Raw genomic sequence first — 72,089 nt, forward strand, 5'->3', positions numbered from 1 at the left:
GGAGACAGGTAAGACAAGACTGGGGTGGAGTTGTGGGATCCTACTCATTGCAGTTTCCCTGAAAGGAGGCAAGAAGATGTGTTTGTGTGTGTGTAAGGTGACAGGTGACAGATGTGTGTGTGTGTGTTGTGGCGATAAAATGCAGAAAGGTGAGCAGAAAGCCTAAAAATAGTAATAATGTTTGGGGAATTAGATATGTGGAAGAATTTCTTTGAAAATTTGGTTTCCTTGCTACCTTCCTCAACACACAAATTCCGTCTTTTAAAAGAATTAAGAGAGACCACAACTTCTAACTTCTGGTCCCAAGTTAATTTCCAAACTTCTTCACTATTTTATTTTTATTGAATATCTGCATTAGGTAGGATCTTTGTTATTAGAATATTCTATATCTTCAACAATGTGCATTTTCTAATTATGTTTCTTTCTTGGGGAATTTTTGTTCAACTCCCCTCTGTGTACATTTATCCAACTTATTTTTTAAGCAACAGTTTGAATATTGTTTGTTCTGTGAGGTCTTCCTGTTCTACTACAATTTCTTCCAAAAGAAAATAGCAAAATCATTATGTTACTATGGAGTTGATCACTTAGAATTATATAGTCATAGAATTAATAAAATGAGTCTTTATTAATTAGATGAAGACCAATGGGAAAAAAGAGAGACCACAACTGGTTATTAGTTATTAATAAGCATATTATAAACAATATGTACACACCTAAAACATCTTCCATTGGCTTTCCCGGGCAGGCAACCCCAACCAAAGGCAGTAATTAGTGTATTGTTTAGCTACTCTCTTTCCAAAAGTGATTGAAAAGTTCAAGAGTTATAAGAACAGTAGTTACAGCAGTATAGATCCTGCTAAAAAGTAAGTGCTTAACATTGCCATAATGATATATCTTAATTCCTATAAAATTAATGTACAAAAAAGTTTGCATTTAAATCAATCAAAAAGCTGTTTCTTACACAGAAAGAATAATCCTATAATTGCTTAAGATTATAAATTCTCACTAACTTTGATCTAAAGAGGACTCAGGAATAACTAGATCAAACCTCTTTTTGTGTTATTTTTTAATTTATCATCATAAAATGAAGTGCTTCTTCAAAAAAAAATTTTATGTGTGCTGAGCTGGGAATGCTTAAAGGATGTTCTACAATTTTATTAATGTCTATAGCCTAAAACAGGGTTTTGTGTTAGGGACATATATAGAACATATAAAAATATTTGAAAAGAAATTGAATATGTTTGATCTTCACTGTAGCAGGAGTTTGCCATTAATACCTTCAAACCTCTTTTCTCTCCAAGGAGAGAGAGGCATTGTATCCATAGCTGTTGCTGAGCATCCTGTTTACGGCTGATACCCTTACAAACCTGGAAGTACTGTACTTCCCACATCACAGCAGCAGACACGTGCGCACGCACAAACATCCTGTGGGGAAAGCATTTGATTTTCTAACATCACAACACTGTGTTCTTTGACTAGGTGGGATAATTCTTTCACACGAGTTCAAACAATTGGCCATCACACCTTATTGAAGGTCGTAATTTTTTTTTTGTTTTTCAAAGACGTTCCCACTAAAGGAACAATAGAGGCTAGAAGTTTTACACAATCATTTGACTGTTAGGTGTAGGCAAACACAATAGCAGTTTTGTCATAAATTAACATTTATGGCATTTCAAAGTCTTTGATGGAAATTTATAGAGAAGGCAAAAAAAGGAGGAGCAATGATCTAATTTTATTACTATCATTTTCTTCAACCCAAGTGGTAGAAACCCCACATTCATTTAGGCGGAGAGCAAGAGAAAGGGAGATGAATATAAATGTCTCTGAAAATGTTATTTTTATTTATACAATTCAAGCTTCATTTTTAGAAGCTAATAAAATCAAATGACATTACTTTTATTGAACAAGTTGAAATGCAACAGACATGACGTGTAAGATTATCCCCATTATAAATGAGCAAAACTGTGAGAAATTTGATGAGAGAATTTATGGTAAATATTTTTCTCACACATATTTTAGAAGTATGCCCAAACACTACATTATTAGATGCACAAAATTCCTCATTTTACCTGTACTGACTTAAATGTAAGGATCACTTATTCCTAGAGCATATTTTTGTTAACTCCTTCAGTAAACTACAATCTAATTAGAAAAAGAGTTTGGACTAAATAAGCCAGGAGTTGTGACTGCAACTAGAAGTGTTACAGAACATCTTTCTGTTCAAAGCTCAGTTGCAATGCTTTCCCACTAAATGAAATGAGAGGAAATAAGTCATCATTACTTCAGCTAAAATTAAAGTACCTATTCCTGCTTTACACTTTATCAGATGTTTAGTCCGGATGCTGATTGTTTTAAAAGTCTGTCTAAACATAGAATATTTCCTAAAAGTATTAGAAACAAACACTTGTTTCTAATGACAACATCTTAAATTTTACTAACGTGCTAAGATATACAAGTAAACAGACACAGTGTTAGTCAGTAGGCATATTTCCCAGGAAAGTTAAACTCACAACAAAAAATGATTTATACTTCTTACTGTACTTTATTCATTAGCAGCTCAAAGATTTACCTAGTGCTAAATTCTTGGAAGTGGGAAACATTAAACTTCCAATTGTGAACATAAAGTCATTAACTTCCTTTTCCTAGTTTCTGATAAAATTATTCATGTAACAGTAAATGACAACCAATGACCTTGATCAAACACTCCTTAAACATACTTGTGGTTTCATTTTCTTAGTGAAGAACAATTTTTAGTGATGGAAGCTTGTGTAAGCCATGATATTTATTTTCTTAAGGTTGTTTTTATACCGTAGATTGAAAAGGAATCCACTTTTCAAGATTGAAGTATTTGCCTTTGGGGATTACAACAGCTTTATTCTAAGTTTTCCTTTCCCCTTTATTCTTAAGTTCCTCATACTTCCTGAATGAAGAATGATTATTTGGATGAATTTTATTTTCAGCACATGACTAAAACATCTTTTGAAGAAGTCCAAAATAACATAGAAAATACTGAAGAGTTAATGGTTCTGACTTCTACAGTCATTTACCCTTATGGAAGAAAATTTAAAACATCAATGTGTGTGGTAGGTCTCTTCAGAAATCTCTAATGAAATAGAAATTAGTCAATCCAGCAGGTAAATACGCCACGCTGAAGTGAATTTTGGAGAAATATTTTAATAACATGAGCCAACAGAGTACCACTTAGTAGTACTTTGGCCTTGTCTTAAGGAACTGAATTTTTCAAAGCATCAGTTGTGCAATGCTGCTGTGTCACTTAGGAAATTATAAGCCTGAATCCTGTAAGCTACCATTGGGGCCCAGTAAATATTATGTTTCCTTCTTCCATTTCTTTCAACACATCTGCATAGTCTTCTTGGTTTGAAGGTCGTCCAGCTGCCATACAGTGTGGGGCTAAAGAAGGTTTACAAGAGAGTATGTAAAATAGTTTATTTTCATTATTATGTATTGATTATTGTATTATCTTTCCTTATGAAAAACTGGAGACTTACTTTTGCCCTACTATGTATGAGTAGCCATTGCTAATCTTTTCTATGATCAATTTTACTTTTTTTCTTTAATTAATAATCCATGTGGAATTCTGGTCTTTTGTTCACTCTGGTTTCCTGTATGATCTAATAAGGCATTAATCACACAACGCACAATTTGGGAGTGTTGCCTTTCATTCAGTTAGCCTAGCTGCTAAAATATGCTACAAGGAGTTGCTACAGTGAGAAGAAAACCTTTTCCTAGAAAGGTACCACTGGTTTATAGATGACTTTTGAAGTGTCGTTGAAGAGTTGGCAAGATCCATATATAAATGGTGTTATATACAGGAACTAAGTGTTTTTTTAATGTTCAAAAATTATTAAAACTAATGTTCTAGTGTGAAAAAAGCCCAAAATGTTTGGCAAAAAGAGGGTAAAATATCTATAGAAATATTAACATATAATCCTTAAACCACTTGGAAAATGCTTGTGACTAGTTTATGTCTGAAGTGTGGTTTTTTTTAATTAACTAGATTTTAGGTTAAAATTTAAAAAACAAGTCAAAAGGTCTATTTTTAATATTCCTTATTTTTTTCTGATTCATTAATAACAATATGGGTATTTGATACTAAGCTCTAAGTCCTTCAATTAAACATTGGAGATGCTGCTAAGGCAAAAGGTTGATTATTATGCAAGTCAACTTGGCAAACAATTATTAAATGCCAGTTGTGTGCAGGGTACTAATGCCTCGGAAGTTGGGTTCAAAGGAAGTAAATGACACTGTTCTGTCTTAGAGAAATTTCTGAACTCTTTAGCATAAAAGTACAAATGACTTCCATTGCTCTTTCTGCTTTCACCATTTCTTAAATACTGCTCACATTTTCTTCTCTTTTGCTCAGCATCTTCCAGAGTTTAAATCTATGACCCAGGCCTCCAACATACCACACAACAAGTAATGTGTGAAAATTTTCTATTTTTGTTCCTAATCCTTGCTCAAGCTTCAGGGTCATGTTTTCCTTCACCTTCTGAATGGATCCTTGCATCCCACAAACTCTTCAAAAACTGCAAGCTGATATATATTCTCTATCCCTTCCAAACTCTTTCTTCTACCCTCCCTGAGTCTGTTAGTGGCTCACAAAATCAGGATACTTAAAATCATTCTTACTCACACTACATCATTAACATCTGTCTAGTCTCCCTCCAAATATCTCTCTAATGCAAGTCCCAGGGATCTAGAACAGATTTCATCAACTTTCATTTAATTCAACACAGTAGCCTACCTGTTCTTCCTGCCTCTATGAGCTCTCTTCTCCTACTTACCTAAACACATTCTGAGTTATTTTTCTACAATTTAGATATAATCATTCATGTAGCTTCCGTGGTCAAAAGCCTTGTGTGACTCCCATATGCTTACAGAATAAGTTTTAAAATCTTTATCTTGCTATAAAGTCTTGTTCTTGTCTAGCAATAGCCTGTATTTCTCCTGTTTTTGCTTTTTCTATGAGCTATACCTATTACTGGGCTACAGAATCTCAACTTTTGGAGTACATTAAAATTATCTGTGGAGCTTTATAAGAATACAAATGTCAGGACTCTTGAACCAAAATCTTGCTAGTAGAGCCAGAGAATCACTCATTCTCACTATTAATCTGTCCTGGAATGTTCTCTCAGGGGCCCCCAAATTCCTTGTCCTTTGAGCAAATTTTCATTTATCTTTTAAGATCTTTCTCCAAAATCTTCAAGGTCTTTTCTACACACCCACAGAGGGGAAACCATTTTTAGTCATTGTACCTATGACACTTAAAATATTATTTAAATATTTTTCAATGTTAGAAAACCTAAAAATGAATATCAAGTGAGTAGATTTATAAATTACCTGGGTTAAAACTACCTGTCTCATCTCCCATCTTGTTTTGATTCCCCATAGCATTCGTCATCATCTGACATGTTATGTATTTTGCTTATTTATTCCTTTATGTCTCTCTCTCCCCTGCCCCACTAGAATGTATGCTCCAGTGAGCAGTTTGAATGTGTTTCTACTGTTGAAGAAAGCTATTATCTTAAGAAAATTTTTTTCCTGACATCTTGACATTTCTCCTCTAACTATGTCAATATGTATATATTTTAACAGTAAAGTCTTTATATAACCATAATTATTATATCTAGAAAATTAATAATTTCCTTACATCAGCTAATAACAATCCATTTTTAAATTCTCTAATTGTCAATAGTTAGTATTTTTTGTGTTTTCTTTACTCCTGTATCTCCAGCAGCCCGAACAGGGCTGGTACATAGTGGACCCTCAATAAATTCTTTTTAAATGGATGAATCTGTATCTCTGATTAAACTGTGTTTCCTGAAAGCAGAGCTTTGTGTTACTTAATGTTTTATCCTAAGTTCCTAACATGGTTTTTGGAGCATAATTGCCGCATCATTAAAATGTTTGTACACTACATAAATTATAGTTTTGACAGTTGAAGTGACAGAATTAAGGCACAATCACAGAAGAAATATTTAATTTAGGAAAGGCAAGGAAAGCTAATGTGTTTGAAGATGGGTATCTTAGAGGAAATGGTGACAGCAGGGCACAGATAAAACGTCTTCTTCACTGACACAGATAACCTATTCTGAACTTAGACAATTATCTCACACATCTCAGTTCTGTTGCAGAGGAAAACCTGTGAGAGATAAAGAAGGCTTAATTTCTGTCCCCACTGTTGAATTGGAAAAATATCTGACATCTTCATGGGTGAGAGATGGCAACATTTTCAGAATATTGTTTATCAGACCAAGACATAATCTGAAATTAATATACACTATCAACTTGGGCTTTGTTACTTTAATTGATTTTCAGTTATATCCAGTTATGTCAGCTTGCTCCCTTCTGGTGCCCGCGACTTTGCCCTGAAGTGGGAGGTGGAAAATCCCAGATCCAGCCCTGGTCCTGTCTGCTGGGTCATGTTGGACCAGCTCTGGTCCAGAAACCTGGGTAACATTCCATCACCACCATTCTGGGGCTGGTTTTCTCCTTCTTTATAATAAAGATGCTAAATTAGAACAAGCAGTTTATAAATTGTGTTAATAGTACAATGCTTTTTATACTTTTATTTTCATGGTTAATATTGTCAAAATCTAAAACATAATGACAAAAGTGAAACATTTTACCACATCCTGATTTTTATCCTTCATTTCTCACCCTTACAGCACTAAAGGTTCCCAGTTTCTTGTTAATCTTTTCCGGAGCATTCTAAGCATAAATATGAAATGTATTTATAAAGTGTACATATTATAAAATAAATGTAGAAATATGTGCATATTTTAATAAAATCGGGTATATCTTATTCACACTGTCCCAAGCCCTGCATTTTACACTGAGTTATATACCTCAGAAATCCTATCGGTAAGTAGACTACCAATCTTCTTTCTCAGCTGCCGATGGTGCATCGTGTGGGTGTGCGGGCACCCATTCAGCCAGTTCCCACGAAACGGTGACTTAGTTTGTTACAATCTTTTATAATTACAGAACATACTGCAATGAATAAATTTATATCTAAATCATTTAGCCCGTGTAGTTTTAGAATGAAGCCCCAGCAGTGAAATTTTCACTCAAAGAATATGCACATTGTGATTTGTATAGATCTTACCTGGTAGAAGGCCCGCCAATTTATAATCGTAGTAACAATGTATAGAAAAGCACAAGAGCTAATGTTTCCTCATCCTCACCCTTAGCCTCATAGAATAGACAATGAAACATTTTGTATTTGAAGTTTGCTAAGTAAAACATGAGATCTCAGTGTTGTTTTAGTTTTCATTTCACTCAGAGTAAATGAGTTGAATCTGTACACACACATAGGTAGTTTTCATGTACGTTTGTTTTCTTTAAACCATGTATTCCTATCCTCTGAACAAGTTTCTATCAGCACGTTGTTTATTTTTAAATTATATTAAATACTTTGCATGCTTTTATATATTAAAATAATTAAAACAGTTCTTTTGAGTAATATTAAATATATAGACTATACCTTAGTATTTGATAGTGTGCGTTTTGTTTTCTAAATATGCAAAAATTTTTTTATTTGTTAATGTCTTTGTTTTGGTCCCTCAATATTGATATAAAGTTTTCTTCATATTGTTCTTGGACCTTTCATGTAAAATTTACTCCTAGGTATTTAGTCTTTTATACAATATTGAAATAGTCTTTCTCAAATATGTTTTTTTTAAACTGGTTGTTGCCTGAATAACAACTATTGATCCTGTTGCAGAAAGCTTATTGGATTCCTTATTGTTTATAAAATTTGGCAAATTTTATACAGCCTGGCTGGTGTGGCTCAGTGGATTGAGCATCGACCTGGGAACCAAAGTGTTGCCTGTTCAGTTCCCAGCTGGGGTTGTGGGCCGGGTCCCCAGTTAGGGGCATGTAAGAGGCAACGTCAATGTTTCTCTCCCCTTCTCCTTCCCTTCCCATCTCTCTAAAAAATAAATAAAAATAAAATCTGTAAAACAAATTTTAAAGTTAGGTGACTTTTTTTATTAGTAATTCTCTTGAGTTCTCCAGATAAGTAATCAAATTATCTACACATATAGGTAACTATATACGTTCCTTCTAATATTTATAAGCTTAATTTTTCCTCTTGTCTAATATAGTCAAACTAGAAAAACTAGTTCACTACTAAATAATAGCAATTAGAGTGGACATTTCTGACTTTGATACAACTTTTTATAGTGTTTCACCCTTAAACCTAGTCTTGGCATTGCCATTACAAAAGATATATTTCATTATGTCATAAAAGCATTCATATATCCTAACTTAAATTTTTATCACACTATTTCTCAACAAATGAAGTATTTATAAAATGTATAATCAGGTACTTTATATAAATGCTTTGAAGATTAAAATTTTTGGACACTGATCATGGACTCTGATTTTCTGGGTCTTATGACCTCTCTCCTGAACTTCAGGCTTGTAATATCAAATTGCCTAGTGAAGCCCCCATTTGGATTGTTAATGAAAATCTCAACCTTAACATGTCCAAAACTCCTAGTTTCTCCCACTTCAATCTTCTACTTGCAGCTGTCCTCCTATGGCATATACGTAGACTTTGAATCCACAAGACAGGTTGCTATGTCCAAAGGAGGGAAGCTACATGGAGAATAAGAAAAAGAAGTAAATTCTGTGGCACTTTAACACTGGGAGTTAGGAAAGACAAGGAGAAACCTCTAAGAAGAAACAAAGAAGGAGCAACCAGAGACATAGGAGAAAACTAGGAGATGTTGGAGTTTTCAAAATGAAGAGAAAAAAGTATATCTAGAAGGAAGGAGGCCGTAACTCTGCTAAATGCAACTGGCATTTAGCCAGTTGCCAGTTGAGAACATGAGTCCTGAGAATTGGCCACACAGGCATTTAGTGGCCTAAGTGGTATTGGTGACCAGAGCAAGAGTGGATGGCTTGATAAGGACAAAATCTTGATGAGAGAGAGTTTAAGAGGTAAAAACAGTGAGCGTGGGCAACTATTTCAAAGAAGTAGATACAATTATTGTCTGTTTTACAAAGGCCCGAAGAGGGCTTATTCTTGCCCAAGTTCACATAACAGTAACCCATAGAGCTGGGCCCTAAACCCAGGTTTGTTTAAAGTCAGAATCTGCTTTCTTCCCTCCTATCCTGATCACAGATGTAATAACTCAGCAAAGAATGTGAACTAGAAGTGACTGTTTATCTTTCATCTGTGTTTTCCTATCAAGACGTCAGACCAATGTTCCTAAAACCTTTCACAGCATGAATTTCCTGCTCTCTTCCTAGTGCCATCCTCTATGTGACCATTCTATTACTCTCCTGTGTTACCACTTATCCTCACTCATCTGACTACCTCCTCTATCAAAAAAATCTGTTTACCTTTATGTCCAATTACCATATCCAGTGATTTGGAGATCTCTGAATCCATATTTTATTTCCCCTGACCTGGAAATGAATGTCCTTCAGTGTATTCCTTAGTAGTCTCTGTCTGTAAGATCTATAATAAAAGCCACTGCTAATGCTGGCTGAGAAGTTAACACACACCTTAGTGTCAGGAAATAGAGTGAAGTATCTTTGTAAACCTGGAGATGGAGGAGGGGGAAGTCGTGGGGGAAAGCAACAAACAAAGCTGGAGATAAAACTTCAGAGTAACTTAGATTTCTGGTAAATCCTTAGCAGTGCTCATAGAAAATAGATCCAAGGGTGGAAAAAAATAATGTGGTCCACAGCACATGACGAGAGAAGAGTTGGAAAATAGAGTTGTGTGCCAAAAGGTTGGCAGGATACACAGTGGGGACAGAGAGTGAGTCTGATAACCATAGACTTGGGCCAATCACAGGCAGAGGAGATAGAAGGAGTGGATGCCACAGATGATTTGACACGGGGTGTCCTGCTTTCGCTTTTCTTCTCATGACATCAAGCAGCTATGGCTTATTGGTTCCATTAAGTACGAAAGAAACTCCTTCTCATACTGGAATTTCATAGTCATAGTGACTATCTCAATAATAAACAGAGCCTCTATTTTACAATATACTCTATTCTGAGTCACTTGAAACAATAATTTCTTCACAGCTGCTACTAATCTTTATTTCTATGACAGTTCTGGTCATAATACGCGTATTTGCAACACACTGATCTGCCCATGACGAATTTGTGCATTTTTTACCCTGTGTTTGCATACACTGAGCTCTTCCGTGTGTACTGCCAGCCCTATCTCAATGAAAGTCCATGACTCATGCTCTGCGGCTCTGAGTCATGCTCTGAAGTTATGTGAATTAGTCTTAATTTGGTGTTTTCCAGTTATCAGCATAAGCCTTGCCTGCTGAGAGCTTTGTTTTGTTTTCCTTCCTAGCACTTGGAACAACCGTAATTGGTAGTTGATAACTTCCACAGTGCGCATTTTCCATGGAGGAGTGAAAGTTGGCTCAACAGCAAGCTAAAAGAACAAAACAAACTGGCACTGAGCTGAAATTGTATTGTAAAAGACATTAATACTGAGGAAAGCAGAGATTTTGTAGATAAACTGTTTCTTGATTGCTTCTTTGCAAAGTGAAGAAACTTTACCTTTTTATTATAGATCACAAATAAAGATGACCATCCAACCCTGGGGAACTTGATGTATATGAGAGGGGAGATGGCAGGGAGAAGTCTTGCCCATTCAGGTGTGCACGTGTATCTCTGAGATTAAAGTATTGTGCCAGAAAAGGAGAATTGAAGTAAATAAGAGGATAGCACACAAGCACCAAGTGCCTCCACCATAGCTTAGTGCCCCAGGAGGAAAGAAAGTAATCAAAGGTTATAATTAATTTTATCTCCTGATAGAGCATGAGCACATGAAGAGTGTGCCTGGAAATGTAGTATCTGGTTTAGGAAACTTGTAGACAATAGTTTGAGTAATTCACTTATGTATTAGAAAACATAGAGAAAAATTAATTAATTGTTCATATGTTTAAAAGAAGAATCTTGAAATTGTGCCTATCGTTTCCTTTTTTCTTTATTGCTCTACTTATTTTAATCTTCACTGGTTTTCTGTGGTAATTTTTTTAGTAAAAAATTAATTTTTGCTAAATGTGTCACTTAAATTTTCAGTCTTTTAAGTAAGAATTCTTTGCATCCTTGGAATTCTATAGTCTCTTCTTCATAAGAGTTTTTACACAGTTAACACTTTATTATTCATTCACAGTAGATAATACAGAATTCATTTTTATTTGATGCTGTAACTTATGTTTCTTTTCCAGGAAATTCATCTACTTTTGGTCTATATCACAATATTCATAAAATGAGAAGGTCAAATGCTATTAAACATCCAGGATGAAACCAGTCTGTGGTTCCATGCTTTTTATATATTACAGATGTGACTAATTCAGAGGTAGATTACTTGAGTAAATATACATTACATTTTTACTTTAACAAAAACAGATCTAGTTTTCTTTCCTTTGTTCCTTCATCCCTTATTTTATGTTTGAACGCATGTTCATCACGTCTCACCTAGTGTCAAAGCATTAGGAAAGATGTCATACGTAAAAGCTGCACCGAGAAAACCAGACACATCCCTTGCTCTCATGGACCTTAATATCTAAAAAGATGGGTACTTATCGAAAGAATTATTACTGAATTCCAAGTGTCAGGTCATGTGGAAAAGTACTAGAAAATACATATTAATCTGTGAGTCAAGTTTTCCTGAGAAATGACATGTCTGAAGTATAAGAAAAATGTAAGGGGAGAGACTGAGGGTGGATACATTCCACGATGGGGTTTGGTATAGTGTCAGGATCAGTGCTGAGCAAGCACGGATACTCATCCCTTCCCCTGAACCCCAAGCTGGAGAGGCCACGAAGTTAAAAAGGAATTCGATGGACTCCAGAACCTAACGCAAACACTGTGAAAAAGCAATGGAGAACCAGAAGGTAGGCCAGTTTGCACAGACCCAGGAAAAATGCTTTCTAGTTGTGTACTTTTTTCTTTATACTTTACACTGAATGCGAGGAGTAGACAGAAAACATAAGCTCCAGTCCAGCGCCTGCCACAAGTGGCAGTTCATCTGGACATCGCTGGTCTCTGGGTGGATAGGAAAAACAGAGTAACTGCCTAACACAAAAGGACTATTTAGCTTCCCATCACCAAGCCCCTACTGGGTAATGGCAAGAGGGAGGGGGAGCCTTCAGAAAGAAAATTCAATGCTTGGTCCGGATGGATGGGGGGCAGGTTACAAAATGCAACACCAGAGGCTCTTCTCTCTTTGCGGCCATCCCCCAATACACAGGTCATTTCACCAAGAAGAGTGGCAGCTGGCTCTGCGTCGTCATCTCTCCCTTCAGTTACACATCACCAGCAAGAAAGATGGCGATTCCACAAATGTGAACACAGAGGAAGGAATAAACAGACATCTGAGGAGTACAAGTGCGAGCTCTATGAAAGAAAGACACAACCATTCCATGAGAAAGAAAAATTAATGTGTCAATATTAAAAGTCACAAAATATCCTTATCATGAATGAAGATATATTCCATGGCCATAACATACTGAACACACCCAACCTCATCTGATCTTGGAAGAATAAAAAGTTGATATTTTAAATATCAAGCAGTAAAGCAGATCTCATAGAGACATGAAGCATAAAAAATACAATACTGAAATAAATGACTTGATTTCTTAGAAAGGTTGGGAAAAATATCAAAAAGAATATTTCAGAAAAGTTCACAAATGAATATTCTGATTAATATTGAGATTCCTCTATAAAGGCAAACATATTTTCCCATTAAATCATTGACTGTATATTAGTTTCTTAAAATATTTTTATGACTCATTCTTTAGGTAATTCTATGCAAATAAAATCATTTTTCTTAAGTAACACATTAAGTATATAAGTATAGACTTACTGTACAAAATTCAACACAGAATAGGAAAAAGTAAAGTCTCTCTTCAACATTACTCTCAATAGTTTGCTTTTCTTTATCTTTAACATAAATAGGAAACATCATGTTATTCTATAAGTTGCTTTATTTATATAAAATATGTATTTGAGTATATATGTATTTTTGTAGTATTTATAATTCATCTTTTAAAAATTACTTGTCCTTTTTACTATATTTTAGAGTATATATATGTATGTTTATTATAAAAAATCAAACAGCACACAAGTAAATAGATGGCCAAATGTGTATACATATATGTGTGAGTATATGCACATATATGCATATGTGTGCATATATGTACACACTCACATATAATTGCATATGTGTGGTTACATAATCACACATATAATTATATATACATATATAATTATATATATATATATATAATTTCAGTGTTGTAAATTCAAAGACTGGAAAGAAAAGATACACAGATTGGCTTCCACTCACCAGTAATGATGACTGCATTGGTTTCTGTTCCACACTGAAACATAAATTAAACTCTTGTGTTTTAATTTCATTATAAATGGAATCCAACTATACATATGATCTCACAATTTAGTTTTTTTCACTAAATAACATTTGGCAGCCATCTCAGGTTAACATATGGAAATAGCTTATAGCATTGATGAATGATAATTCTCAGTTTTACCAATTCAGCCCAGATAGCCTCTAGAACTTTTACCAGAACTATTTGTAATTCTATTAGGTTAAATTTATTATAAAGTTAAAGCCACATTAATGCTATAAAGATTTTTTTGAGTAAACAGTGATAATGCACCAGAGTACGTCTGGAAAAAATACAGTAGCAAACTGTATATGGTATTTGAGTTTTTCTTTCATTGGTGTTTACAGAGTGTAATAATATTGCAGATGCATTTCATCCTCCAAGCAGCTCTTGGTCGTTTCAAACATTATACTTCAAAAACTGGAATAGCCTGGCTGGTGTGGCTCAATGGCTTGAGCACCAGCCTGCCACCTGAGAGGCTGCATGTTCAATTCCCAGTCAAGGCACATGCCTGGGTTGCAGGCAAGGTTCCCAGCTGGGGTTGTGCAAGAGGCAACCAATTGATGTTTCTCTCACACATTCATGTTTTTCTCCCTCTCTTCCTCCTTTACCATTTCTCTAAAAATAAATTTTAAAATTTTTGAAAAAATAAAACTTGTGATAAATTATGGCAAAATATCAAGTAATTATTAGTATAAATAATTTTCTACCAAAATTGTAAGGGCATATGTTGGGATTTTTTACAAACACAAAAGGGACATATAGTTAGAATTCATTATAATAATCACTGTAATTCAGAGGTAGTCTTCTTTTTTCCCATTGTTTCATTTCAATAGCCTGCTTTTCTTTTGTGGGTTATGTTGTTGGTTTAGTTTAACTATGTTTTTAAATTAAATTTATTGGGCTGACAATAAATATATAATTATATACATAAGTATATAAAATTATATACATTTTCAGTGTATAATTCTATGCTACATCGTCTGTGTATTACCTTGAGTGTCCACCACCCAAAGTCAAATCTTCTTCCATGACCCTGTATTTGACCCCCTTTACTCTTTATTACCCCTCCACCCCGCTTCCCTCCGGTAACCACCGTGCTGTGGTCTATGGGTATAAGCTTAAGTTTGTTTGTTCTTCTTGGTTGTTCATTTGTTGCTTTCAGTTTTGTATCCTTCACATTGTTTTATACTTTTTCTTTCTGATTTATTTCACTTAGCTATATTAACAATTAATTACAATTTGTAGTAAAAAAGAGACACTATTTCTTTAGAATTGTTATTATTATACTCAGGAAACTTTACAGAAACCCTGGAAAAATCTTGAGATCTAAAGTTATTTTAATTTGGTTTCTTGAACAGAGATCTTCTCTTTATTTTTTAATTTTTGTTTTTTTAATTACAGTTTACAGTTTTTTTTACAGTTTTTAAATATTATTTATATTGTCATATTATTACAGTTGTTAATATTATTTTATATTGGTTTCAGGTGTACAACATAATGTTAGACAGTCGAGGATATAAAGTGAAGCATAGGAAATATAGTCAATAATATTGCAATAACTATGTACAGTGCCAGTTGGGTACAGGAAATATCAGGAGGAACTCTTTGTACTGTATGCTTCTTTTTCTTACTGGGTATCAAATACACTAACAATCTTCTTAGATATGTTAAATCTCATATTGTTAAAAAATTAGAACTCTTATAGAGAGTATTTTTCTATTATAATTTTTTCCAATTACTTTATATTTATAAATATGAGAAGAAAGAGAAAATTTAAAGACAGAGTAACCGGAAGTTTTACACGCAGTTCAATGTGAATGGTACCCAGGAAAATGCAAGAAATACTGCTACCAACTTACAAGTGATTGAAGAAACAGTAAATTAACCAGCTGGTTATTTTTGTGTTATCCCTGCCACCGATTCAGGATTCTCATGAGGAGAACGTGTATCTTCCTTGCCTTCGTCTCTCTACAGTGGGACACATAGGCAACTCGTTCGAGCTCAACACACATTACTTGCACTAAAGAAGCAGGAAATTCGCAGTTTTTCCTGAGCTTTGTTCTCAGGCTAAGGCAAGAAAACAAATATAATTTTATTTTGCAACATTTCTCCCCAGAGAAGTAAAAGAATTTGTGGTTCCTCTAACTTTTTGCATATCGTGTTCCAGTTGACATAACACGTTCTCATCCTGCCCTGGGGGGCGCTGATGTCTCTGTCTTAGAATCCCAGGAAAACAGAACGTGGACCTTCTAACTCTAACTTGACTCCTTTCTGTCAAGCTTGCCTTTGGAATGCTGTGTATTTCTGGTAATAACCTATGAAAACATCCATTTACACTTTTATAAAGCATTTTTACATATTTCATTAATCTTCATAACAGTGTAGTATTATTGCTATTTAGAAAAATATCTGGAAAACTGGACAGTGACATAAAAGGATGATTATATGTCACACAGGAGGATTGTTTGATAGGCTCACACAAGAATTACTGAAATTACTGATCAGAGTACAAACTCTATAATGTTCCAGGTCACCGTGTAGAGTTTATCTGTAGAAATGCAAATAATTTTTGTCTGGTTGAAATCATGACCAAAGATATGGTTTGATAAAATGTTATCCAGGTTTGTATCTAGCCTGAATTCCAAAATTTTTTGTTCAGTTCCTCAAAAGCTCTTTGAGTCAGTTTATCATCTTGCTTCCCTAACTAGTGAGTTAAATACATATTTGAGATATATACTTACTCACTATTTTTATAATATATATGTTTTTTTTAAGTTCTTAAATTATTCTTTAATATTACTATGCTCATTCTTAATCAGCTTCTTTGAGTTGATCATCAAGAAAGAAACATGCACAAAATGTCTATTATATATAAAAATGAAATAGGGACTCACAATGTTGACTTAAACCAGTGAGTCTTAATTTTTAGCTCTTGGAGGGCAACTACTCACAGGTCACACAGTCTGTAAAAATTAAAAATGAAACACTCCAGCATTTATTTGTCTATAGGAAAATGTATCAATAGTATTAAACTCTACTAACAAAAATATCATGGAGGTGAAGAGTGGTGGAGGAAAAAAGTATAATGCTAACCAAATGAAGTCATTATTTAATCTTTCCTTTATATGTTTAAAATAAAATACATGTGGTATATGGATACTTAAAGATAAAAACAAATAAATGGCTACCCATTTATGAAGTAGAGACACCAACAATTATTTTTAAATAGCCATCAAAAGTGAAACCCAATTCTGGTGACGACAAAGTCAACTTGAGTAGTACCCTGATTCTGTTTTTAGCTGCTGTATTTCACTCTAACTAGAGAATATTTTGAAGATCTCATAAGTTTATTTTTCTCACCAAGGTAAACCAATCCCAGAAACCCCTCAGTAGAGTCTTCTTATATCACTTTAGGTCCAAAACTGTATTATATGTCTATTTCTAAACCAATACCTGCAAGGGATTAGCTTCTATCAATTGCAATTCACCACCTAAGGCTGGAGTTTGAAGCCATCATTTAGCAAGGATGGGCTTGTTCAAAGGAAAGTAGATATCTGAACAAAATTAAAGTTTGACTTGAAAGGAGAAAGGAGAGAGAATGGCTGTTTAGTAAAATCCAATGGCATTTACAAGACAGCCCCTATTCTTGATTTGGTTCTCTTGCCATAGCTGAGTCCCTCAGGGCTGGACTCACAATCCAAGATTAGATAATACAAGCTCTTCTCTAGGTTTACTGAACTTAGAACTAGAGGATGAAATTGTTTGCTGTTGAGCATAGCATCCATGAGAAATTCAAGTGGAAAAGTGAAGAGAAGAAATCTTGGCAAACCTTATCACTAATGATAGTTGTCCCTCAGATCCTCACACATCTCTACCTTTTTCATGGGTCAATAATATGATCTAACGAACACTTCTTTGTCAAAACTAATTGGCATGAAGCTATGCCATTTGGACTCCAATAGGTTTTCAGTAATGAAGCTATGTCTTTGGTGATTTTCTCTGCCCTTTGTAGTAGAGCATTACCCATTCACCCCTATTCTCATAAAACAGTACCCTGTGATGAGGGTTGATTTCCTCACTTTACTCTCAGGTCTGGATGGGCCCTGATTGTTATTAGCTGATCAGTGTATCCCATCACCTTGCCCATAGTGAATGGTTCAGAGATGAGCATGTAACCCTGCGTCCATGTAGGTCAGACTCATACTTCTGCTAAACTCTGGGAGTGGAAAGATAGATCTCCAGTGATAGGACCTGGCCCATCTGATCCAGCCAAACTGAAGCCAGCTCCACTGCCTAGGTTTGAATTCCAGCCTCGCTACTCAACTTCCCTATACCTCAGCTTCTGCCTCTCTAGTATAGAATAAATTATGCTATCATCTTCGGGGAGTCTTTGTGAGTATTAACCCACTTCAAGCAATTAGACCTGTGCCTGAATATATTAGTGTCAATAAATGCTGCCTCTTACTCTTACTAATCTCCAGATGGTTAGTTATTGAGTGAATAAATACTCTTTTTTACTTGAGCCAGTTTGTGTTGGAATTTCTGTCTCATGTGACAAAAAATCCTAAGTTATATAGATCAGAATACAACCACACGTAATAAGTCTATCACGTTCTTCCTTGTGGCGTTCTATTTCCTCCCCTTGTAACTGTGCCAGAGCTGTGCACAGCCTATTGGACAATGGTCCTCAGAATTGCCTGGAGGCTCCACACTCTGGAGTTTTGATTCAGCAAGTCTGGGTGATGCCCAAGAATTTGTATTTCTAACAAGTTTTCAGGAGATTGTTGATGCTGCTGGTCCCAGATCACACTTTAGGAACCACTTCTAAAGTCTGAAATGCTACCTAGAGAGTATGATGGGAGCATAAAGATGTTTGTCTTCTCTGACGTTCTGGCTAAACCACCAAATAACTTGCAAAATATGAAAGGACTGGCTCAATTAGTAGCCCTTCTAGATCATCATGTATCAGATATGCTTTATTGGTGCTTGGTTATATCCTCTTTACTGGTTCTTCCTAGTAATTTATGTTTCTCTAAAGCAAATATAAGATTAGCAAGGCAAGAACATCTGAGTAGAGGTCATGAAAGCTATTAAGATAGAGCAGAAAAATTTTTGGTTAGAACAAATTATATAATTGAATGTAAATGCTCCATAACAAAGCCAAAATCAATCTATGTGTATATAGTAAAAGTCGAAGAAAGCTCTTAACTATGTTGAATTAAGATGTATTTTGTGGCTTTTGTGAATGATAGTCATTTCCTTGCCAATTACTACATGAGCATTGTATTTTCAGGGATATTGGAAGGGAGTACTAGTGAAAGAAGTTCCTGAAAACTTTTATTAAAATAAATAGCAGGTCATAAATCATACACAAATATACATTTTTTCAAATGTATAGAATATTTCAAATACATTAATTTAGGTGCTTTAATTATTTAAATATCTTCATATTTTCTAACATTCCTTTAAAAACACTATTTGTAATCTCTTGACATTGAAAAATTTTTGAAATAGTTGAATGTCAGTTTTTTCAGATCACACTGAAATTTTAAGTGATCATTCTAATTATCTTCTCTCAAAATGTTCAAGTAGGAATTGTTTTCCGTTTCTTTTTTTCATTTTTTTAAAATTTCTAGAATACTAAGAACTACTGAAACCAAACCAATGTCTTTATCATCTTCTTTATTTATTTTTGGTCACCTTAAGATTTAGGGATGTCAAGACAATTTCTTTTTAACTTAGCTTTACAAAAATCAAAAGAAAAGAAAAAACATTTTCATGCTAAAACCTCACTAGCCATGTTTTATCCCCACAGAAAATGTTAATGGCTTAGTAAAACTTCCCTAAATTTAAGGGTTCCTTTAAATATGGAATAAGAATATAAAAATAAAAAAGCATCACTATGACAAATAAAAGAACATTTATTTTGATATTATGCCCAATACACATTTACTCATGTTAAGAGCTATATAAAAACAAATGGAGCTAGAGCGAGATTTGAATAAATAGGCTAGTGGGAAACAAAATGTTGGCATTTTCCCCAAAATTCTCAGCGTCATGCGTTGATTTTTCCTGTTCCTCTGTAAAAATGAGAATTTAACATTCTGTGGAGCTTTCTTTTCCTTACTAAAACCAAAATAAGATTTCAAGCTATATGAGCAAGGAACCCAGCGTTTGGGATGGGGTGGGGAGAGTTTCATTGTAGTGGGTTCCTTCTTTCCACATGTGCATCGTGGAAAGTTTTAACCCAATAATGTTTTGAAATATTACCTACTGTAAACTGACTGAAATAAAAATCAATAGTTTTTTATACTCCTATACAAACTTGTTTGAAAAATTAAATGAAATAAAAGACATCTACTTACAATAACTCCAAAATACTACAATGCACCACAAAGGAAAAGGTGAGGTCGAAGAGCTAGGCAGGGTCCAAAACAGGCAGGACTTGTCTCCAGGCCTGTGGGAGACATGCGAGGGTATAAGCGGAGTACCACACTGACACATTTTGTATATTTAAAAGGCCCACTTTGGCCTTGCATAAAGAATGATTTGTGAGAGCAAAAGGAAATTGGAAGTGAGCCAAAGTCCAGGTTAAATGGAAATGGGGAATTGGATACATGTTTATAAAGTGCTTAGCAGAGGCTCTAGTACAGAGAAAGCACTGATTTAAATTATTAATCATTAAGACCTCATATTTATATATTTTATAATTTTGCTATGAACCATGTCTCTCATTATGTCAACTATAGGAAAACATTTAAGGCCTTCTGTTATTCAGTTTCACTTTACTTTTCCAATTCTATATACCCCATTCCTCCCAACCCCCCCCCCCAAAAGTCCTCTATTCCAAGACTTTGCCATTAGGCCATAAATCCCTCAGCTTTCAAACATCAAATCTTCAATTTTGCCCTAAATCCACACTAATTCTCTTTCTTCCCAGTGCTCCAGTAGGAGAACGCATTTCTCTGCCCAAGGCTAATCATTACCTCCACGCCAGGTCCCAGATCCTCTAGCCTTCTCGAACCCTCCTATCCTTCGGATGATCACCTCTCTCTCTGGTATCCTGAACTCCTTATTTCCCAACACCTTCCCATGGCACGGAAATGCCTTCTGCCTCTAACATTTAAGAGAATTCCCCATATTTTCCTCTTTTTTACATAAAACTTTCTGAAGTTTAAAATTGTGTGGTCTCCATCTCCTTACTTCCCCCTCTTTCATCAACCTCATAGGGTTCAATTTCTGCCTCCACTTCCCCACAGGAACTGTTCTTGCCAACATCACCAACAACCTTTGCACTACCAAAGAAAATGGCTTCTCAGTTCTTCTTCTACCTGACTTCTCAGAGCTTTTAACACCATAGAGCACCCATCCATTATTGAAATGTTCTTTTTTTTTTTAATTTCATGGAATTTTTCGCATCATTTTCTCAGGAAAATTCTTCCTAGTCTCACAAACTATGTTAGTGCCTCTGCTATCTGCTTCTAGAAGAGGGTTTAATGTGAGAGTTTTAGCTGAATCCCTAAACATATACCAAAGTGAGGTGCCAGGACAAGATGGAAACTTTTAGAGAAAAATATCAAAATGGGTTTTGTGTGTCTTCAACCTCTTATTTATATTGAGAGAACTTTTGAAGATGATATTTTGGGGAATAGTTAGGCTGTGAGACCAACATACATCAATGGAGAAGGTCTCTTCATCTGTACCTCAAACTTATAAAAGAGGTTTCAAAGAGACAGTTTTAAGGGCTCACTATTTATCACTTGCAGTAAAAGAAGCATAGGAAACTGGAGTCTGACATATTGTCCAGAAAATTAAAAAACAATGAGCAATGATGCTAAGAAATGAGCTCATGGAGAGGGGGTTGCTTTTGAACCAGTCTGCATTCCCAGAATCCACAGGGGCAAAGGCTGTGCAAGGGTCCCTGAGAAGAGTTGTGAGGCTCGCATAACAGAAAACAGATGGGGAGTTGACTTAGGTACTGTCTAACAGTGTCATCTGGTTGGGGTAGAAAGCTTCAGCTGAAAGAAGCTAAAGGAACCTAAGATCTTTTAGGTCATAAAGAAAGGGGTATGCAATCTGCAAAAGGAAAACACATCACCTCATACTAGGAAAGCATGAGCAAGAGGCTCTAGTGAAAACACACACAAGCACCCTCAAAACAGCTTTAGGGATGGGCCAGGTTTCCCTTTTCTCTCAATGCTTCCCCAGAAGAATGAGAAACAACAAAGGTAAGTTGCTCAACGACAAAGAGAGAGGAAGGCAGCCATATTGAATAGACTTGGAAACTTTGACTATAGCAAGGGACAGCACTCTAATTTCTAATTTATTAAGTATTTGTGATTTAAAGCGTTCATAAGAGAGAGATAACACTACCAAAGTTTTCATAGGAGCAGGAAGAGATTACCTTCCACCGAATGTCAAAGGGGTAGTGAAGGACAACATACAGGCACACTGGCGGCACACCCGTTTTCCCACGTGGTCTATGTTCCAGTTACAGTCTAATATTCCTGGTATGCAACTGCAGCTTTGCAAATGTCATCAGTTATAAATACTTACTTGATATCTGTTTATTCCATGAGAACTGTCTTGTAGCTTTATCCTACATACAAGCATTCAGTATATTGTTCTTCATTTAGTCTTCTAATTCCATACTCTTTCCTAGGCACTTCATGCCCAGTTATCTTCTCTCAACTTTTCTTCCTGCTATTCTAACACAAGGGTTTGGCCAGAGTACTGAGGAACAGGGAGAGGGACCCCAGAAGCAATGCAAGAGCATGCACTCCACAGAGGGACCCCTGGGAGGGGTCAGGAAGCACTGATTGAAGCCTCAACCAAAACCGTGTGACAGCCTTTTCACACCCTCAGACAACATTAAACAAGCCAGCATGGTGCCAGCACACATTGTCCCAGCAGCTGAGCAGTGTGGTATGATGCAGTTGGAAGCAGCTTGCACAGAGCCTGGTGGGCCTGAAAAAGTCATAACATGCATGTAACACAATGATGACCCTCCTGGGCATTCATGGGACCTGAAAAGTGTGGGACCCCACTCACAACCACGTTTGCATTTCTCCCACCCTACTCAGGTGTTTGCAAGACCTGATGTGTGCCAGACCCCACTCACAGCCCTTTTGTGTTCTCTTGCATGGTTGGGAGTCAGCCAGCGGAAGCTGAGTCCCACGTGCAGGACACTGTGCCCTGACAGTGGTGGCCCCACCGGACACTGAGCCCTGCTTGCAGCTCTTGCACTGACCAGGCTTTGTATGGTCTGGAACAGGCTTCTGCCCAACGTGCACTTTGCCCGCTGTAGACTCTGGTAGGGCTGTACTGGTCCTATTCTCTGTGCCAAGCTGTGCACAGATGTGCGGCCCAGGAATGCTCCTCAGCCTTGGAGGGTACAAGTAGCCTTCGATGCTGGGGCCCAGTATAATTAGCCCCTTGCAGGACCAGCTACAGTGATCTGGCAGTGGGCCCCAGCCTCAGGAGAGGGAGAAAGCTGCTGCAAGACAGTGGAAACACTGGCCTAACAATTGCAAATTCCAGAAAGAGAGAGAGAGAGAGAGCCTGGCTCTGAAGAGATAGACCCCCATTTATGGAGCAGCCTTAGGTTACAGGGAGAAAGATAAGAATGAAGGGGGACCTCTGAGCATGGATTTGGGTTTCAGTTTGGGGGAGGAAAAAAGATTTCTGTATTTTGCAAAAGAGCATGGCTTAGAGCAGGGGAGCTTCCACTCCCCCAAATTGGACACCCTGTTAATAAAAACCGTTTTTCTTCCCCACCAATCTCTGTTTTGCGGTTGAGAATGGCAGCAGATGGCTGAATACCATTTTGCTCTGTAACACTATTGGTCTTATCAGTGATATCTCTGCTTCTTCAAATTACTAAAATAAACAATATACATTCTACTTAGCTTTAAGTTCCAGCTCAAATCTCTCCATGAATTTTTTTCTCACAGCTCAAGGATCCACTGGCCATTATTTTCTCTGAATTTCTCTAGATTTTCCCTTTCACACACAGTTCACATATTCATGTGCTGGTTCATCTTCCCAACAATGATACAACATCTTTCTGAGTGCAGACCAACTATTCCCAGTATGTTATTTTCACACTCTATTGTAGTAAAAAATGTTATTTATTTCCTCCAAAAAATTGAGAGCCTGACCTACCTTGGGTCAGGCACAGTGTGTCAAATAATAAATATTTATGATTTTGAAATAATAGAATTTGCATGATATTGTACATAAGGTGCATTCAGTGGCATTTCAAATATGCATTTGATTTTATGAGGATTATTTTTATTTTATTATTTTCTTTTATCCTGATAGGAAACAAGCCCAGAAAACATTGTGCTGAATTCAAAATGTGCAAGTTTTGTTGCCCAGTAGTTACATGGCTTCTGAGTCTTTGCATTCATCACACCTATTTCAGACTGTCAGGAGAAAATAATGTTCAGGATTTCGAAAGCACCTGAAGCAAAATTTTTCTCTTCTATTTCCTGATCCATTTCTTCCTCATCTTTTGCTCTATTTTTCTTCTCTTTGTTATTCTTTATCATAGTTAAAAATTGTTATTTTTAATCAATAACAGAAATAGCATCAACAATAAAAGTATAGAAAAGAATACTTTGAAGAAATATGCTAACATGCTAACAGTGGTTGTGTGGATGTAAATTGTAATTTTGTACATTTTGGTTTTTCTTTTTATTTATTTATTTTTGGCAAATATCAATGAATAAACATGTATCATATATAATAGAGATAATCTTTAGGGGTTATTTTTATTAAATGTATGCTATCCCCTTTCTTTTTATTAGACTCTAATCCTAAATAAATCCTAGCCTTCTTTTACTTTACTGTTATTGAAAATACACACATAAGGATGTCAAAAGAGAATTAGGAAAACATTATTTTTAGGAGCCACACTGTGGTTATGGTATTTAAAAAGAATATTGATGCAAGTCTTCAGTAATGCTTTATTCCTTTGATGAGCAAACCAGTAAGCTAAGCCAAACTATTTCTAATTAATCATGTTTACGAGACAGCCTGTCCATAACGCGATAACATCAAATATATATATTTCAGTTGCTCAGATAAATGCACTTAAAAATCCTTTGGACATCTTGAAATGTATTTCCACCACTGAAAAGAAATCTACCTCGACCAAATCGTGTTCATAACTGTTCAAGTGTGCTGCATTGGATTGCGTTTCCATCTCAATTTAAAAATTCAGGGAGTAAATTCTGCACACTGTTAAAGAAACATAGGTTAGTTGTGCTTTTTAAAGAAAATCACAAAGTATTAACACAATATGAGTGACTGATTATCTAATGTTCCCTTCCAATGTATTCTTGTTATATTATTTTAATTTACTTTCAAAGGTTTTTAGTAAAATTTCTAAAGGCGAATCCCACATTTTTAATTATGCATTTTACCTCTGAGCTTTCTCTGTCTCTCTCTGTTTTGTTCCATTTGTTTTTTTGTCTGAAATTTATATCTCTTTGAAGCCACGACATACTTTGAAGTTTAGACTGGGAACGCATTTTGTTTTGTAAGCGAACTACCCTGAGAGAGATAATCATAATTATACAGGATAGTGAAAAGGATTCTTCATTATAGCATAAGTATTTTAAACTTACAAATCTTACCACTCACAATTTTTTGTTTTTATCTCAGAATAAAGAAATATACTATAATGCCTGCCTCCTTTCTCTCATGAAACTCTTTCCACTGAAAAGAAATGCATACAATACATAGAAATTCTGAAAACACACTAACACATAAAAAGCAAAGTTATGGAAGGTTAAAACAATTTTGTCTAACAAAGCTGCAATAAAAACTACAAAAAAATTAATAAAATTATTCAAAGGCATTTGTCAAAACATTCAAGAAGTCTCATTTTCATTAATTACAGTAAAAAATAAGAGGATAATTAGTACTAGAACATGATTTTTTAAGTTATAATTTTCCACACTTCCTATAATGATCAATATAATAATATCAATAGTAACTATAATGAACTAAAATATTTCACTGTCTTACACTAATGGAAATTATCTATGAATTTTAATAAATAAATTACAATTAAGTCAACAAATATTTCTCAAGTGCCTAATATATTTGAAGTTATTGAGCTAAGCATTGGGGATATAATGATGAACACAATACAGTCCTACTCTTAGTGAAATATCAGGAAAACAAATAAACAGGTAATTTCAATGCGATATGGTAAATGCTGCAACACTCTTACAGTTACATATGGGAATGGAACTCATCCCCAAAGTAAAACTTCATAAATTAAAAAAATAATAATAATAAATTTAAAAATAAAGGTTTGAGAGAAGTGTTTAGGGAGAAGTGGCACTCAAGTTGAGACCACCACTCTGTAAAACAGCATTTACTTAGCAGTGAGCAATAACCCTGTACTGGGACAATATATACTTAGTCAACAGATAGTTAAAATAATCAAAAAGAATGTAACATTTAAGGCAAGAAGACAAAGAAACCAATGATATTCAGAAAGAATTAAAAAACAAAGATGAAGAAAAAAAGGTTTAATATTCAATGATTAAGTAAAGAAAATTCATCATATTTCTTCTCTTAAAGATACTCCAAAATCAAAGAAAACAAAAAACAGAAGCATAAATTCCTTTTCATGAAATTAGGATACAGGAAACATCTGTAACCCCATCTACAATAGATTACCAACTTAGAAAACAAACAAAAAATGGCATATGGCTTAGCAGAGGAAAGGAGATCTAAATCCATGTGCTTAAGACAAAGAACCTGAAGCAAAATGATTCAGATTGTTGTTCAGGCCCTCTGAAACTCCTGGTGATTGGAGGCATCAGGAATCTCTGTAGGTGAACATGTCAGGGGTTTGAAGACAGCAGAAATGTTCATGAAATTTTAAGAAGAGCAGTAAGACTTCCAGTTGGCTCTCTCTCTCTCTGCGCCCTAAGTAACAACCCCTCAGGAACATGGTAGGAATTGAATTGTTTTTTCAAGAGAAATTCAACCTGAATTGTTTCAGATTAGAAAACAAGCCCAAAAGCAATTATGGGGGGAAGATATTAGGCTTAATTTCTGGGTGGTGACTAGAGAAATGTGAGATGGAATTTAGTAGAAATCTATGTATTCAACTGTGAACTGAATAGCTCCTGGGGCTACCCAGCCCCCAAATGCCAGCTGTCAGATTTACAACTTCAGAGTGTAAGTCTAAAAGACCTTTCTCCGGGAACACTAAACCATCCAACAAAGACCTCGTAGACCCACCAATCCAATGGATAAATGGGCCCCAACTCAAAGACCTTCCAGTCTCTTCACTGGCATATTACTTTTAAATATATATTGATCATCAGAGAACATTGACAGTCGATCATAAAGGACAGTGCCCAAAACAAATGATAAATTGTTTGCCATTTGCTTAGATCAGGAGAAAGCTAAGATGATGCAGGGGGGGAGGGACATTAATGAAGAAACTATGACTAATATTCTCAAAAGACAAGATGATTCTAATTTTTTGCGAAATGAGATTAAGATTCTATGAAATTGGGGCTAATTACAAACCAAGCAATGTGTTCTTGAAAATTAAAAATAATACCCAGATGAAATATTCAATAAATGGGTTAGAACATAAAGTCAAAAAAGTCTTCTAGAAAAAAATAGAATTAAAAGGCCAGAAACAATAATAAATAGAAGAACAAAAGAAAAAATTGGAAAATTGACATAAGATATCCTACATTTATTGTGCCTATCCAAAAACATTACTAAAGAAGAAAGTGAGGAGAAAATTATCTTCTCAAAAAATAAAAGGCAGTAGTAATATTTCCCAGAATGAGGGAAAATAACTTCTATATAGCAAGGACCAACTGAGTGTTTAAATAAAATTAAAGATGGGTGAAAGGATTAACAACACTGAATTTTATTATGAAATCTTAAAAAAATGTTTAGAAGATCCTAACAGTTTCCAGACTTAATTTTAATAATGTATTTTACCCAACAGATTCAAAATATTAGCGTTCCCCTATGTATTCTATATAAAAAAGTCATTAACCAGATTTTTGTGTTCTTTTATTGTTACTCTTTGAAATTTGAGGAGTTTTTTTTAAATACCATGACATAAAATGACTGGAAATGGCTACTCAACTACAATATTAAATGCTATAAAACCAAAAATTATGGTTTCAAAAATTTTTCATGAAAATGATTTTTAATTCTAAATTCTAAAACCAGTCAAAATACTTGAATGTGAGGTGAAATAAAGACTTTTTCAAATATTTAAATTCTAAACAAATACATTTTTATCCTTATTCTGGAAGCTATCAGGGAGAGTTGTCTCCTCAAATGTGTGATTATCAAAGAGGAGGCACGGGTCCTGGGAAACTGAGGTCAAACCAGAGACGTAGGCAGAGGAAGTTCAACTCTTGACACTTATGGGTACAGACTGCAGGCAACTCTCGACACTTATGGGTCCAGACTGGAGAAGGAGATGGGTGGTTTCAAGGGGCGAGTTTCCCAATATAAAACGTAAATAAAAGATTATTCAACAAGTTTAAATTAAAGAAATTCCATTGGGAAACATTTTGGAGATATATTGATTCAGCAGGAAAATTGACTGCTGATTTGAAGATACCAAATAAATGAAAGATTATAAAGCAATGACTAACTCCAGGAAAAATTGTAAAGTGTAATAAAATTTATATCTGTATCATTGAGCTTACGAAAAAAGTTTCATAGTCTTTATTCTAACTATAGATTTTTAAGATTAGCTATAACTATATCAGACAGATGTGGGAATGATAAGGGGAGTGTAAAAGAACTTAAATATAAAATATCTAAAGTGTAAGAATCAAAAGCTATCAATACTTTGATAGTACTTAATAGTTTAACACAAAATAGTTTAACAGTTAAAAGGATTGCCTTGAAGGAGTACTTATAAGGGCAAGAACACTTTTAACAAAGGGGACCTCTGGTTTGCTTTTAAGACTTTTTAAAATTATGTGCATATGTTACTTTGATAAAAGTAAGATGAATTTAATATAATAAAAATCCTAAAGGATATTTAATGTAGCTTGACCACCTAGCTATACACAGAAAGTAGAAAACAACACAGCAAAAGCTCTGTTTTTCTATCAGTTCCTTGCCTTTGCGGGCCTTCCAACCAGGGCATTATCTGCCAGTGAATCACCAACAACTGCATACACACATTTCCTCTTCAAGTCTTCAAACCCACCAAAGGCACGAATCCGAACTGTCCAGGAGGTTCAGTCTGGTAAACGTCGACAGAAGTTTTAGGATATTTCCATAAGATATTTATAAGTAAAAACAGGAAAAAACAAATGCCCATTTCTTTTGAGGACATTACCTAACATGTGGCTTTCTGAATATAGTTGTAAATAATGAACCATCTATTTGAATGTCCATTTTCCTTTGTAGAGACATTTCTACACTGCCAAGGGATGCCCTGGTCCACCTGCCAGACAAAATACTCCAAATAGTTTACATTTATTTCCAGTGAAACTTACTTTTAAATGTTAGTATGTGCCAAAACATCACTAAGTCGGTTACACATATTATTTCTTTTCATCTTGTTAGATGAGCATTATCGCAAAAAGGCTCAAAATGGTTATATGACCTCCATGGTCACACAGTCATTGTGCATACAACCTGTCTCTTCAGCCAATTGCTCAGAAGAAATTAGAAATGGTATAATTTTTTGTGTGATCTGTATTTAATATTATAATGTTTCCAAATATTTCTTGAATAATCTAAGCCTGTTCTTTAGTGTCAACAGAGATTAAATGTTCCTCTTACTCAGAAGATTTGTTAAATTCTGTCTGATACATTTAGTCTGTTTCTGCCTCTGTACTCCAACACAGTCAAGTCTGAAGAAGCAGAAACTGGCTAAAGGGGTTTTCAGTTTTTAACAGAGTCCAAAACTAAAGCTGCTGTGTGATGAAATACCTGGAGGAACACAGAGTGATGTCTGCTACTTACTCTGAAATGCATCAAAAAGTGCAAAAATAGAAAAAATGAACAGATGGCCAGGTACATGATACACCAAGCATAGTGAAATGCTGACTGTGCAAGATACAGATGTTCACTCTAACCCTCCAGTGGTCGTGTGGATGCCAATAGTCACGACCTCTCACGCTCCGTTCAGAAACGTGACCACTGCAGGGTCAAAACTGTTACGACTTTCCTATTTTCTACCTGAAATTTTTCATGATAAAATACTGGAAAAAACTAAATAATCTAAATTGCATTGTCTAAGAGAATTATAACAGAAACCACAAATTTGAGTCACAAATACGATTTTGAATTTTTGGTAGCCACATTAAAAAGGAGAAAAAGAAACAGTTAATGTTAATAAGGCCTTTTATCTAATTCAATACATTCAAATACCATGTTCAAGGTATAAGGAATAAAAAAATAATGTTATATTTTATATTGTTTTTTATTATATTTTTAAGATGTAGTGTGTATTTTCAACTAGAAGCACATCTCAGTTCAGACTAACCACATCTCACATGCCAAATACTCAAAACTACATGCCTGATACCACATGTGACTTTTGGCTGCGTTACCAGCAGTGCAGAGCTCCATGTAAGTACACATGTTACCATGTTCACAGATTCACTCTATGATAGAATTATAATAGAATTATAATCTAATCGTGACTGCTTTACAAGAAGTTTCTTAGCCATAAATAATTACTTAAATTTTTGATATATTTCAAAGTATATACTCTAATAAAGTTCTGCTTTTTCTTGGGAGAAGGAAAACCTTTTTTACAGATAAATATGAAATAAGGTCTTATAAATCGCATTTTTAAAAACTACAATCCTGCCACCACCTTTTCTCCTTTATTTTTCCACAGTTATATACAAAATATTGCATTTGTACAAAAATAAAACTTTTTCATACCTTAAGAAATATCTTATTAGGTTTGCAGAATTTTTTCAGCACTTTTATCATTTTTCTCTTTCAAACTTCTGGTATGATGACACCTCTCAAAACTAATATTATCGAGATAAAAAACAACTGCTGATATTGTATTATTTGATACAATTTCTCTCTTGCTTTAAAACTAGTAGTCTTCTGCAAAGTGGGAATTTCTAAGATTAGGAATAACATCCCTCCTTCTCTAAGAGGAGGAGACTGTTCTCTAAAAGCATAACGATCATAAAAAATAAAAAGTTCCTTCTGTAACACATCGTAATGATAACATTTGAATGAAGAATTTTTGTCCTATAATTATTCAGTGACTTAAAACAAAGATGATTATCACTAAATGAAAAGGCAAATATCCACTTTGAAATAGATGACAATCTCATATGTTCACATTAATATGATTCGACCTATTAAATGAGCTTTAATATCGTTCATGAATGGACAGAGTACATCCCCATTAAACTTGAAGCTAAAGGCAGCCTGTATCCAATGACTGGAAGCTAAACAACTCTGAAAGGCTATCTCTCTCTGGAACTCCCTAAAACATCACCTCCAGTCTCTGTTGCAACTGCATTAGAGTTCAAAGATCTTTCTCTAAATTTGCTTCCTTCATTCTTGTACAGGTATTTCTGAGAACATTCCCGATAAACTTAATATATACAAATTTCTACCTCAAACTAATTCTGGACAGTGGGCTGTGAGCTTGAGTGATATATGTCATTTTCAATCCTAGACATATAATTGTGTGTGAGTTCTTCACAGTCTCTCTTCTCCTTCTGCTAATACCCATCTGTCACCTGTGCCAGGTGATGTGGCTACAGGTGGTGAGGCTTTGCCAGCTGGGTGACTGTATGTAACAGAATCTCCCCCATTCTTGCCTCCTATTGACTTATGTTAGATATGCAGTGGTGAGGAACAAACAAACCTAAGTTATGCTGCAAACCCCAGCCTCCCTTGGCTAACACAGTATGCATAAACATGCCTATCTATTTTGAGTGATACATTTTCTTCAGAGTAAATATGGATACATCGATTTCCTGTGTTGAATTTTCCCACACAAAATGGACCCAGAAATTCTGCAATGTTCATTTTTTGATGACTAAGAAACATTTTTCCCTCTTCTTATATACCTCCCCTTACTTTTTTTGGTTCTCAAAATATTATAGTGGAAAATGTTTGGAGGGTTTTTTCTGTAACTTTGGCAATTCCATATTTTATATTGTGCAGTAAAAACTAGAGATAATACAATAGCTGAGAGAAATTATGAGAATGAAATGATAATGTATTTGAAAAACCCTAGCATGTTGTTGACAATAAATGTTAGTTTCTTGTCCATTTTCCTATTCTGAAATATAGAATGTCAGTTAAATACCGCATCACTTTAGTTTTAACAAATTAGATAGTATGTTTCCACATGGATAACCTTGATAGAAGGATCCTTTGAAATTCAAAGTAAGTAAAGCAATTAGTCCCGAACATCAAGAGCATTGGTTTATTTCACAAGCAAATAAACAGTGTCTAAGGGATCTGCTATTTATAAATAGGATTTCACACTGAGGTTTGTAAATAAAATCACTTGTAATATTAAAGTATCTCCTCCTCACTTTCTTTCCCTTAATTGTAAAGTAACCCACTTCCTTCACTTTTTGTCCTGCTATAGAATACTTCTGCAATTAGAACCATACATTAATGGTTTTAGAACTGGTTCAGATGGGTTGGGGTTGCAAACAAATGCTAATGAGGGCCAAGAAGGCATTATAAATGAGGGGGCCAAGTTTAAGAAAACAAAATAAACCTTTAACACATAGTCCTCTAAACTATCTTTAACTTTTGTAATTTGATAGAGAATGGCTCCCAGATTATACCCTTTAAATTCCAGTTCCCACACAAAAGAGCCAGGATTCTGGAAATGTCTGGTTACGTCTGGGCTGGAAATATACAAGATGAGCTTGGGACACTCTGTCCAACAGACGGGAAATTTTCAAAGTTTACTAGGGACAAGCCAAATTGAACAAAAGATAGAAAGATGTGTCAATAAGGGTAATATCTACAATGAATTGAAACACAATAAATGTTTAATTGTGTTTTACATGAATCCACAATACTAAAAAATGCAAACTCGTTTGAAATGAAGAGTGCTAATTATTTTGAGAAACTTGTAAATAGAGAAAAAGAATCGAGCATTTATTCAGCCTTTCCTATAAGAACTATATGTCTAAGTACACAAATAATAGACAAGAGGATATTTTTCTCAATAGAAGTATTCCAAGTATTGATTGAAGACAGATTAATTAAACTATCAATGTTTTACGACCTTAATGAATTGGTCGATCCAGGCATTGACCACTAACAACTGCTAGTGAGGGGAGGAGAGGGACCCCAACACTATACTATGTACCTACTAATAGAATATGCCACCACCTGTGAAACATCGTTTCCAAAAGTTAAAATCAATTTGCAACGTGTTTTATAGCAAATTATCACAACCCCTTAATTTATAACTGGCTTCCTCATCACCTGTAGAGGAGTCACAGGTTGTAAAATACTAGCACTTACCTCATGGAATGTTGCCAGGGAAACCTTGTTTGGTCTACATGCCTTTGATTCACTCGTTGCCTTGTATCCAATTTCTCTTTCTGTGTCCTTTTACTCCAAACTGGCCCTTTGGATGGAATAATTGCTTGACTTTCAACTCCAGATTCTCCCCTGAACCATAGTAGATCTTCAGAGTCTCAGGGCCCAGTCCAGGACCATTTTCAGCTAAAGCTTTCATAGACCCCATGTCTGTCCAGTATCACAAGAACACTGCTTGTCCAAGATGCTTTGTAACATGTTGATTTGTACTTTTCCTAAAATTTAATGAGACTCTGCTAAGTACGAGGCACTTATATTTTTCTCATTCTCCTTCAAGGTTAGTTTTCTTCTGGCCTTCGCTAAACACTAACTTCCTTTAGTTAGTTATATACTATTTGTTCATAATCCATACCTGGTTGGAAAATCACTATCTGGCTGAATATAAACACATCTAACATTTGACCATCAAAAATAACCCAGCCATTTCCCCTGTAGCACGTGTATAAAGAATGATGTCATAAGCTCCCAAATATCTCATTAGTACTTTCAACTCATTTGCTGTTGTTGAGATTGGACATAGTTATATAAATGTTGATTTTAGTTAGTTTTAATCTGTCTAAATGTTGCTCTTTGTAATAAAACTCAGTGTACAGCTGTTAGATGCTTAAATGTCACCAAGAAAAAGACAGACATAAATTTGCATTGGTAGAGAGACTTACCAGCAGCATTTTCTGAGACGTAGCCAGGTTTGTTAATGTAAAATTTAATAGGATTATTTCCCTACAGCCATTCCTCCCCCCGTGCAAAACCACACTTCATGCATCGGAGCAGTTAGGACCACAGACATGGGATGAGGAGTCTGGTCATCATCTGCAGCACTTTCAATATTTCACTGGGAATGAAATGAGCTGGAACCTCATATGTAAAATATCCTCTGCTCATGATAAAAGGACATTTAAGTTACCTGTATCATTGCCTCAACAATAAAATTCAGAGGAAAGACTTATAATTTCCTTAAACTAAAAATTATTTATTTATCAGTGAGCATTCCTCTGGTTCCCCAGAGCCTGGCCTGAGAGGCCTTGGTACTCTCATCTTGCCTGATGTAGGAGCAGGCACGGCAGCTTCTAGCACACCCTAATCAAGATGAAGTCTCAACTCCTATTTCATTTAAAATTGGTTTTCACAGGCTGTTTCTCTCCATTAAATACTTTTAAAAAAAACACTTAAAAAACCTAACCACAGAATAAGATCAGTGGAAGACTCACTAACAAATTTATATGGTTGTAGGGTATGTTTTGTTTTCTGGTATGACTACTTTGTAAATGTATTGTTTGTTTTTCTACTTCCCTGAAAAAATTCAATTTCTTATTTTGTTTGATAAAATAATAAAATAAAAAGTCTCTACTTAATAAATCCCCTAGAACTGCAGAAATTAATTCTTCCATTTAAATTAAACAATTTATCAGGTCATATACTTAAAATAAATCAAAAGAAAAAGAAACTCTAATATAAAATAGAATATGTTAGAAAAGAGGCATTTTAACGGGGTCAAAAAAGACAGGGATTCAGTTATTTTATATATTGAAGCACCTCAAAAAATACATATTTATTTGCGATGGGGTAGCTTAGGCAAACTAAAATATTCCTTTTGGCAAAAATTATATAATTTATTATGAGAGCATGTTTTATGCCAAATAAAAGTTATAAATGCCTTTAATTAGTTTTAAAAAGAAATATATTATTATTGCCTACAATATGCAATTTAATCCATTGATAAAATTTCAGAGGCTTTGGGTTTAGTAGTCAAAATGTCAAGCATCATAGATTTAGTCTAAGACCTTTTTTCAATTTTATAGATGAAAACCATGTTTTGAGAAGCTTAGTAACTTATCCAAGATAATACAGATATTTTTCCTTATAGCCAAACTGATATTAAAATCCAGCTTTTGTAAATTATACTACGGCATTCTATGTACAGTAAATTATTCACACAAGTTCTCCCAAATCTTGGTGGATTATGACAACAAAGGTTCATTTCTCACTCAGTTTACATGCTGACCACGTTGTTTGGCTGCTGTTTTGTGATGTGTGTCTGCTCATTCTAAGAGCTAGGTTGAAAGAGAAGCCCTGTTTGGATCAGTCAGTTCTGTGGCAGAGAGAAAAGAGAGGTTTTACAGAACTATACAATGACTCTTGAAGCTTCTGCTCAGGCATGACCAATATCACTTCCCTTCATCCTATTACCCCTCACAGTCTGTTGCCATATATTCAGAAACTTATATGGCAAAACCTGACTCAGTGGAGTAGAAGGGTACAGTCTTGCTACAAGCAGCTTGGCAGACAAGTGGGAACAATCACATTACCTATCACAACAGAATCACAACCCCCAGAACTGCGCACTGCCTCTCAGTGAGCAGTGGGCTTCTCCATTTCTTGGGCTCATGAAAGCAGTGGGTCCTCACGGCTCACTGGCTGCCACGTCAGAGCTGACTTCTAATTCTCAGGAAGACAAAATTTTATTGAGAACGTTAGAACCAAGTACCATTTTGGCTGGAGGCTAGAAAATTGGAATGACCAACAGGAGTAAATTAATTCTGAACTAGCACTGCCTTCGAAAATCCTCCCTAGGTTAGAAATCAGCCTTTGTAAATCTCTGAGACATAATTCACATTTTTATCAAATATTGTAATTGACTGCCATCCATTTCAACTTACCCCCAGTGAATAGCAGTCATTCACCGGGGAGAATTAGTCTCAACTAAAGAGATGGATCTCCAGCTAATTCCAAGGGAAATAATTCCATTTCCGGTACCAGTGTCTGGTTTAGAAAGGTCTGCTTCTGGCCATTGGGATATAATGAGAAGGTTTCTGGACATTTCTGGAACAGATTTCTTCTTACTTTCAAAGGCAGTGATGGGAAACTATTCTCTCTTCCACCCACAGAATGTGAACTTGAAGTACGTTGTCTCAGTGGGACTATTGGCAACCATTTTGAGGGCATGAGGTGTGATAGCCTGAGGACAAATCTGACATCAACAATGCAAAACTGAAAGAAAAGCATAGAAATATTGCTAGACCCCTAATTAAACTATGCTTAAATCCCACCTCTGGATTTTTTTTAGTTATATGGCCCAATAAAATCCTTTATTGTTTAGGCAGATTAAATTGACATTCAGAGATTTCCAATCAAAAGCATCATAACTGAAACAGCATTAGCCTTTCCCTCTCTTTTTATTTTCCCTGTGCCACTCCAAGAACCAAAGCTACAAGGTCATTGTTGATTCTCTCAGAAGTACAAGTGTGGGAGGAACTCCATTCCACAGAATTCCTCCCATTTGCTGTGGATGACAAACGAGTCATGCCGGACACAATCTTGCTGCTTGGGTGGGAAAAGGGGTGGTGATTCCCTCTAGTGGAGAATGCCCCAAGCCCCTGTCCCAATGGCTTTTATTGAGAATCGTATGTGTAGGTGTATATATGCATACATGCATAGCTCATCAATCAATGTCAAAAGGCTATAGCCATGCAAAAATAGGTATTATCTATAGACAACAATTGAAGGAACACAGAGATTTGTAATAGATCAGGGTCTGCGAGACATGCTGATGCCAGATAGTCTTTAAGCGTGTTTCGTGAGATAAGGAGTTATTCCTTATGCCTTGAACTTAAACACCTGGTTTATATCACCAGGGACATACAAAACAAACCAGAGCAAGCTTCAAAGGATACAATGTATTTGTCAGGCCTGGTTTCCCACGGGAACCCTCAGTGTTGGTGTCAGGTCGTGCCTGCCACCTGCGTTTTTACCTGGTTTTCCAGGGAGACCTACTAGCCCCTGTCAGGGCTTACTCTCCCGGGGCCACAGTCTCCGAAAACACACAGAGCGATCCCCACCATACAAGCAAATGTCTCTCTCTCCTCTTGAGCTCTACAGTAAAAACCATTCTCTATTTCATTTTCTTAAAATACCTTCTCTATCATTAAATCCAAGTAGAAGGCATGAAGCAGCTTTTATATGTTAACCAAATGAAAATATGGATTCCACCAGAAAGGAAAAAACAAATAAAGATGACCAAGTCACTCCTTAAACAATTCATTAAAAAGTTATCTTACCAAAAAAAAAAAGCCCTGGTTGATGTAGCTCAGTGGATTGAGCACGGACCTGCGAACCAAAGGATCACAGTTTAATTACCAGTCAGGGCACATGCCTGGGTTGCAGGCCAGTTCCCGGCAGGGGACACAGGAGAGGCAACCATACATTGATATTTCTCTCCTTCCCTTCCCCTCTAAAAATAAATTTAAAAAAATTAAAAGTTACCTCACCCTCAGTCTTAACAGTAAACATTTCCCTCAAATCAACAAACTAGATATTCAGATGAGCCAAGTTGTTGAAGGAGAGTCTCACTAGTAGTTTCCAGTGTGTCATTAAAATTATGTGGATGGCATTAAAATCACTATATCAGTCTCTGTTTCCCTTATTTTAACTGTCATGCCCTCTTTTGTCTATACAAATATGCCAAATGTCAAAACACCATCCCTATAAAATATTAGCTACAATAAATATCGCTCTTGACCCTTCCTTATTTGCATCTCTCCTACAATGTTTTCATGGCAAGGGTTAATTCCAATAAATTGCAGCTACAAATTTAATCTGATATTTAGAAATTCTCTTCAACCAACAAAAATTTCTTGTTCTTGGCTTGTAGTGTTAAACTGGATGTCTGTTAGTATCTCAAGGGAGGGGTGAAGCTGAGAGAACAAAATAATAAGAAATCTGAGTCTTGACAAGTTATAAATTTTCATATACATCCTAAGCCAGCAAAAAAATATTTCATATCAAAGGCTCGTGAAAATGTATTATCTATACTAAAGACCAAGAAAAATCATTAGAAAAGTTCTAAGGAAATATTTTTAAAGTTTTGTGGATATCAGAAACACTCCAAGAAGTAATATAGTAACAGTTATGCATTAAGAACAGATAGATGAAATGTCTTCAAAAATGTCAAATGGTCACATTTGAGAGCAAAAAATGCAGAAGTTATGTTTGCTGCCTCAAAGACACAATGCTTCATGTGCTGGCTTGGGCTGCAGGTGTTGCTGCTCTGGGAAGGTGTGTGTAGCACAGCCGGAGGGTTATCAGAGGTGATGGCAGCAGGTAGCATTGAGATGGAAACTACAGGGCAGTGTGAGGTGAGGAACGTCTGGGTGTGAGATTCGCTGTGAATGAGGGATGACAATCTGCTCCAAAGAGAGTGTGGAGATTATATCACTAAACAGCTGGATTTTAATTTCGGCAGTCCACAGACATGAGGTTCAGAAGAAAAACTGGAAATGAAGTTTTTTTTAATATGCAAGATGGGGAAGAAAGAACCTTGGATAAGAATCTGGTACATTGGGTAGCACTCAGTTCCCTATGTGAGTCTAAATTTTCTCACATTTGTAACAGTGGAAGATTGTAACAGTGGGAAATTGTAACCCACCCCACCATTTTTTTTTGACATTGTTTCAGTAAATGCTGATTATGACTAATGTGTAGCGTGTAGATGAACAGCATGTTTGTATAGAAATCCTAGGAGCTAACATCAAAAGTTGCAGACTTTGACCTTCAGGCATCACAGCTCCCAGAGAGCTGTTGACCTTCAACCATGGAGCCAGGATGAGGTGAAGCCAGGATGATGCACCCAACCATCACTTGCCTTGTTGGAATGGACTGTGTTAGTCTGCACGTAGAAAACTTACCATGATCTATTTGTTCTATTTCCATCTCCCTTCTTATAAAAACCTCTGCTTCCACTGAGAGGTGGGTATGGGCTTTGAAATATGAGTCCCCCATCTTCCTGGTGACTAGCACCTGAAAACAAACTTTCATAGTAGCAGCAGGCAGCAGTACTTGTGTTCAATTACAATGTAGCAATCTAAAAAAAAAATCAGTTGCATCCAGGAAATGTTTTCCCAAGATAGATAAATGTCATTCCATAGTTAACATCTTCATGTGAGGTTTTTGGACAACTGGTATAAACCAACTAGGATGCTGCTGAGAACAAAACCAGGAAGATTTTAAGATTCTGATGGTCTTCCTTCCAATTTAAAACAAGTAATTATTTCCACAGAGGTCCTTGGGTGGCAGTAATAACATACATCTTTATTTTACCATTTATTGAATACTAGAGATTTGCTGGTGTTTATGAGTATGGGGCTGGGGCTGTGATAGACTTGTAGGTATTATTAACTCTTCACCTTCTTTACAAAGAGGACACATAAGAAGTGTAAGTTTGGATTGATGCAATTAACTTCAGCTACGTACTGGAGTAGCTATACTCCTAGTGAAGGATACTTGAGGCTCCAGTTGCAAACTGAAACCCCAGCATACATGTGCATCTGACCAAGATGTCTCTGGCTGAGACAGAGTGGAAAATAACTTGTAGTAATTAAGTTCTAGTTGTTTAACTATAAGTGATTAAAGGATTTAATTTAGGGCTTTAGTTTCTCCCTGAAAATATAATAGAAGGAACATCATATTGTTCAAACCTAAAGCAGATTTAGACTCCTGGCATTGCCTTACATAAACTTTATTCTCTTTTAGGCTTATTCCCTAATCTTAGATAAATTATATTGGACAGTATAACTAGGAAAAATTTAAGAAAAGAAATCTGTTAATGAATATATCTTGTACTTTATTGGAAGTATGTCTCTTAAAAATGTGAATGTGTTTGCCAACAGGGAGAAAAAACTTTCTAAAAACTACAAAATGCATGCATTAAAGTATCAGTCTAAATGATGCTAATTACTTACTGTTAGTTATCACTAAAAATCAAGTAATTAAGAATTCTAATTAAGTTGTAAAAATACATAGTTGGTTAATAGAAGGAATAAAGTATGCAAACACTTATTGAAGGAAAATAATTTGTTCTAAAATTGGTTATTTTTCAGTGAGAAAGAAGTGTAAATTGCAGAACAATTGTGAACCTCACACAGAGTCTATGCAAGCTGGGCGAGGGGGCTGAGGGGGAAAATGGGACAACTGTGGTAGAATAACTATAATAATAATAAAAGTAAGGTTTATAAAGAGAAATCTTGGGAGGAAACTATATAGTTAAGCTGAATAATGAATTCATTTAGGTAAATGAATCTAAATTTCAAAAGTAAGCTAATACAGAATTTGTTTGATTCTTTTTCAGAATGCTGAAAGAGAAAAAGTTTTTATGTATCTGCCTGAAAGCAAAGACTTTATATCTTTAAAAATAGTGATGCATTATATTTTATTAATTAGGTGTTTGATTACTTAAAAAATCCATATTCCTTTTTTAAGATGTTATTTATTTATTTTTAAAGAGAAGGGAGGGGAGGGAGAAAGTGGGAAGCAAAACATCAATGTGTGGTTGCCTCCAGCTACCCCCTACTGGGGATATGGCCTGCAACCTAGGCATGTGCCCTGACTGGGAATCGAACTGGTGATGCTTTGGTTCACAGGCCTGTGCTCAATCTACTGAGCTACACCAGCCAGGGCAAAAATCCATATTTTTTATTCTAATAACTGAAGCTTTGCTAGCCTGTATTTGTATTTGATACCTTTATTTTCACTCTTGATGAATAAATAATTTAATATCGCTTCATAATGACATACGATCTTTTGGTTGAATATGTTTGACAACCTTTCCTTTTAAATTTTAAAAGACTTTTATTTAATATTTTATTTATTTTTAGAGAGAAGGGAAGGAGAAAGAGTGGGAGAGAAACATCAGTGTGTGGTTGCCTCTCATGTGTCCCCTGTGGGGACCTGGCCTGCAACCCAGGCATGTGCCCTGACTGGGAATCAAACCAGCGACCCTTTGCTTCACAGGCCCGTGCTCAATCCACTGAGCTAAACCAGCCAGGGCTAAAAGACTTTTTCTTGACCTAAATTTGGCTTTGTGTCTTTCCAATGGCTCCCTAGAATGCTGCAGAGATTTGCTCTTTCTCCTTTAAAAAGAAATTTTAAATCAACTTGCCCTACTTGATATGCTTAAAGTGCATGAAAGCTTTGTTAAATAAAGAAATAATGATTATGTTCTATTTTATATACATATTTTATTATTAAAATGGATGTTCTAGAGATTATATAAAAATCTCAGAGTCTACAAAGTTCTGCTATACTTTCATTTGTAATTCTAATGCCTATCTTAAAATGTCGTTACAGGAAAGAAAATCCTTTTGTCAACTGCATTATAATCAGATCTATAACCTTGTCATTTTTTTGTCACTTAGAAACAGTCATTGTTTTACCCTGATGCATTTACAAATATGTTACATCTTCAGAAAGATCCATGGAAAGGACTCAGACTTCTTTGAAATTACACATTTTTGAGAATGTATTTTCAGATCGTATTTTTAATTGGATAAAGATTACAGGAGTGCTATTGAATAACTGGACTTTTAGAAATACTGGCAAATAGGATGAACAAAAATTGATTATGGGACAGAATGAAATGAAGATGATTGTAGTTTTTGCAACTTTTTGTTGGAAATATTGCTAATTTTTAATCTCTTTGTTTTTCATATATAAGAAAAACATTTTTTCTTAAAGATATTTGGTAAATTATAGTCTCATAAGAAATATTGAGGCATTTATATTTTTCTCCCTATCTGATCCCTCCAGAATTAGAAACTTAATGAATAAATAACATTATTTCTATGGCAATGAGTATATTCACATAAAACCAACAGGAATCTGATTTCTTTATAACAAGACACGTAAAGCCAGTTTTCAATTGTGGTTTTATTATCCAACACATGCTTTGCCTCTGGGTATCAGAAAAAGCTTTAAGGAATTAAGATTGACTTTGAAACCAGTAAGAGGCCCTCAGAGAAATGGCTCAGTACCTTGCTTATTCCTAAGTTTCGTGGTGGTCTTTCCAGGTAAGGAGCAAAATTTACTTTTCTGAGATATGGCAAGAAACAACCTGAAGACATCTCGGAGACCTTGAGAACTTGATAAACTGAACCAAGGTACTGCAGGCAAAGCCTCATGGCAACTGGGTACCTTGGTTTCTCCGTCCTGTGGGGCTAATAAAAGCTCAATATGGAAATTTCTTATAAAATTCCAGCAAAGTATATTTAAGAGAGCCCATATGATCAATTGTGGCCGACCCTGGCCAGCAGAGTCTGCCTGTTGTGGCTTATGATGAGAATTAATGCACAGGACAACAATCTTGTGTGGAAAAGGGAACAGGCATGACGACCGTCTCAAGGGGAGAGTGTCTCTGGATGCCTAGGCCACTCTCTCAAGAGGGGAGCGCCCCGACCCTTGCCTAGACAGGCTTTTATTATTTTTCCTGGGGTCTTACATCAAAGAAAGATTTATTATTTATCACATAGAATATTATTGTCTACATTCTAGGTGCAATCAAGGAAATAAAAATAACATGCAGAGGGGGATGGCAATGAGCTGATTAGCTCTGTCCTTGGGAGAGTTCACACAGGCTTTGGAAATTACCTTGAAGACAGACAATACATAGCATTTTCTAGGCCTGATTCCCATGGGAAAACTCGGTTTGCAGGTCTGGGTTCTGCCCACCACTTCACATCTGTAGGTTTTCCATACAGAGCTGAGTCACATTTGCCAGGCTAAGACAAACTGGTCCCCTAACAATCATCAATTGCTATTTCTGTTGTGGTTATGCAAATAATCAGGCCAGACTGAAACTGGACTTAATGCAGTAAGTGAATTGGTCTTGATTTGGCTCTTTGATAAAAATAAGGGTGATTTTAGGGGGAGAAATTGTGTTTTAATAGACTCTATAATACACAGTGTGGAGACTAAACTCTAGTTCATTTAATTGTTTTCAAAGCTTTATTTCTCGCTTATGCATAGATAAGACCAGAGCAGGGACAACTGACTGGGTGCAGAAGGTATGGGTGCACCAAAATGGAAAGCTGAGGTGCCTAGCAACAAGCATGGGAAAGAGAAATAAATAAAAAGAGGCATGTAGGCAGAGGCTGAAATTGAATGGTGACTCAGGTGATGAATAAGGAGCCCAGTGACTCCTCCAGACACCTCCCAATCAATCATTATTTCCCCACTGGGGCCTCAGATATAAATGACAATGGGGAACAAATTAACTGACTTTTAGAAGACACAGGAGCCACACACTCTGTATCAAACATTAAATTGACTAAAAAATAATAAAAACCCTACAGCAATCTCAATCTCAACAAGAGAGATGCAGCAACAAGCCTCCCTCCAGCCTTCAGATGCCAACTCAGAGACTGTAAGTTATCACACAGCCTCCTCTATTTGCCTGAATGTCCCACTCCTCTGCTGGGATGGAACTTGCTCTGTAAACTGCCCACTCATGTAATTTTTTCTCCTACAAGGCCTGCAGGTCTCACCGGAACAGGCACTCCCAACTCCAGATGCTTTTAGCCTGTCCAGGGAACCCAGAGAAGCACTGTTTCCACCTGAGATCTACAAGCAAATAAATAAAACTGTTTGAGTAGATAGGACTCTGGGGTGAATAATTAGTGCTCACCCGAATGGCCTGAGATCACCCCAGAGAAATTTCAAACAGCGGTGAATATTTCTTTAAATGTACTCTATTACCCTGGTGGGGAGTAGCCGCACATCAGCACATACTTTGGAATCTCTCCAGGACTTTAATCACCACAGCCCGTAAAACTGCCACTTCACTTGCTAATATTCAGAAATCTCTGAATTCTCTAGCTAAAGCTGTCTCAGATCATCAAATTGCCTTAGACTACATACTAGCAGAACAAAGAGGAGTTTTCAAGACCATCAACTTCTCTTGTACATACATTGGCACCTCAGTTCAGGTGAAAACAGCATCACAAAAGTCAGGCAACAGGCTATCTGATTCCAACAAACGTTGGAAAGCAAGCCCGTCTCTTTGAGGGAACTAGAGATTGGTTTATGAGTCTGTTTTCATGAATACCATAAGGACTCAAATCCATATTAGGAAAAAATTTTAGTTTAGGTTTAACCGTCTTTTCTTTACCATGCTTCTCTTTATTGTTTTGAAGTTCTTTATGGCTTGTTTTTCCCATGCTGGAAAATTATATCTCCTTGATGAGTGCCTCTAAAAATATATCTGCTTCTGACCTATGAGATTTTGCTTTACAACAGGCTCAGGTTTTTCACTCCCCTGGAGATTCAGAGGATATTAATAGCTCCATAGATATGGAGGAAGAATTGACAATTAGGAATTGGAACAGGGAATAAAAACTTCATACTACTCTGAAGTACTATGAAATGGAATTAGAATAAAATATACTAACACACTCATAGCAGATTCATGTATTTAGAGTTTCCTTATAAATATTTGGTAGAAATTAGCAGTTGCAACTGTTGCTTAACTAATGAATGGCCCTCATCACAAGAAACTGGGAGACTGTCAGTGACTCAGAACCAGCAGAAATACTTCCTGCACGTCCCATTCCCAGGCATCAGCAGTGACACTGCACTGGCACTGATTAAACTACCTGATGATGCAGACAGGAGATGACATGGAAACCACCCAACAGCAGAGCTGAGGAACAGCACGTTGTCAGACATTCGTAGTTCCCGTCTTCCCACAATTCCCTTACATAAACCAGCCGGGATGCCTGAGATGAGAAGATGGGCTTTGTGATGAAAGTCCCGCCCCCATCTTCCAAGTTGCCAGCACCTGAATAAAACCACTTCCCTTTGTATCAGCACCTGCCTCCAGCATTAGCTTTTGAAACAGCAGGAAGCTGGACCCGTGTTCAGCTGCACAGACTAACCTGTGGGAGAACCATTGTTGTGGTTCTGGAGACTGTGGGGTTTCCTCGCAGCTCTGGTTGAGCAGTTTCTCCTCATTGCTCCCTATAATCTGCTCGCCGACCTCTCTTCACAAGTCCCCACGACTTTCTTAGAATCTTTTTTTTCTTATTATCATCTTGGATTTTTGTTACATTAGACATGGGAGCTCTTTAACCTCTTTCATAAGCCTGATAGTTTTCCTCAAACGCTTTTGCCAGTGGCACCCAGAAGGAGATCAGATGACATGCTGCTCTCACATAATGACAGAGAGCCTGGGGCAACAAAACAAACACAGCACATGCCCTTCAGGTCACTGGAACACTCCCTCTGTTTCCAGTTCTGAGTTGAGAGTCGATCTACAGTTTTTGAGTCTCCTGGAAATAACCCCATTGACTTGTCATAACAAAATGTCCATTTGCCCTGAAATTTTTCTCTAGAACTTGTTGACACCAAGGAATTTAGAAATCCCTGGGAGACACAAAAATTTTCAGCCTGTTGCACATGGCGAAGAGCTGTTAGTTTACTAAAGTATTGGTAATTATCCATGGACACCTCTCAGGCACAATAAAGACCCAGAGGCTTGAGAGCCAAATTTCCCAAATATTGGCCTCTCTCCTTGCCTGATGTTCCCTGACAAGCGCTTGCGCTGTATCTCTCTCTCTCTCTCTCTCTCTCTCTCCCCTCCCCCACCCTCCGGTACTGATGCAATGTACAGCAAAAAATGTATGATGTGGGCTGAGAGTTGAAGGCACCTCTGTCAGGATCCATAAACACTTTTCCAACTTTATTTTTTTAATCTATACTATGAAGAGGTTGGAATACATGACCTCTCAAGCCTCATTACTCAAAATGTGGTCCACAGTCCAGCAGCACTGGCATCACTTGAGAAATTGTTAGAAACGCAGAATTCTACGCCCCAAACAGACCCACTAAACCAGAATCAGCATTTCCAGTAGACTTCCAGGTAATCACTATGCACACCATTGTATTTTTCCATTTCTTGGGAAAAGTTGTAGCGAATCAACTGCAAATTTAGTGACTTCATGTAAATACATTACGTCATGGCTCTGTAGATCAGAAATAGCTCCCAGGTCTCACTGGGCTCACATCTACATGACGACAAGGCTGAATTCCTTTCTCGGGGTTCCAGGGGAGAATCTGTTTCACCTTTTCTAGCTTCTAGAAACCATCTGCACCCCTTGGCTCCCGGCTACCTTCCTCCACTTCCAAAGGCATCAGTGTTGCGTCCCTGTGAGCATTTTCCCAGAATCACATCTCCCATAACTCTGAACTCAGTTAGGAGAGTGCTCCACTTTTAAAGAACAATGTGATTAGATTGAACCCACTGGAATGGTCTAGGATAATCTTACCAATCCAAAATCCTTAACTATATCATGTCTGAAAGCCCTTTTGCTGCATAAAGTAACATAGTCATAGTTTCTAGGAATTAGGATGTGGGTCTCTTTAGGCTCCACTATTCTGCATACCACACAAAACAAATTTTGAGAAGCTATGCTCTCTACAACATATTCATCCAGAAGAAAACAAACAAGAAAATTTCTTTTATTTGTATGTTGTTGACTGCATTCTTCCTGCTATGGGCTGAATTTTATCCTTCTACTTTCCTCCCCCACGACCCCAAAATTCACGTTGAAGTCATACCCCTACTAGCTCAGAGTGTGATTTAATTTGGACATAGGGCCTTTAAAAAAGTAATTAAAGCAAAATGAGGTTAGAGGGGTGGTACTAATCTGAGTGGTGTCCTTATAAAAGGTATAGATTAGGATACAGACATGCACAGGAGGATAAAATTATGCGAAGACACAGAGTGAAGACAGCCATCTTCAAGGCAAGGAGAGAGGCCTCGGGGAATCTGCCGAGTGACAACTTCATCTTAGACTTCTAGTCTCCAGGCTGTGAGAAAGTTAATTAAATAACCCAGTTTTTGCTACTTTGTTATGGCAGCCCTAATATACAACCCAGGTTTAGTCACTTTTGCCCCTCTCATACCTGATAATAACCTAATCTCTAGCTGATTGTCACACAGAATCATAACCCAGCCTGCCTCCCTTTCCCTGGGGGCTCATCCGTGAAAAACATGTTCATCCTCCTCAACAAAACTCACAAAATTAGTTCCCTTCTTCATCCAATTTTGACTAGTAATTATTCCCTCTCTCTCTCTAGCATCATCGATTTCTCTCTGTCAATGAATCTTCTCTAACTATAAAAAGAGTTGGTTCTATGTGATCAGCAGAGCTACCCCTACGGGCCTCCATCCAGTTCTCTGAAAGCACTAAAGTTCTGGGAAAAGAAACTTGTGTGCAACCCCTGCATTTCATCATCAATGCCCCCTCCACCCTTCACAATCTGACTTCTGTGCCAAACATTTGGCTACGGAGATTGGCTCTGATATGAGTGGTGACCATTTTCATGACTGTCACATGTAGTAGTCTCTTCTCACTTCTCTTTCTCTGCGATCTGTGTGCAGTTCTGATGGTGTAAACTGCAGTCTTTCCAAACACTATACTTTTTCTTCTTTACCTTCCTCTCTAACCTCCCCTCTGTTGCATTTTGCACTGATTCTGCTTCTAAAACTGTTTATTGCACTCTTAATATATTTCAGGACGAACCTAGTTAGTAGCCTCAGGTTCCTTAAAGAATTTTCTCTTTAAAAGAAAGATGAATTTGCTCTTTCTTCTCCCTACCTCAAGTACACTTTTCCATGTTTAAATGCAATTGTTTTCCAAAAATCAGTCAGTGACATTCTCATTTTTATGGTCTTTCTCATAGCAATGTACTCACTATTAGTGAGTACATTGGGCTTCAGTGCTTCAATACTAGGGCCTCAATACAATTAAAGCCCCAAACTTTATTTCTCTAAACATTTTTGCCAACATGTTGCTCTAATATTTTATATTTAATATGTCTAAAACCAAACTCTTTATACAAGTTACTTAAAATTGTGCTTAGCAAAATTATGCTTCAAAAGAAAAACAGAATATATAATATTATATAACTTAGTACTAGACTTGACCATTGGGTTAAAACTAATAATATGAATTTTAATGGAGATAAATTCAAAGTCCTACAAATATTAATCACACAAATACAGAGATGAGAGACAAGATTTTATAAAACAAGAGACATGATAAGATCTCTTTTATATAAGAGATCTTATACAAAAAGAGACATGAGACTATACTATCTATAAAGCTAGTAAATCTCAGACTGCATTAAGATAGCATAGTATATAGAAAAAGAGGAAAAGGCATTCCATAGTTCTCTGGCCAAATAATGCTAGAGTCAAACTGTTTTTTGAACTTCACCCAAGGAATGAAAAAGGGGGAGAGAAAGAAAGAGAGAACCATGTATGTGACAGAGAAATGACAGCCATTTGTCTCTCATATGTGCTCAGTTGGAGACAAAACCCACAACCTAAGCATGTGCCCTGACTGGGAATTGAATCCACAACCTTTCAGTTTAGAATGACACTCCAACCAACTGAGCCACACTGGCCAGGGCTACAGTAAAATTTCTGAAATAGTTGCTAGGGCTTACTAATGAACAGCTGGCCAAAGAACATCAGTAAAAACAATCAAAAGGGAGGGAATGTGGAAAACATTTCATGTGATGAAACATTTCAAAAAATACTTTGGATCAAATGGCTAGCTTCAAGTGTTTGAAGAGCTGACATGTGAAAATGTAGGAAGGCAAAACACATGGCAAAATCTGGCTCAAAATATAAAAGACCTTTCTGCCAGAAGGGACTGGAAAAAAATATTCAAAGTGATGAAAAGCAAGGACACACAACCAAGATTACTCTACCCAGCAAAGCTATCATTTAGACTAGAAAGACATGTAAAGTGCTTCCCAGACAAGGAAAAGCTAAAGGAGTTTATCGCCACCAAACCAGTATTACATAAAATGTTATAGTCTTCTTATTAGTATTTTTAAATAAAACAGGCAAATAAGTTATGCTGTTAGCTCTTCCTTAAAGCTATGATCAATGTGCATTAGTTTATATTTTGAGCTGTGTGGCTATAATCTTTAATCTTGCATTTGTTTCCAAATCTGTGCCAAACTCTATTAGTCCACAAGCTGCTTCCTCTGGGGAAAATGACATATATTTTCATTAAAAGAACAAATTCTTAGCCTTTGCAGCTCAACAAATAACTGAAAAGAGAAATTTAATGAACCATCCTATATCAATATATTCAACACTAAATGTTTAACATGAAGGTTACTGAAATGCTATCTTTTATAGAGAGATAGTTTGAGATAATTGAAGGATTGCTATTTACTATAACTATCATTATTTTAATAGTTGCCTCTATTAGTTATCACTAACCTTACCCCAGTTCTCCATTGTGGTCTCAGGGAATATTACAAAATACACAAAGAAACAGAATATCCTTATCTTTGCTCTCTACAATTACACCATAAAGTTAAGGATGAGTAAAGTTTTCTTTAATGACTCCCTTTATGAACAGTGACTTGAGACAAAAAAATCTATGGGTACTTTGTCTAAACTAGTATTTAAACAGCATGCTTCTCAAAAAGAGACTTATAAATATGATGATTAATTTAACAGGCTGCTTTCTCAGAACTTGAACTAGAATCTTTGCATTGCAAGTTACTCAAGTTGCCTTGTTCTATAATATTTGATATAAGCGACAATATAAATGCTAGATCATTGGAGAAAAATTCTTATCTATAGCATTGTTTTTCACATAACATTTTTTCAGTAACAGTTTTCTTCTTAAATATAGCAGATTTTAATGTCACTTGTATTTATACAACTTGAAATTTTCTCACTTTTCTCCCCAATATATAGTTCCTGCTAAGCTAATGATTTTTTTATTTTCATCTTGCTATTTATAATACACTGATGCTCCTTACCAAAGATTTTTGGTGCAACCCACAAAACTCAAATCAACCATTGGAGTCCATTGCCAGTGCTGAAGTATTACTGTTTTAATGTCACTATTCAATCATAGAAATGCTTTCTGTGCACCCATTCATTTCAATATTTGTACAATAAAATCCTCTGTGGCTCTTAGATGGCAGCCCACAATCATTTTTGTATGTGTGCTTTAAAATAGCTTGGACATGTTGCTGAAAACATGAGTGTAGGATAGATGAAAATCATTCTTAGCCTCATTATTTTCAATGAGTTCAAAGAGCATAATTTGGAAATTTATTACCTTTGTTTCCCTTTTTTAGTATGCCATCCACATTGGCTGCACATTCTTTGCATTTTAGTAAAAAAATTGGCTGTCTAGACACAACAAAAAAGAACATATAAGTCTTACTTCAACTAAATCACTACCTTGTGTTAGCCACCAATAAGCAGAACATCCTTGTCCTGTCTCCGTCCCCTTCCTAATAACTCACAGAGTGAATCATGTGCTCCTCGTGTCAAGGTGACCAGTTGGCTGTTCTCCTGTCTCCTTGAAAGAAGGAAAAGTATGCTTTGCCACTGATTTAGCCTTATGGAACTCATCTCATTATCCTTTCCTGGGCTTGAAGATGCTGTTTCTAAAAGTGCCATCTCACTGTGCTTTGCATCAGTTAGTGCTGGAGAAATCTTGAATAGTTTATGTACAAAACTGTTTAGAAATTTTATACCACTTTGAAACTGCTTTTTGGGGGCTGGAGCATAGTGGCCACCCCACCTGGCTACGAGAGCTCTCCGTAATCTGTGGGCTGGCAGTGCACTGGTGGTGAAAAGCTTCTTTCTCTATCCAATAACCTTCTTTTTGTGAAGTTTCTGTGAGGTCTGTTAGGTGTGCATTCTGCAGCTTTTTGGCTTAATCTGTATTCTCCTTTGCTATGATCCCCTTAGGGGCCAACTGGAAGAAAGGGAAAACAATAGTGCAACTGTTAGGTTACTGAGAACTGGCAAGTGTCTTTTAAAAATAAAGAACCAGTCCCTAAATTTAAAAAAAAAGACAATGAGAAGAAAGATTCTCTTAAATCTTTTGCTCTTTTTCATTCAAGGAATTGTGGAGTAAAACAAAGTTTCCTCTACCTTTCTTCTGACTGGTCACATAGACATGAGACAGATTAACAAAAGGAAATAACCAAATTTAATACATGCGTATGTATGGGAACCCTACATACATGAGAAAGTCAGGGATGCCACATGTAGGAGAGGTTCAGAGATAGAAAGAGAGACGGTGGTATATAAGACATCCCAAACTAGGGATGAGGTAACGCAAATTTGGAGCTTCAAAGGGTCCTTGCAGGATGATGAGAAGAACAGACATTTAGTAAATAGAAGTTTGCCCTTCCCTATAGATAGTAGTTAAAGGCAGGGGCAGCTTCTCTTGAGCCTGAAGCTAAAACTGCCCTTAGCTCAAAGTGTTACTATAAAACAGTCAGCTAGATTGCCAGTAGAGTTTTTACACTGAGGGTGAAGAAAGCTAGAAAGAGGAATGGATAAGGCCTCTAGAGTACCAAAGGCTAGAAAAATAAATGGGTTAGGAAAAAAAGCCTTCCCCTCCCTACCTCTGTAAGAACGGCAGACTTGAGCAGGAAGACGAGATGGTCTTTCAGATGAAGTCCACCATTCTCCCAGATTTTGCAGCACCTGAATAAACCTTTTGCCTTTTGCACCAGCACCTGCCTCATGAGCTTGGCTTTTGTGGTGACAAACAACTGAACTTCTGTTTTTGTTTGATAGTAGAAGTAATCTACAAATCACAGAGGTACATCTTGGGGTGGCTCATTCTGAACACCGAGAGAATCTAGGATCTAAGGACCATATTTATTTTGCATTTTTCCTTTGTATTTTCCATTCTATCAATGAGATTTTTAAAAAGAGAAACTACCCCAAAACGTAGAGCTTGGCTGGACTAGTCTCACATTGATATATTCTCAGTAAATAAATTTAAGTCCAATATACAGTACAAACTTTGCTGAACAAATCTGGAAGAAATAGATATCACCTATTTCTCCAACCAATATTTAGAAAGTCTAAGTCCACACATTTGTTAATTGCATTAATTCTGCTGCCTATTTAAGGCAAAATGAGCTTGGAGATTTGTGCATGAGCCCCTTCTGTTATAGACACCGAAAACAAGGATAACTCAAAGGAGGAGTCTTCCAGAGTCACTCAGTCAGTGCTCTCTGGACTCTATTGATCCCTCAGAGACTGCTTTCTTTAAAAAAAAATGAATAGACCTAAAAGAATTTTGTCCTGGAATTGAAAGAGCACCTAAATTCATGGTAAGTTTCTATGGAAGAAAAACAATTATTTTTTTAAATATATTTTATCGATTATGCCATTACAGTTGTTCTATTCCCCCTTCATTCCCCTCCACCCTGCACACCCTCTCCCCCACCATTCCCCCCTTTAGTTTATGTAGTTTATGACCACGTGTCTCAAGTTCATTAGATTCTATATTTCCCCTACTATTCTTGCCCTCCCCCCATCTATTTTCTACCTACCATCTATGCTACTTATTTTCTGTACCTTCTCCCCCCTTCTCCTTCTCCCACTCCCCTGTTGCTAACCCTCCATGAAAAACAATTATTTTTAATATATGTTTGTCTAAATCATGTGCCTAGTAGGGACTCCTTTAAAAGCAAAGCACTTAGTTTTTCAGTCCCCACCCCCCACCATGGCTTCCATGAAAAAGCTTATGGCAAGGTGGGCAAGGTGGGCAAAAAAGGAGCAGATTTTGAAGTTCACCCTTGACTGCACCCACCCTGTAGAAGATGGAATCATGGATGTGGCCAGTGTCAAGCAGTCCCTTCGGGAGAGACTCGAAGTAAACAGAAAAGCTGGGAACTTGGCAGAGGGGTTGTAACTATTGAAAGAAGCAAGAGTGAGATCACTTTAATTACTGAGGTGCTTTTTTTCCAGAAAGTATTTGAAATATCTCACCAAAAAATATTTGAGGAAGAGTAACGTATGTGACTGGTTGCAAGGAGTTGCTAACAGCAAACAGAGTTATGAACTGTGTTACTTCCAGATAAACCAGGGTGAAGAAGAGGAAGATGATGATTAAAACTCATTTATCTAACACATTTTGTATGAGTTCTTGAATAAAACCTAGGTGCTAAATAAACAAATAAATAAGCAAATAAATAGATAAAATCAAAGCACTGAAAATTTAGGTCTCCACTTGTCCCCTTTGGTAAGAATTAGGGAACACATGCAGTCTCTGTTGTGGTTAGCTGTGACAGAAAACACAGAAGCATTTTTTTTGGTTCTCTAAAGGAACTTTTAAAACCTCGAGCAAATTCCTTAAGCCAAATTACTAATGCTAATTTTGTGATGCCCTATTGGTTTTACTTGTTTGTTAATACATAACATTTAAATCCTGCTGTCTGAAATCTAGATATACCAAGAGATATTTCTAGCTCCATGTGCAACAGATTCCTCTCATACTCCTGTTACAAGCAAGACAATAATTAAGGCAGAAAGGCATTTGACTACACACTGACTGCTGGGAAAGACAATTTAAGAAACTTCATCTTTTTTGTTAAAATTATTACATCTTGCCCTGGCTGGTGTGGCTCAGCGGATTGAGTACAGGACTGCTGGTTCGATTCCCAGTCAGGGCACATGCTTGGGTTGCTGGCCAGATCCCCAGTAGTGGGTGCACGAGAGGCCAGCACACACTGATGTTTCTCTCTCTTTCTCCTTCCTTTCCCTCTTCTCTAAAAATAAATAACTAAAATTTTTTAATTTATAAAAATTTAATTATTATTATACCTTGATATAATTAAAAGCCTAGAATTTAGAAGTAAGTTGGTTGTTTAGTGTTAGCTCTGGTATATGAAACTCTGGACAGTTTTCTTTTTTTTTTTCTTTTCTAAAATGTTGTATTTGTTTTGTTAACATCAAAAATTTTGTTGCCCAGAATCTTCATGGGCAAACCTTTCTTGGACATATGCACACACACACACACACACACACACACTTTATATGCCATATGCCTACAGTGCTTCAGACTTAACATCTAAAGGTCAGTCTCCCAAAGGGAAGAAGAGCCAAAGGCATATGCCCATGAATATGAGAATTTAGCAGAGACAAGCCCACCCCACCATGAAGATTTTTTGAGTTGTTGTGTCTAAAGTCTTTCATTTTATTTTTTTAATTACCAAAAAATTCTTGTTTGACTACATAATGTCCCTGTTTTAATATAAATATTATGTCTGAAAGAACTAAGTGACCAAAACTAGTATTCCAAGAAGATACGTGTCCTATGACCTCACATACAGAGTGATATGGGTCATGGGCACCCAGTTTGAGAGTCTAGAAGTAAAAAATGTACATGTTAGCAAAACTGAGTTGAGATTTAATATAATCTGCATAACTGTCAACCCAGGTAATTTAGACTAAGTTTACTTGTAGCATGAAGAGTAGTGGGAAAACTGTCTTAGATTTTCCAAAATACAAGCAGTAGATGGAGTTTAGGGGAGGAAGGTGACTGAATACTAGGGGATTCATTACTCGTTTGTTTATTCATTCCCACCGATGCTCTGCTCATTGAAATAGGTGAACTAGCTAAAAAACACAAAGATGGATAAATCACAGTTCCTAACCAAAGAAGTTCTCCTACACTGGAATTATAAATCAAAGCAAAAAGTGAAAGAAGAGAGACATATCAAAAGCTCTGAAATTGAGGAAGTGACAGGAACTAAGGTGGTAGCAATGGCACAGACAGAAAATGCTGGCAATTTTGCCCCTTCCATCATCTCAAGAGATCTAAGAAATGTTATAAATTTCAGAAGACGTGCTCAGAGGCTCAGAGAGAAATGTGAAGAATGCAAGTTCATTACATTCTCTGGACTAAGACCTCTGTGTGCAAAGGTAATGTCTGGTTTATTTCAACAAGATCAGTTCTAAGGCCATCCTCATGAATAACTAATTTATTTTAATAGGATAAGGACAGTTGCTCTGCTTTTTAAATTTCAACAGAATAAGGACATTTTGTTCTGTTTTTAAAGGCTCCTCTTAATTTTATCAAATTGTTTTTTTCTGAAGACAAGACCAAGTCACAGAGGACTTGCTCCAGGTGATACAGGGTGCAGCCAAGAGGTGGGCCCCGAAAAGAGATTTCGAATGGGGTCCAGAACTCGAGGTGTCTAGGAAATATTGGAGAGACATATAAGATGTCCTCACCTCTTCCCCCACAGGTGTGTGTGCCATAGATGGATATCCTAAAGGACTTTGGTATTTTAATGAAGACATTAGGTCGCTATTTTAAGTCTGTATAGCATTAAATAAACATTTCCTTTTCTTTTCACAAATCTCTGGCATTGAGAGATGTCTTTCCAATCGGTGGCGGACAGTTGAGCCCAGTAGGTGGTCCAGATGGTATTAGTATACCATCCTTCAGAGCCGGGCCCCTGTGTGACTACTCTGTAACACAAGGAGGAGGGTTTCAGTTACAGATTGGGTAAAGGGACAAGACATTGATACGGGGTACAGCCTAGAGGGCCCCCCCCAAAAAAAGATTTGGAATGGTATCTAGAACTCAAGGTGTATAGGGATATTAGAAAGACATAAGATGTCCTCACCTCTTCCCCCACAGGTGTGAGTTTGGGGAAGGGACACATGGAGCAGGAACATGCAGGGCTGTTTTGTAAATCCACAGCCTTGTAGCTAATCCATGGCATAGTCATTTAATATACCTATAGCCCTTGGAGGGTCACTTGGTTATGTTAAATGGCTGTGGCCAGGCTTGGAACCAGGGGAATGAAGTTACTCCCCCACCAAGATGTAACTGCTGGGCACATCCCACAAGTTACAGCACCTGTGTGGGAGCTTGGAGAAAACTGGCTCCATGACATGGGGCCTGCCCTCCACATCTGCCCAGACTCATGATGGCAGCCCAGTAAACTTATAATAACACAGAAACACCGGCAGGTGTAACTGATTGTGGGAGGAGTCCGAAATAGGGATACAGAGGAAGATTGGCGTGGGGATTTAAACCCAGACATGGCAGCCATTGGAGAGAGCCATGTGGTTTTGGGCAGAGTTAGGACCCTCTCTTGCCAAGGTGAAAGGGAGAGCCACACGGTTTTAGCACAGAGAGGACCCCCTCTTTCCCAGGTGAAAGGGAAAACCACACAGCTTTGCCAGAATGGAGATTCCTGCAGCCAGGTGAATAAGAAAGACTCACTCTTTTGGTGGAATAAGAAAGACTCACCCTGCAGCTTCGGTATTAGAAGCCCACACGGCTTTGGGGTGCTCCTTTTGGCCGTGTGGCCTGGAAAGCAGGAGAGACTTTGCCTGGAAAAATGAGTACAAAGAACTCTTGCCAGTAGACTGTGAGAAGGTGCCACATGTCTTTGGATTAGTTGGAGATCCTGCCTGGACGGCGACACAACTCATGGTACCAGCATCCTAGAAAAATGGATTTGTGCTCTTTTCCTGATTTACAGTACCGGAGTTAGGGCAGGGGAGAAGGGAGCTGTGTGTGTGTGTGTGTGTGTGTGTGTGTGTGTGTGTAGGTGTATACCCTAAAGGACTTTGATATTTTAATGAAGACATTAGGCCTGAATAGCATTAAATACACATTTCGTTTCCTTTTCACAAATCCCTGGCATTGAGAGATGTCTTCCCAGTTGGTGACTGCCAATCTGGCCCAGTAGGGGGGTCCGGATGGTATTAGTATACCATCCTCTGGAGTCCGGGACCCCGGTGTATCTGTTCTTTGACAGTTTTTTTGGCATCCTTGGGTGGGCCAAATACTGTCCCCCTTGGATCTCTGCTCAGTAACAGCGTGAGTGGCTAGGTTAGAAGTCCCTTCCAGATTGATGCAATGGATATAGAGCATAAGAAGTATTCGAGAAAGACATACTATGTTGCTGTTTTTAAGAAGCAAGTCAGTGTCTAAAGTGACAGAAAACATAGGAAGAGTAGTAGAATTTTTTGTGAGTGTTGGGAACAGGTTTTGAAAGGTTCAGATTTAGACAAGTTGGATTTTCAATGCCTTGCAAGCGAGCAAAATGGATATATAAAACCATGAGGGGAACCGAGATTTCTGAGAGTGGAGAAAAAAGTAAAGCCAACAAAGAAGACTTAAGAAAAATGGTCTGGCAAGTCGACTGAGGGTTGAGCTTATTTTAACATGTAGTCCAATGATGGGACCTGGAATATACGCCTGGCCAGTTAGGACCTGAGTCTAGCCCTGTCCACTATGGTGCTTCCCTTTCACTGGCCAATTGCCCCAAGAAGGGGCAGGTTTCCCTATTCCAATGTCCTTATTTGCAATAAAGTTGCTCCCTAACCCATGGGTGCAGTGTGTGGGGGTTAATTTCTGGTGTTCTTTCTCATGTGTGTCCCCAGATTCCAATCTTCAAAGCATTTGAAAAGGTTTGCAATGAAGTCACTCCCTCATTCCTCTTAAAAAAAGAAAAAGAAAAACAAAAGAAAGTGGCCTGAGAATTAAGAGAAATATCAAAAGAGTGAATTTTCTTACAAAACAATTAAAGAGGGTGTTTTGTAGAAAGAGGAAGTGATAAAAGGTGTCAAATTCCTTTGAGGAATCAAGCAAGTCAAGGTCTGATTGATCTAAGGATGTGACTGTCATTTGTAATCTTGATGAAAGTTTCAGGGCAGTGGTAGATTAAGAAGCTGATTGTGGGGCAGTGAGAAACCAGCAGGAGATCAGAAAGGAGAGACAAGAACTATGAGTAATTTGCTCAACCATTTGCATTGTAAAAAGCAAGAAAAAAGTCAGTAGCTAAAAAGACAATGAAATCCAGGAGGGAGGACTGTTTGATATTCTTGTCTTCTTCCTGTTTGTTTTCCTTTCTTTGCCCTGCCTTCCCTTGGCTTTTTATTTTTTTAAATATTACTCACTTGAACCCAGTGAATGAGAAAGATCTAGGAAAATGAGAGAGGTCTCAGACTTGAAAAGAAGGTAGGATAATTCTCAGGTCCAGTGCCCAGACTGGGAGTGTATCAGAGAGGAAGAGGCAGATCTTATCACTAAAACTGGATGAAAGAAAGATAAAAAGTGTGTGTGGGGGGGAGTATAGAGGTGTAGAGAGGTGATGCTGAACTACCGAGAGTCTCTCTGATGGTTCGATTTTCTATATCAGGATCTTCTGTAGAAAATAATGAAGTGAAAAGTGGAGGAAAAGACAGCTGAAGTCAAATGTTTAAGGGGGATTAATTAGATCTGAAACACCCATAATGAAGAGCAGAAGGACAAACTTGCTCAGGAAATACAGAAAATAACCCATCAGGGTCTCTGGCCCAGTAGAAGTGGTTAACTATAATTAAATGAGGCTTGGTTATCCTGCGGTGTTTTTTGTTTTTATTTGCTTTGTTTTAATTTTCTCTAGCAAACCTCAGAAGTTCAGAAAGAAATATGAAGAACATAGATTGATTAGTTTCTCTAACCTAAAACCTAGTTGTGAAGAAGTAATGTCTGCCTTATTTCAACAAAACCAGTTCCAAAGCCATCCTCATAAGTAATTGATTTATTTCAGCGGGGTAAATACATTTTTGTTGCTTTCAAAGACTCCCAATTTAATCAAGTTGCTTCTTCCTGAAGGTGCAGTGTAGGCAGTGTGAAGTTAACAAGAGAAGGGAGCTAGTCAGGTTGGGTTTGCTTTTCCCCAGAAGAGGATTAACATTCACCCCTTCCCCAGCCCTGTAGGACTGGCTTTGCAATCTCCCCAGGGGAGAGCTTCACCCTGAACTGTGCAGGAGGGGGTGAGGGTGGGGTGGAGGAATAAACAACAAGGGGGAATTACTCTGCTAGGTGCATGCCCAAATGGTGCCGGGGAGGTTCTTTTCCTAAGAGGCAGACACAGTGAAAACTAAGATGGCAACCATAAAAAGGAGGTGTCTAGCCTGGAAAAATGAGCAGATTGGATAAGGGACAGGACCCCAAAAAGATCTAGAAAAATGATTGGTTAGGAGCAGAGCACAGCAGAAGCCTGGGAAGAACCAGGAAGAAGATTGGTTAGTTTAAAAGAAATCCTGCTCTTCCCCAAGCCTAAGATGATATAATCAAAGCTTAACAGAGGTTTGTTCCTTGGCTCCTTAGTGTACTCTCACTCCATAGCAGTTGCTCGGCTCTAAGCGTGGCAGCACAGTGCTGGCCAGAGTGCAACTATCGGAGTCCAAGGCGATGGCTTTACAGTCTGAATCCTGACCCTGCTGGTAGGCACTTATGCTCACCAGGCCCCGGACTCCTTCTGCAGTGCAGTGGAGATGAGCCATCTGGTTTGTGGATGACACACAGGGCAGCTAGGGGCATCTGGGAACAGTGTTTTGTTTTTGCTGCAAGAAATCTTCCCACTACACCTCATCACCTCTGCATGGCTCCCTGAAATGCTTTCCTCATTACTCTGCAGAAGAACCCTATTTCCACGGGTAACAAAGGCAAAATCAGGTCACAGAGGTCAAGAATATAGTTCAACTATGAAATTGGGTGAATAGACAAGACCTGAATGACCAATTTAGGCACCCATACCAATTTTCAGAGCACATACAGTGTTCAATAAGAGGAACCAGTTCTTAGAACTAGTTTGGTAACAATTATGATTATTTATTTAATTTTTTGTACACAGAGAGCAAAAAGCTAGGTGAACTTGATTTGACTTATTGGTCAAGTTTTTCTACACTCCTACTACTTATGGGAAATTGCTGTAAGAGGTTGAGTAGAACTCACAGATAGGAATTAAATGACCTTAACTGTGTGGATTGAAGGGTTGCAGAGTCAGGCAGATTATAAAATAAGGCTTTGTAATCTTAGAAGGTCTCCCTCCCCACCCTGTATTCCCTAATCATACACTCAGCATTTGTGTGGTACCACCAAAATGATGGGTGCCGAAACTGCTACATGGGAATTGAGAGGACATGCTGTGATCATGAGCAAATATGTCATAATGAGATGAAAAAGAGGAGCAGAGAAGAATGACACTAGAACCAGAGTGAAAGAGAGGTCAGAAGTTGAAGAAATTTCAAAGGAAATTTCATATGTGAATAAAAACAAAGTGAAAGGGCAGAAGAATGCGGTGGAGGGAACCAAAGTTGCGCTGTCCTGAAGCTGCCTTTGGGGGGATATTGAATGTAAGCCGTTTATTAAGAGATAAGACTCAGAAAATACCTCTGACCATCCAGCGCTTTCCTGGCCTAGAGATTCAGACAGAAAAATCTGCTTTAGGAAGGAGATTTTAAGATGTTCTGCTTAGTGTAATTTGAATTAATAATGATAAACATGAGGGGTTCTGGGGATGGTAGCTGGGTATGCCCTGTGTCCCACTGTTTCTGAGTTGCCAGGTAAGATGGTCTTGTCTTGTGTCCTCACACTTCCTCAGCTACTTGTAAGTCGCCCATTCTGGCTTCTGAAATCTAGCACCCCAACCCTTTCTCCTTTCTCCTGTGTCCTAAAATGTTACGTATACCCAATGTTGCCCGACTGTCCTTGGAATTTTCACGTCTGTGTGAATTCCCCATGTGCATTTATTTATTTTTTTTATTTTTCTCTCATTAATCTGTCTCTTTTAATTTGATTATAGCCCAGCTAGAAAAACTTAGAAAGTGGGAGTAAAACTATTAATATTTGCTTTCAGACCCCCTAACAGAAGCATTAGTAGCCCTTTTTACTTTTCTTCAAACATAGTTTAATATAAATATGTCCATTATAATGTCAAACTATGAAAAAAGGAACACATTTTTTGATAGATGAAGAAAAGAGGCATAAACAATTGGTTTAAGCATAGCACTCAGCAGGAAGCAGTCACAGAACCTGCCAGAGGATGGGCTGAGGTGCAGCCACGTGGACATCTGGGAAACCATCTGGGAATCCAGCAGGACTCTACTGAATAGGTAAGCAACAGTACCAGTCTGGACACAAAGGTTCTGGTTCATAAACACTGTCTGCTCTGCTATTGCTCTGAAAACATGTTTTCAAACATTGCTTCAACTAATATTTATGGTAACTATCCAATAAAAGAAAAGGAATGATAGGAAAATAAGAAAATAAGAAAAAATTATGAATTTAATTTAAAAATAAGAAAAATTATGTACCTCTTAATGTTATTGGTATAGTGACTAATAATGTTGAAAAAATCAAAACTTTTTACATATACGTGCCATTACATGCATTAAATGCCTGTTGATCTTTTGATGTCTTGATCATAAAAGTGATGAAAAGCTATCTGAAACAGAAGCATGATTTTATCTCCTATAGTGTCTTAACGTTGGAAGGGTGCTGCTTGTATAATCCAAAAATTTCCAAACTTCATTGCCTCAAATTATATCTGGTTTAACCCAGGGGTTAGCAAATAGTCTCTGGAAGGGCCCAGACAGTAAGCATTTTAATACTTTGTGGGCAAAGTGTGTATTTTGTCACCACTAAAGTCCACTGTTGTAGCTCAAAAACAGCAGTTGATAAAATGTAAGCAGGTGAGTGTGGTCGTATTCTAATAAAACTTTATTTACCAAAATCTATAGACGGCCAGATTTCCCATAAACTATCATTTGCAGACTCCTGAGTTAGTTTGTGAATTTATAAATTCATTAGACTATTTGTCATCTGAATATTATAATTTGGATAATCTAGGTTTATTATTTAATTAAAATTTAACAGAACATAAATTAATTTATGATTATTTTATTTTGGTTTTTGTTTAAAAATAATGAAGAAGACAATTTTTTTAATGTTTGAAAACGTATTTAATGAAAGGACAAAAATTCAATATATTATGTAACCCACAAAACAAAATAATTAAATAACAGTGAAATATTAAGAAAATTTAGATGATGCCAATAAACTTTAATATTTTGTGAAGTGAACTATCTCCTTTTGGAGAATACCAAAAGGGATCAGAAGGCAGGAAGCTTTCATAGAATAAAAAATTAAGAACGAGAAAGAGGAAAATAGAAAATATCTGATTGTCTGGGGTCTTATAGTCAACCATGTTTTGACATGAGAAGGAACAGAATATAACTATAGAGTTGGCCTGACATTCAGGGGTTGGCTGACTGTACATACTGTGACTCTGGTAAAGGGAAGCATTTATAGGAACCCAAAATTTATCTAAGGTTTTTTTTTTGGCTGACCTGGCACCCGAGATAGAAGCTACTGCATCTTGGGCCTCGAAATTTATTTCACCACTACTAATTTAGTAAAGTTTAAGTAAGCTTTATGAGGTCAAAGAATTAACTTTATTCACTGTTGCAACTCCAACACATACTATATATTTAATATGTAAATGAATTTATTTTATAAATCAGCTGTTTCTGCTCAAAATGAAAGTTGATAAAACTTCTTTAGCAGGGAATTCAAGATCTGAAATGGAATTTTCCTAATAAAGTCTCTGGAAGTTACCACATTTGTTCTACCTACATATTTGAATAAATGTCCTGCCCAAATATGTCTGCCAAAGCATAAATTACCTATATTTTAAGTCACTAATTAATCAACTAACTTTGTTACCCAATAAAAGTGATATTTCTCTTTTTATTTATTTTTTATTGCTGAGGCAGGATGGTAAGAAGCTAGGAAAATTCTTTGGCAAGTAGAATGGGGAAACTGAGACAGAAAGCTAAACAAACTGGCTGAGCAATTTCCAGTCAGATACAGAAGGTCACCAAGAAAAAAACCTGATGCCTATCAATGAACAAAACTTGCATAGGACCACGTCCTCAGGGTGGTCTTCCCTCCCTTGACATATAGCTTGTCATGCAATTTAAACTCCCAGTTTTCCTACCTAGACATCTAAGCCTCACTTGTATTTTAGCTCCAATCCCAGAAAAGCAGCAAAACCAGCCATACAACACCAGGACCAGCTGCCATGATTAATGACCCCTTCCCTGGCACTGACCTATCAGTGGAGACCACATTTCATTTAGGTGAAAATGAACACCTAAAAAAGCGGATGAGATTCTCCACTAAGTCTCCCCTAAACTCCCAGCCTTTAAAAACCTTCAAACGAAGGTCCCAGTGCTCACTCTCCCTCTTGGGAGCAAGCCCAAGCCTCCCCTTCTCCCTCGCCACCCCCACAGGCATGCATCTCCTAAATTCTAAGGGACCCCAGGAGACTTACAGCCAGGAGAGAAATGGTCAGCAGCAGCTGATCCTGGGCTCTGGCCCTGTCTCCAAGGTTCCTTTTTCTGTGACACTCCTGTGAGCGGACAGCAGCTCTGCCTTGGCTCACTGCTTTCCCACAACATTTCTAGAGAGCCAAAGCAGTCCTGCCTAGTCTCTCTCTTGTTACCTCTATTGTAGGCCCTTCCTTGTTTCACTGTTGCCAGCTCTCATAGATGCACTCTCAAATTCACCTGGACCCATATTGTAAAAGCTTTCCTGCACAAAGTCAACAATCCACACACTATAGGCTGGACCGCAGTAGAACATGCTCTGGCCCAGTTCCTTTCCAGTGAAATACTGGTTTGAAACAGTTCTCTACCACCAAAAGAAAGAAAGAAAGAGAGAGAGAGACAGAGAGAGGGAGGGAGGGAGGGAGGGAGGGGGGGAGGAGGGAGGGAGGGAGGGAGGGAGGGAGGGGGGAGGAGGGAGGGAGGGAAGAAAATAATGTTTTCTTCTTACATTTCTGCTGCATCAATCCTAATGAGGATTGATGAGGCTATCCTCAATCAATCCTTTTTGAGGCTATATGGATGATTCTGCTTATCAAAAAAGAGATAAGGACAAATTTTTAAAAAATATTTTCATATTCATAAGTAGTTTAAAAAGATAATAAATATCTGGTCATTAGTAAGCCAAACGCTCCACCTAACAACGTATAATCAGGCTGTTTGCCTTACTTCCCCAGCTCTTCTGAACATCAGGCTTGGACTCCTTTTCCCCAGACGGCCAAGGCCCGAATTTACCCCATCTCTTTGTTTGCAGGATTCTGAGTGTCCCAGTCATGAACAGGAGGTATGTATTGCACAGGTACTTGCAGGGATATACTCATGACAATAGGGAGAAGGGTATTGCTCAGCAAAGTCTCAGAACTGAGTGTCCTTATGCCAGATAATCGCCCAAGGGATGTAAGGTTTGTTGTATAACGGTTCCAGACACTGGCTTGTACCTGTTCCCTAGCAGTGGCTGTCAAGGATACGGAGTCTCTCTGCTCACTGCTTCCATCAAAAACTCCCATTTCTCCATTAGCACATGCCTGCACTCCCTTCTACCCTACCACAGAACACACACACTTCAAAGGTCACATCCGACTGCCCTCTCTTTTTAAATCACCCAGTCACTCTCTGCTGAGTTGGGGCAGGAACAGAGGCCTTCAATCTCTTTTTCTATTCTCTTTCTAGTCCTGTTAATAGCATATACAGTGTTTTACAACCCTCCTTTTGATATTCAAGGACCTCTTTGAAATCGAAAAAAAAGTGAGTATTAGCATTTTTTCCCTCTTTGCATTCCTGTTTTACTGCTAGCTTAAAGATCCTCCCACTTCCAGAAAAATACTTTTTTCCCTTTGCAGTTCTACTAAAACAGTCCAAATTCTTCTTATGGCTACATGAATAATTATGCCATCAGAGAACAGATCAAAAAGAAAAGGGAAAATTTAATGTTTTCTTAGGTATAAAAAAGTTAGAATTCTCTCTGTAGCCTGAGGGCCTCCCATGATCTGTCCTTTCTTATCACTTTGACCTCTTCTCCTATTGCTCTGCCCTTCTGCCCTTACCCTAGAGCCATGGAGCTCTCTTCCTTTTCCTCAAAAGTGTCAGCATTCTCATCTTCAAGCCTTTGTTGCAACCTCTTCTAAGAATTCCTTTTCCACTGACATATGCTTGCTCCTTCACTCCACATCTTTACTCAAAAGTCATTTTCTCATTGAAAGCTTCATTTGCTACTTTATTAAAATTACAAACTTCCTTGCCCAACATTATATATCCTTCTTCCTAGATTTTTGTAGCTAGCTTTATCTTATTTATTTATATTGCTTATTGTTAGCCTTATTTGCCAGAGTGTAGTTTCATGAGGGCCAGGTTGTCTCCATTTTATTGTTGTATCCCCTTGCTTAGCATGCTGTAGCAATATTTCTTGGATGAATGAATATTTGACTTATCTTAAAGAAAGATAGACAATATGCTCAGTATTACTTTTCACCGAGAGCAAGAAGAGGCAATAGTTTCAAGTGTGAATCCTGAGAAGAGTCATTTGACCCCAAGAAGGACTTTATCTCCTGAGATGAACTTTCCATGGTTGACATAGGACCTAAGATTTTATAAATAAGACCCTTGTAGCCATTTGTTGACAGGGGCTTTTTGCCTACTGTGTACATCGGGAGGAACCTCAGACTGAACTCTCAGCTTTGCACTGCGTGCCCTGCTCATTCGGCCATCTGAGTCAACTGTTGTAAAGGAGTTCCTGATGTATGGACTTAGACCTGTCCCATCCTACCTGAACTGCCCCCAGAGCAATGAACACACACAATGTGACTAGTCAGGATTGCTCAATTTGGACAGATTGGAAGTGTATGAATCTGGATAGCTTATTTACATGAAACGGACTTCATTGGAAACCAGGGCAGAAGCTTTCACTGTAAAGGAGGGATACAATTTAAGTTGCTACCTGAATACGTGTCTCCTAGGCTTCAGCTCCTTTAGCTTAACTTAAGTGCTTTTTTATTCTTTATTACAGTCTAAAATTAACCTGATTTAGAAAACATAGTTTCTAATGAAGTTAAATGCAATAAACACCCTTTTGTTTCTAGGAAATTCCATAGTGGCAAGTGCATGATGCTGTAGTGACAGTTGTCATCAAAACAGGAGATATTTCTTTGTTATGTAGTCATCAAACCCTGATTTTTTTTTCTTAGCAACCCTGATAGTAACAAATAAATCTTGTCAGTCTTGAGACTGACAAGATTGAACACATAGGGAGATACAGTGATTCACTAAATAAGAATTGGGCCATTATTACAATTTTTACCTGCTGCAAAAACATTAAAATCTGACTATGGGAATCAGTGCCAATTAATGTTTTAAACAGAATATCCACTCTAGATGTTAGAAGACATGTATTTTGTCTAATACTATATCTCTGTAATTTGTGATAAAATTCGCTGACTCATCACCTAACTTCTAGGACAGAACAATTCATTTAACAAAGATGTCCCATAAAACTTCTATTGTGCATAATACTTGCCATTCCAAAGCATGAGCTCTACTAACTAACTAGCAACTGTGTAAGGTTTTAACACTGAAATATGAAATGTAGTAGAACATTTTGTAATAATTTCTTTAGAGACACAAAACCAAATGCCCTTGGGTTGTGCTGTGATCAAATTGTGCTCAAGTTACCAAGGTCATGTCCATCTGCACCACAGTTTCAAGGGCTTGAGATTACAATTTAGAAATAGTTACACAGTACACATTGTGGTTGGTTGATTCTCCTTTGTCCTTATAGTGAAATTGTAACTAACAGAGGTGTCTTTCAATTTGAACTTCTTCAACATGGCAATAAAAACCACAACAATGTAAATTTTGTTTTTGAAGTGAGTTGGAATCAATATACTTACACTTGGAGACAGATCAAACACACACAGAAATATGGAGCTACTGTATTATCATTATCATCTATAGATACATTCAATGCATCAACAAACACATCTATTACCTCAATTACAGATTAACGCAGACTAATCTGATCGCTTACCTTGCTGCCTGCCATACATAAATTTTTAGGTGCACCCAACTCACCAAAGTACATACCTTTCCTAATGCTCATATTGAATTCTCTAATAACTAGCAAGAGCATATATTGCAATGTGACCAAAGGGAACTGGGGTACATTTGTGAGTTATTATGTTTATATATAATTCACACAAATAACATTATTACGGCTCTTATCTTTTAAGTCAAGCATTGTATACATACCTCTAATCCTCACAACCCTAGAAGATAGGATATTTATCCCCTTTCTTCTCAAATTAATACACTTAAACTCAGAGATAGCAAGTGACATATTCAAGACTACATAGCTAGTAACTTCTAGAAGACATTTATTTCAAATCTAGATGGTTGTGACTCTCCCAGGGGAAAGTTGGGGTGGAGTCTGTGAAAGAATGATTAAAAAACTTATTTCTGTTGAAAAATTAAAGATCGTAGTTTCTATTCCCAGATACTAGGAAAGGAGCTCGTTGTTCATGTCAGAATATTTCATATTACGCTCCTTTGTGCTCCATTCACCACGCCTGCAGTTTCTTCAGCTTCTCTTTCTTTCCACAGTCACATGAAAGAACTTCCACTGGTCCAAAATCTTCACTGCATTACTTGGCTGGCCTCCCTCCCTTCCTCCTGAATCTGGATCACAAATGCAGTACCATGTAACTTATCTGTTAATAACAAAACCTTCCATTTGGAGCAATGTTTCTAATGTTTTCCTTTTCTTCTCCTTTTTTCACTATTCTCCATCCAAGAAATTTTTACAATCATTTTTTCCTCAATTGTTTCTGCCTTGGAATTTTAATGCCATAGATATACCACATGTTTGTTTTTGTGCTGTGATCCTTTGTTTTTATTTGTTTTTTTTGATACCTGATTCTTTTTATTTTGCAATTGTTGTTCAAGTGCAGTTTTCTGTTTTTTACTCCCATCCCATCCCACCTTGTATTTTCTTTTATGCAGAAATATATCATGAGATCATTAGCTTGTTTCTTTCTTTATTTGTTGAATTCCCCCCATTTGGGCTAGCATTTAACATTACCCAGCTTTTCTCTTTTAATTTTTTTTATTTTCATGCCCCTAACTTCTTCCCGTTTGGCAACCATCAGCTCTTTATATATATATATATATATTTCTGTCTGTTTTGATTTATTTATTTATTTATTTGTTTGGGTTTTTTTAATAAGTAAGATCATATGGTATTTGTCTCTGTCTGAATTATTTCACTTAGAATAATACCCTCTAGCTCCAACCATGTTGTCTCAAATGGCAAGATTTCATTCTTTTTAATTGTTGAATCACACACACACACAGGGTCTGGCATAAATAATGACGTTTTTATTATAAAATCTTTTATTACAAGGTCATAAGCGCATAATGCTATAACAATAATATCATGCTCAAGCTTTTCAGTGAAATGCTCAAATTGCTGTCCATCTATGTGAGACATTCACATACCCTACCAACCACACTCAAGCAGGTATTAACTTCTGCCAGATGCTGTATATGTGTGTGTGTATACCTCATCTTCTTTTTTAAATTATATTTTATTGATTATGCTATTACAATTAGCAAAACCAATTTTTCCTCCTTTACTCCCTCCACCCAGCAACCTCCACTCCCTCAGGCAATCCTCACATCATCGTTCATGTCCATGGGTCATGCACGTAAGTTCTTTGACTACTTCATTACTATATTGTACATTATATTCCCACGTCCCCATGGCTATTCTGTAACTGTCTATTTGTACTTCTTAATCCCTTCACCTCTTCACCCATTCTCCCACACCACCCTCCTATCTGGCAACCATCAAAATGCTCTCCATATCCATGATTCTGTCTCTATTCTTCTTGTCGCTTTGTTGTTTTTTTTTTAATTCCATTGTTCATAGATATGTATTTATTGCCATTTTATTGTTTGCAGTTTTGACCTTCTTTTTCTTAAATGGGTTCTTTAATATTTCAAATAATAATTGTTTGGTAATGATGAACTTCTTTAGTTTTGTCTGGGAAACTAACTACTCTACAATTCTAAATGATAGCTTTGCTGGGTAAAGCAATCTTGGCTTTATGTCCCTGCATTTCATGACTTTGAATATTTCTTGCCAATTCCTTCTAGCCTCCAAAGTTTCTTTAGAGAAATCAGCTGACAGTCTTACGGGTTACCTGTAGGTAACTTCTTTCCCCTTGCTGCTTTTAAGATTCTCTCTTTCTATTTCACTTTTGGGATTTTAATTATGATGTGTCTCAGAGCGGTCCTCTTTGCATCCATCTTGTTTGGGACTCTGTGCTTCCTGGACTTGCATGTCTATTTTCTTTTCAAATTAGAAAAAAATTTGCTTTCATTATTTTTTCAAATAGAATTCTAGTTCCTTGCTGTTTTTCCTTCTGGCAACCCTGTGATGTGAATTCTGGACTTCTTTGAAGTTGTCCCAGAGGCTGTTTTTTACTATCCTCAATTTTTTGGATTCTTTTTTCTTCTTGTTGTTCTAATTGGTTGTTTTTTGCTTCCTTATGTTCCAAATCATTAATTTGATTCTCAACTTCACTGATTCCACGGTTGGTTCCCTGTAATTGTTCTTTATTTCAATTAGCGAATTCTTTGTTTCTGACTAGATCTTTTTTATGCTACTGAAGTTCTCAGTAAGTTCCTTGAGCATCCTAGTAACCAACATTTTAAACTCTGCATTTGATAGATTGCTTATCTGTATTCTCTTTAGCTCTTTTTCTAGAGTTTTGATCTGTTCTTTCATTTGGGCCATGTTTCTTTGTCTCCTCATTTGGCAGCCTACGTGTGTTTGTTTCTATGTATTAGCTACAGCTGCTTTGACTCTGTGTCTTGGTACTGTGGCCTAGTGTAATGGGTGTTCTTTAGGGTCCAGTAGCACAGCCTCCCCTATCACCCAAATGAGGTAGTTGAGATGTGCCCTTCTTCTTATAGTTGAGCCTTGATTGCTGTTGGCAAGTCAATGGTAGGGATTTGCCCAACCTGTCAGCTGCAAGGACTGGCTATGTCCACTGGCCACCAGGAAAGATCAGTTGTGCAGGGTGGTAGTGCTCTGACCTCGGCTGTAGCTGTCCACTGGGTATACAGGCTCTGGGGTTTCCTGGGTAGTGCAGGCAAGGTCAGCCCCTACTTGTGTTTTTCCTGGAGTAATCAAGCAGGAGGTATAAAGCAATCCGAGATGACTTCTACTTGTATTGGGCTTGAACTTTCCCAGGTAAAGCCGAACTGTCAATCTACGTTGGCTGCTGCTAGTGCTGGGCCTGGGCCCAGTTAGCAAGAGGTATGGGGGCTGGGGACCTACTGATTTGGCTTTTCCATTTTGATAGGATTTAGGGAGTTATGAAGCATGAGCCCATACCAGCCATTCATATGAATAAGTCACTGTTAACAACTTGGGTGGGCCCACAAGTTGGGTAAGATGGAATCTCAGGGGATCTCCAGGGTTAGGATTAGATATTTGGGGTTTTTGATGTTAAGTTGTATGACTTCCTTATAAAGTTTGGGTATTAACCACTTATTGGGTGTATCATTTGTGAATATATTGTGGAGGTCTATGAGCTATTGCCCCAGTTAGTGTGGTTCAGTAGATTGAGTACTGGCCTGGAAACCAAAAAGTAGTCAGTTCAATTCCCAATCTGGGCACATGCCTGGGTTGTGGGCCAGATCCCCTTTGGGGGTTGTGCAAGAGGCAACCACACATTGATATTTCTCTCCCTCTTTCTCCTTCCTTTGCTGTCTCTCAAAAAATAAATTTTAAAAAATCTTTTAAAAATTAAAGAGCTATGAAATACTAAAATAAATAAGACATTCACCCTCTCCTCAATCTTCAAAAACCAATTTTTGCCTCCTTGAGACCAATATCACACCTGTTGAGAATGCATGGTTAAGAGTAAGTTTTCTCAACCTCAGTACTATTAAGATTTTTAGCCAGAAAATTCTTTGCTATGGGGTGTTGCCTTGTACACTTCGAAATATTTGGTAGCAATCCCAGTCATGACAAGCACAAGTATACTGAAGGTGTCCCAGACATTGCCAGATATCCCCCAGGGGGTAAAACTGCTCTTGGTTTCAGAACTAAAGGTGTTCACAACAGATTTCTCCAAGATATGTCCCTTTGGAATGTGAATTATTTTGAGCTGAAGGCAATGAAGATCCTGTGAGCTTATAAGAAATTTAGGGGCCTCACCCATCACATGAGTTATCACCACAAATACCTAGATATTTTTTTACATATCCATAGGGCAAGGCAAACTTTAATCACTGAACACCTGTTCTTTTTATCACTGTGTGAAGATATTCCTCCCTTGTGAAGAAGCCCTAAGGTGTCTTAGCTCAGAATGTCATATATAAATCATTTTACTTTTCTATTTCTGACTCTGTCATATATATGGGGTTCTCATCATATGTATTTAATTAAGTTTGGTTATTTTCTCCTGTTAATCTAATCTGTCTCATGTAGATTTGTTTATCAAACCAACCAAAAGAACTTAAGAGGATAGAAGAAAGTTTCTTCCTTTACCACAAACAATAGTTTAGGGAGGAGGAAAGGTGAAGGTTCAAACTGGCAAGAATAGAGAAAAAAAAAACATTGAGTACTCACGTAAAAAAAAACTGCAATCTCGATGAAGACCCTCACTTGAACCTGACCTTGCTGGTACCCTAATCTTGGACTTCTAGCCTCCAGAACTGTAAGCAATATATTTCTGTGGTTTATAAACCACCCAGTCCATGATATTATATTATAGAGACCCAATGCCAATTGGAGAAGCCCACGGGGCTCCAGGTCTGAGGTCTGCAGGATGACAGTGATGACTTGCCTGATGAATCTGAACACTTTAGGCAACTGACAGGGAGTCTTAGCTCCGAGTATTGATAAGAGCATAGAAAACCAAGTAAATCTACACTAATAAGACCATTACTAACTCTTGGGAGAAAGTTGTGATTAGCACTTAAATTGTCATATAATGTAGACAGTGATCTAACAAAATAAAATTTTAGTGGAGCAAAAGTACCATACAATTCAGCAGAGAAGGTGAGGGAACAGGAAGAGTACAGTATGAGAGTTAAGTAAGGAAGTTCATAAAATGGTATAAGGGATAAATCTTTATCTTATATATTCAAAAGTCAAGAGTAATGCCTAAAGCTGAAATAATCAAGAAGAGCAGTATTAGAATTTAATTTCCAGACATGGAAGTCAATGACTAGAGAATCAGCTAAAGAAAGCTAAAAATATTTTTTTTTCTGGAATGAAGAAAATGAAGAAGAGGGAGACAAGTAGAGACTGGTATTTAAATACCAGTTTCTTATACCAGTCTGTTATAAACTATGGCTTTTCAAACAATTTGCATGTACAAGAAGAAAATAAAGATTTTTAAAAAATATGAGAAGGAGGAAAGAGAAGAAACATTGGTAGGAATATATATGAGCTATTTAAGAACTCAAACCCAGGTGTTAAGCCTATTTTCTTTTTAATATTTAAACTTATCAACTATTCTTACACAGTGACTAAAAAAAATCAAATAACTTCAATTCAAAAAGGTATCCAGGGTAAGGGGTATTATTATTTAATAATTAAATGATACATATATGGAAAGCACCATAATGCAAACTAAATTTCTTTACAGTTAAATTAGGCATAAAGGATTCTCGGAAGATGATGGTGAGGGTTAATGAAACATTTTTTTATGTTGCTGGATCCTGTGTCACAGAAGAGTAATTATATAGCAGAACCTCAAACCCACAGACATTTG

The 72,089-nt window shown here is 37.0% G+C and overlaps 1 long non-coding RNA gene and 1 pseudogene across 1 annotated transcript; one reads left to right on the plus strand and one right to left on the minus strand.

Moving 5' to 3' along the window:
* Window positions 1-11,166: 11,166 nt before the first annotated feature.
* Window positions 11,167-44,960, minus strand: LOC128627363 (uncharacterized). Its single transcript, XR_008391536.1, has 4 exons — window positions 44,702-44,960; window positions 19,784-19,875; window positions 13,358-13,391; window positions 11,167-12,405 (listed from the first exon to the last, which is right to left on the minus strand). It is a non-coding gene; the product is annotated as an uncharacterized LOC128627363 (long non-coding RNA).
* Window positions 44,961-52,345: 7,385 nt separating this feature from the next.
* On the plus strand, window positions 52,346-52,735 carry LOC119044982 (60S ribosomal protein L22-like; annotated as a pseudogene).
* Window positions 52,736-72,089: the final 19,354 nt, after the last annotated feature.

This window comes from Artibeus jamaicensis, unplaced genomic scaffold (genome assembly GCF_021234435.1).
Source record: "Artibeus jamaicensis isolate MK-2021 breed Jamaican fruit bat unplaced genomic scaffold, CSHL_Jam_final contig_387, whole genome shotgun sequence".
Classification (NCBI taxonomy): domain Eukaryota; kingdom Metazoa; phylum Chordata; class Mammalia; order Chiroptera; family Phyllostomidae; genus Artibeus; species Artibeus jamaicensis.